The 60,948-nt window shown below is 46.9% G+C and overlaps 1 protein-coding gene across 1 annotated transcript; it reads left to right on the top strand.

Moving 5' to 3' along the window:
- The first annotated feature begins 17,385 nt into the window (after nt 1–17,385).
- LOC149365766 (vitellogenin-6-like) lies at nt 17,386–42,216 on the top strand. Its single transcript, XM_089543886.1, has 25 exons — nt 17,386–17,518; nt 18,584–18,726; nt 21,154–21,288; nt 22,112–22,249; nt 23,033–23,200; nt 23,763–23,902; nt 24,017–24,203; nt 25,211–25,407; nt 26,226–26,394; nt 27,353–27,517; nt 28,355–28,555; nt 29,284–29,501; nt 30,529–30,635; nt 31,823–32,097; nt 32,954–33,074; nt 33,517–33,736; nt 34,423–34,726; nt 35,121–35,330; nt 37,073–37,333; nt 38,127–38,264; nt 38,919–39,158; nt 39,580–39,880; nt 39,997–40,154; nt 40,624–40,860; nt 41,819–42,216. Exons 1-25 carry the CDS (start codon nt 17,476–17,478, stop codon nt 41,981–41,983), a joined length of 4,641 nt encoding a protein of 1,546 aa, XP_089400012.1. The 5' UTR covers nt 17,386–17,475; the 3' UTR covers nt 41,984–42,216.
- The last annotated feature ends 18,732 nt before the right edge of the window (nt 42,217–60,948 follow it).

The following is a 60,948-nucleotide window of genomic DNA, read 5'->3' as shown; positions in this document are numbered from 1 at the left end:
CCCCTCATTTCCCTTCCCTTGTTTGCTTAATTGCTTAGCGAGGGCCTCGGTTCTGGCGGCCTTGACGCCATAGGAAGCATAAGAGGGTTCTCACACAGCTTACACCGTCTCCGTTCGATGACGTTCTACGTCACACCTGCGGTAACTCAGGACGTTCTACGTCCGCCGCTTATGAACGTGGGTGGCGCTGATGAACACTCTCAAGGTTAGGTTACTTGTAAACATAAATACCCCCGAAAACAGAAGATTTGACAGCCGTCGCCGTAGCGCAGAGGTAGAGCACCGGACGCGTAATTCGGAGGTCGTGGGTTCGGATCCCACCGGCGGCATGTGGTTGTTTTTTCTTCTGCTTTTCTAATCAATTAGCTTTAAGCCATAACATATTCAGTAATATTCTAAATTGATCAACACCACAAAATAAATAAATAAATTTAAAAAAATCCCCTGTGCCCATTGCTTTCTGTGGCTGTTGGCTTCTGTCATCTCTCCAGTGCATGTAACTCGTCGAAATAGCCAAAATTCTTTGGGCCAGAGCGCCGAGGGTAACCACGTTTTCAGAATTCTAAAAACTGATATGGATATTACTTACGGTGGGCTACGCGCCCCTCAAAAATTAAGAACCCTACCAGTAATAGTTAAAAAGTACTATTCAATATTAGTTTACCAGCCTGCTAGTTTGCACGTGATAGCTGTATTCTGATATACTGCACAGCTGACAAAGTTATGCCGGAAAAATCGCTGTTTTATCTGAAGAAGCCTTTTTTTTTAATTGTGTATAGTCTTAGTCAAAACACCTTGTATATTAGCGCCACAGCCCCGGTAGTGTTTCTATCCTAGAAGGGAAAGAAATTAACCCGGAAATGCGAGCTGGTCACTGCTAATTGTGCAGGTATGTACTCAAGCAGGTCTTGGTATCACTGAAGCTATGCGCGTGACGGTTGCGTGTGTGTCCACAGTAACTGCACTTCCGACCAACGCTGAGAGGCTTCATGTTTTAAGGCGAAAGCCTTTAATGGCTCATACTGCCGTCCGTTAGCAGAGGGTGTCACACCTTTGGGAGAGTTTAACTGGTGTTAACTCGGGAACTAAAAAGATAGGAGATAAGGAGTGGTTGCTTCAGATAGAGGAGGAACAAATGAATCTAGAAGTCAAGTGTAATGACAATAGATTGATTAGATAAAATTATGGGCAGAAATGTCTAAATTACGTCGAAATAGTGCGGACGTCGATATAGCCACAGGAACGGTATGACGTCACATCCACCGGAGGTCGTCACGGCATAGTGTCCTCGGCTTTTACCTCTCAACGCTTTAGTTGCCAAAGTCTCCTTCCGTCTTCAACTCGTAAATTCCGTCTCCCACGCAGAGTAGCATGCCAGTGATTTTTACTTTTAGACGCCGGCTAAATTCTCTGCTTTTTCATTCAAGCAATTTTCTCTCGCGCTCTCTCCCTCATGCGACCCCAAGTATAACCGCCGAAACGTTCAGGACCTTGGTTTTTGACAGTCCGTGCTCGGACCCACGTGTTGTAAGCGTCAAACTCCATGGGCCACATTGAATGGACTACAGCAGGATACAACTTTAAAGATCAGCAGTTGCTAACGCTGGGCCGCGGTCCGTGGTGTCTTGTATTACTCCACTGGTCAATCGGAACTGTAAACGAAATCGGCTTTTTAATGTTTGACTCTATCAGACAATCCATGTATCAAAATTATAGAGGTCAGAATTTTTTTCTTGTGATAAAACTTCTTGTTTACGTAACAAGTAACGTTTAAGCAGCGGACTACGTTTTCGTCGTGCAGGAATTCTGTGCGCGGAGGCTGAATGTGGGCGGAGCTTGGTTTGGTTTGGTTCATGGGGTTTAACGTCCCAAAGCGACTCAGGCTATGAGAGACGCCGTAGTGGAGGGCTCCGGAAATTTCGACCACCTAGGGTTCTTTAACGTGCACTGACATCGCACAGTACACGGGCCTCTAGAATTTCTCCTCCAAAGAAATTCAACCGCCGCGGCCGGGATCGAACCCGCGTCTTTCGGGTCAGCAGCCGAGCACCATAACCACTGAGCCACCGCGGCGGCTTGTGGGCGGAGCTTCACTGCAGACTGAAATTGTATCCGACTATAGTCTAAAAAGCAAAAGTTGCACCTTCCATTCATGCAGTTATATTATATAATAGGAAATGCAACGTATTCCAGGTTTCTAGCAGGGATGCGAAACGTTTCGCACGAGCAGAGCCCTGCATTTACATTTAGAGCTTTCTGTCCACTTTGCTTTTATCTCTTGCTCAAGAAAGGCAGCAAGAAAGAGGAAGCGTAAGAATTGGCAAGCACCTATCTGCGTGTTAGCGCGAGGTAAACAAACCGCGGTTAGGTCAAAGAGTTCCGCCGCGATTGAGTCATAGGCACCGCATTCCGTGACCCCACTAGGAGCCCTTTCTTCTATCAAAGTACTTCTCGGATGATAGGAGTCGGTGCCAGATCTTAAAAAGTAACTCTTCTGGCAGACAAGACCAGAAATAGAGCGCTACAACTTCGTGAGCACAAATCCACTGCCTAGTGCCAAGCGCCGCGAAGTGGGTTCAGCGAGGACTATCTAAGACAAGCGAGTTTAAAAAGAACGGAGTTGTTATTGTTGCCTGTGAAGGAAATGGCAGGAAGTCGTGCGGCCCAGAACCCAGTCAAGCTCATCAAACATTTTCCTTCTTGCGTTCTATGCCGTTTTTCGGCGGGATAAAGACCGACCGACCGACCGACCGACCGACCGACCGACCGACCGACCGACCGACCGACCGACCGACCGACCGACCGACCGACCGACCGACCGACCGACCGACCGACCGACCGACCGACCGACCGACCGACCGACCGACCGACCGACCGACCGACCGACCGACCGACCGACCGACCGACCGACCGACCGACCGACCGACCGACCGACCGACCGACCGACCGACCGACCGACCGACCGACCGACCGACCGACCGACCGACCGACCGACCGACCGACCGACCGACCGACCGACCGACCGACCGACCGACCGACCGACCGACCGACCGACCGACCGACCGACCGACCGACCGACCGACCGACCGACCGACCGACCGACCGACCGACCGACCGACCGACCGACCGACCGACCGACCGACCGACCGACCGACCGACCGACCGACCGACCGACCGACCGACCGACCGACCGACCGACCGACCGACCGACCGACCGACCGACCGACCGACCGACCGACCGACTGACTGACTGACATCTGCAGTGAAGCTCCATGCAATGTCATGACCACCACATAGAATTTTTCTGTGGCAGAAAGTAGCCCGCACTTATAGCATTTCTTGTCAAGTAAACAAGGACCTGATAATCCCAAGACGAAAATGTAAGCTCGAGACTTTTGCGTCCTTGGCTAAAACCGTCCACCATTGAAAAGCTGATTGCGTTTGCTCTTGTGATTGGTTAGGGGAGCAATGCAGGACTCTGCGAGGCAGGGCGCATTGCTTCCAAAGTTGTGTCCTACTTACTTCAAAGTTGTGTCCTACTTACAGTAGCTACGAGATCGAAGCTGTACGTTGATCAAGCAAAATTTTTAACTTCATGCCGACACATTGGTCTAGTGAGAACATTATCACATTTTGGTGGCGTCGCCGTGGACAACAGACAAGAAGGCAGGGGTTGCACGTAAACAAACTTATTTTTGGGCGAATAAGTGCCCACAAGCGGCAACAGAAATCAGCGGGTGCTATAGCATGCACTGTGCGGTCGTCGAAACTCAAAAAAGCTGTCGCCCTCGGCCGCGCTCAGTGGCCAAGACAAGCCTACAGTTATCTGGCGCATCGTCGAAAGTCTCGCGGCCATAGAATTTCTATTGCGCTTGGATTGGAAGAGAAAGTGCCGGAGAAAATACAGCACTAGCCTAAAAAGAACAAACAAAACAGCCTTTCGAGGTAATATGTGCTGCTACAGACCCTCTGCGATGCATTTTCAGAGGACATTGTGTGGTATAGTTAGGAAACCTTTGCAAACAATAAAAAACGGAAATGAGAGAACAAAAGATCAAGAACGGCTGATCAAGAACGGTTTAAAGATTGTGGTAGGAACTCTTTCAATCTTGCGCACGCAAAGTCACATCGCCTTGAAGGTATAATAAGCATGAAAGAATGTTGATATAATAAAAATCCACCAGATGGACAATGCCAAAAACGAGAATTTAGAGACCGATTAGATTACTGTTTCCTGCTCGCCAAATATTTGCTTAAATAATTCCTAGTAGAATAAGAGAACCAGAGAAACCTGAGACTTAAATAAGCCATGGTAACATACTGGCTTTCGGTACTAGTACTCCACACTGGACCATAGTGGTGCCATCAACGCGGTTATAGAGAAATATGCAGAATATGACAAACCCTCAAGTATAGCCTTCTTAGATTATGAAAATCATTTGATTCAGCCGAAATATCAGCAGCTGGGAAGATACAGTGTAGCAGGGGCATGGAACAACTCTATATAAGCATGCCGAAAATGTCTGCTACAATTTAACAGCCACCATACTTTTCTGCAGGAGGAGTGAAAACATCCAATCAGTTTAATCAATCAAGAACCGAATTGATAATAAGGGGTTTGGGAAAAAACCCCTTAGGTAACCTCCGATTTGCTGATAACGTTGCCTTGTGAATAAGGGAGACGAATTGCAGTGCACGCTTTTGGACCTAAATAGGCGGAATACAACCACACGCCTAAACGTTGTGTAAATTAATGTTAACAAATTTGGAAGGAGGTCTAAAGCAGACCGCCATGTAGAATGGAGAATTCGAGTGAGAAACCGATTTAAATCTCTCACAGGACTGTATTTATAGTACAGCACCGAACAGAGAAAAAATACCGCAAGAACTATAATTGCATGGGCTGTATGTGACAGGCACTCTTAGGTTATGAAAAGTAGCTAAGCAATGTCTCTCAGATTGAAAGCTTTCAAAGGTTATACAAAACCAGAACTCACCTGTCGGCCGCAGCTTGAAATTTAAAGAAAAAGCTTGCAGTTAGAAAGAAAACATTGCATCTAGCTGTGCAAATAAAAATTATAGTGGAAAGTTAACGAGACAGACCACAGAGCGGATTAGGGAACGAACTAAAGTCAATAATGTCCAAGGCGAAAGTAAGAGCTGGAAACGGACCTGAAAAGAGGGTGTATTAAAGAGCACAGGGAACTGTTGGCTTGTTAACGTGGATTAATGATTTTCGAAAGAAGCAAGGCGTATGCGGGCAACACGACGGCTGAGAGCCACTGGAGAGCAGATCAGATTTGATGCGCGCCGAGGGAAACTGGAGAACATTGGAAGAGGCAGTAAAGGTAACCTGTTTGGTGACGATGCCAACGATGATAAGGCGAGAGTAAAAGTCAAGTTCGAATCTAAGGTGGCTTTGTAAACAAAAAGACCGCCCGCTGCAGATAAGCACGCTGCTGCCATGGCGGGTAAAATGTCGAGATAAGGGAAGAGCTACACAGAAGTCACAAAAAAGGGAGGCCTTGTTTACTTGAAAGAGGCCAAACTTGAAGCAACATCCTTGAAAGCGGTGCCAACGTCGTATCGTGTTGTGTCATCGTGTTTCTCCCTACTTGAGGCACATTGAGGGGACCAAGAAAGCTGTTTCCAGTGGGCAGATTATTTACTCTTTATACGCAGGTGATTCGTTTCTCTGTACATATTAAGAACTCCTTGCATAGGTCAAAGGTAGCCTGAATGCGCAACGCCATCCTCTGACTTCATTCCATTGTGCTCAATCAATGAAGCGAACCAGAAATCGGACCAATCAAGGACGCCACAGAGGGATGGCCTGTTTTGCAAGACGGAAATACTTGCGCCTGAATGTATTCCGGAATATTTTTATAGGCGCAGCGGGTTATGACAAACAGGCAATGTATCTGATCTTCTACACACATCCGCACGAGTTATTCACAAGAACGGTAAACTGGGCTAGTTGGTAGGAATTCGTACTGAAAACTGAGCAAAAAACGAAGACACAGAACGAGAAGGCCCGACACGGGCGCACCGTGTCGCACGTGTCGTGCCTGCTCGTTCTGTGCCTTCGTTTTTTGCGCAGTTTTCAGTTTGAGTTATTCACTTTTTAAAAGTTCACGAATACAGATGAAATAGTTTTCTCGATAGCCATTCATGACTGGAATAACTCACCAGAAGAGATTGTTTCCGCCTAGCTATCTTGTTTTGAAGTTTTCTGTTTAATTCAGAGCTATGTTACTGTCTGGCATGTGCTTTATCTACTTGTTAGACAATTGTAGCATTTACATATACATTTTTTGTTAACATGCTAATTTGAATGTGCCTTAATTTTGTTGAAGTGATTCAATTCACTTTATTCTTTTTATGAATGCGTTGGGAATGTTTTATTCTTTAGATCGCCCCCGTAGAGTTTGACCTTGCCGAGTATTAAACTTACCACATTTCTGTCTCCCTCCTTCCCTGTAATGATACCCGTTTAACAGTGGAGGGCCTTGAGATACAAGAAAAAAAATAAATTGTATTACGTCACGACTCTGCGGTCCGGGTGTCCTCAGACAACATTTGACCTAGACAACGAGGGAAGGTCACGAGAAGGCGTAAAAAAACAAGGTTTACAATTACTCGGACGGACCAGAATATAGCCCGACGCTTCATTTAATGCCGTTCTGCGTGTCCTAGCCGAGAGATTCTCATTTTTCGGAAAAGCAGAGAAGATAAAGAAAAGAAAGGCGGCAGGCGCAGAGATAACCGCGATAAGGAACACTCGCCACAAAGTGTACTCGAGCATCTCCAAGCGAAGCAGAGCCTCACGTTATGTCACTGCCTGCCCTTAGAGCTGGCCTCCTCGAGCTTCTCGGGCGTTTTAAATTTCACATAGCAACAAACTCAGCTGCACGGGCAGTTAACGACAGAAATGATCCACGTTGCTTGCTCGGCAAGACGTTTATAGACGACGAGAAGTGTTAAATGCGACACTTCCTGTGTTTTAAAAACTAATTGGGCACAAATTCCACTTTCTGCTCCCTCTGTAATGCCATGGACAATGAAACTGGAAAATAAATGCTCTGAAAATGCCACAACTTCGTCATACGTGGCCCTATTGCGGACAAGTAAAAAGGCTGAGGGTTACTGCGGTTCGGGTGTCCAGCGAAATACGTGAGACAGTTACTGCGCCATTTTGTTTCCTCAAAACCAATTGTTATGATGTTCATTCAGGACGGTGTCATTTGCAGTGAAAAAGCTATTCAAATCATCTGATTTCTGAAGGCATTAGGATGACAATGCTTCAAAAGCGTAGTACGTACTCAGGCATATATATATATATATATATATATATATATATATATATATATATGTGTGTGTGTGTGTGTGTGTGTGTGTAGAAGAAGACAACTTTACAATTATCTTCATTTAATACCGACAGTTTCGAACGGAGGACCGTCCTCCCTCAGGGTATACACACTCAGGGTATAACAGCTGTCGTGTGTATACCCTGAGGAAAGACGGTCCTCCGTTCGAAACTGTCGGTATTAAATAAAGATAATTGCAAAGTTGTGACCCCTTCTTCTACGAGTATTCCTGGCCCATTGAACGACAAGACCTGCTGCACTCCTTTTCGTAAAATTGAGTGCGCTTGAGGACAGCTACTCCCTCTTTGCTCTATTTTGCTGTCCACTTCCTTTTTACTCCGCTCCCTATCCGGTAACTGGCGGAAAGAAAGTGGAGTTGACTTTTTCGTTCACGTTGACCTTTAGCAAGTGACTTGAAGCGCGGCAAACATTCTATCCCATTGTAGTATATTGTGTCATTTCTTTCTTAACTTTACCTGCGCACTGCATTCTTTTGTTGTCAGGACAACATAGTGCATCATTCTCAAGCACCCTCTATGTTTTTGGGCAAGAAATAAAAACGTAATGAACCTTCAAACTCTTTGTGATTGTAGGACGTACCCCTGTTCTTTTTATCATGTGGACTCTCGGTTTGTGTGGCTTCCGCCTCTCTTTGTAGTTTCCTTATTAAATTGTCATTTTATATTGAAAATGTTGCCCTTTTAGAAATAGTAGGCCACTGACAATGTCTTGCAATTAATTTTGCAAAGTTTCTGCACTGCTTTGTAGACCCAAAATTTCGCGAGAATTCCTGATTTTACCATTTTTTTGTACTTATCTCGAGAAATCATATCGAAGCGCTTCATCAGCTAGAGTCTTCAACTGAAGCTCTATTGAAGACTACAGTCTATGATTCTCGCTGAAAGACTAAGGCAATACATGAGCGTAAACTACATGAGAAATTCTTCCTAGTTCGTTTCGCTGCAAAGTATTTCCACTGGTTTTGCTTTATAAAGTTAATCCAACTTTAAGTCTCCCCGCTTTTCAGCGCATCACTAAGAGCAATATAAAGGCGACCATCGAAGTTATGGACAACCTGAATTACTTCTCAGTGTAAGGATTGATCTGCGATTTCAAGGGTGTGCTCTGCAGTCCCTTGCATGACCTTCACTGTGTAAGGCCTCAATGTCAGGTCGCTCGTCTAGACAGAGAGAAATTTCAGGTTGTCATATCTTCCGTTTTCATAAAGACTATGTGGCCACCTATGCAGTACTTCCCTGAAAGGCGCGCAAGCAAGCTAGGGGTTGGAATGTGTCGCAATTTTCATTATAGGACCCAACACTGATCCGCGACGAAGGTCTAAACAAGCGTAAAAAACAAAAGCCTTTGAAGCAATGAGTGCTCCTTTTCTCGCAACATTTCCTCGTGACGTTGTGGGTGTCCTTGCCGCGGTGGCAACACAAATTTGTGTCCGACATTTTAACCGTCGCCCATATGCGAGGAAACTGGCCGTTTGTGCACGGCCTCTTCTCCTGTTCAAACTGTGCTATCTTCAGTCTCTTCGCGTGCCCCGTAACTTGCCCGACTGCAGTCGTTGCGCCATGTACCAGTGAAAGTGCACCAGGCCGTCCGTCCGTCTCTCGGGGTAGTTTCTCTGGTTTCTCAGCTTTTTTTTTATCTTCTGGCTTTGCTCTTCACGTCTATCAGCAGGAGCCGCGCAGCAGCACAACAGCTAACACCCTAATATGTCCGCACTTGCGGAAACCCCCGTCGGGCCATCGGTTATCTTGGCGACAGCCGCGGGGCAGTGTAAGCTTACAGAATGTGGCGTGTCCCTCTCGGTGGCCGCCTTCCCGCCCCCTACTGTGAGTGGCCTTGGTCTCCGCCGGGCCAGCTGGGCACGAGCGCCCTAATCTCGACGACAGAAACATCCCCGAAGCAGAGGCCCCTACGGAATGGGGAGTAGAACGAGACAAAACTGCGGCCACGGTCGAGAAAGTGGCGCATGTTCCAAAGGTGAAACGCTTCAAGGGCGGCCTTCCTAGGTGGCCAGATCACCCCCGGGTGGGCCCGCTGAAGTGTTCTTCCGGGAATTGTTGTTGTGTTTTGAGGCGGAAGCCTTTAATGCCCCATCGTTGTAAGCAGGAGTTGTCGACAGAAATGTCAGGCTTTTCAATTGGTCGAAATGGTCGTGACGTCACAGAGTGCGAATTTCAAACGGGGCCAATTGTACTTTGGCTAGTAACCATGTAGCCAATTAAAGGGACTGTATTCTCCAAGTAAGTGGAACTGAGTTTAGTTAGTTAATTCACCAATAAACATAATTAACCTTTATAGTCGGACCAGATAAATAAAACCGAGAAGGAAATTGGTCCAGTTGGGGAATCGAACCAGGGTCTCCGGAGTGCGAAACGACCACGCTAACCCCTCCGCCATGCCAGCTCGATGGTTTGGAATGAGCAAAGGCTGCGTCTAGTGAATACGGTGTCTTCGTTCACTCCCATTTTCCTCCCTTCCCGTTACGGCGAGGTTCAGGTGTCCACCGGGATATGCGAGACTGACACATTTCCTTTCCTCAAAAACCAATTTACCGACAAGCAAGGCGTAGAACCGAACGGGCGATGACGTTTTGTGGACTCCCTGGCAACGTTCGAAGACGCTGTCACGTTTCACTTTTAGAGGCGAAGCTTAACATCTTAACAACACATCAGTGACACAAGCAGCAACACTGAGCTTAAGGCTTTCGCCTCACCGCACTTTAAGTCAACAAAGTGCCGCCTTGAATTTTTTCTATTGAGCACTGGCCATCTGCGTCGAAACAGGATGACACGTTTGTTTCATCTCATTACCGTAAAGACCCCGACGAGAGGTACCCCACTTATGGTGGGTTAATGTAAAGAACAAAATTTCTTCTTATTAGAAGATTAAGATGTGTAGGAGGCGGCTGTGAAGCGATGTTTAAAGCGTTTCCCAGTGGATTTATGTTGCAGGAAAGAGAGAGACGGAAAAAATTTTATTGTGAGCCAGTGTTCGAGGCCCCTGGAGGGTTGAACCCTTAGTCCAGGGCCCCATTTGCCGAAGCTATCTGGGTAGTCCGGGCGAAGTCACTCCCGTCGCCCAGGGCTGTGCTGAACAGGACGCCTTTCCGCTGGGATGGGGAGGGGTTGGGTGAGATGGGTTCTGAGGGATGATTGCAGTATTCCTATGTAGAATGGCAGAGAACTGGACGTGCGCCACAAAAAAGGGCAATTTGCGGGACAGCGCGTGGATTAAAATGTGCTTGCCTAAGCGCAAGATATAGAATGAAATTGAAAATAACGTGTGAGTGTGAAGTTTGGAGTCGAAAAAACCTCATGAAGTATCAATTTAGAGAAATTTCTAGCAAAACATAAGTGTTGTATAGATCGTTGAAAGCATAGAGATTCTCTGGCAGGTTTCATTGCACGAGAACGCTCTCTGGCGTGCTTCCAAGATAGACTTTAAGTAGAAACTAAAGAACGACGCGAAGTGTTGTACAAGTAGGTAATACTTACATGTGTGACCCGCACTGCTCTGGGCTTGCGAATTGGATTTTCAGAATACCACATAACTGACGAGGAACTGGAGCGTAAGTCTAAGAGAGAGGAACTGAAACTACAGTTGCGGTTATTCCGGGGAATCCTTGAGAACAGCGCGTGCAAATGCGAACCCCTCGACTCGGCAGCCCTCAGCGACTCTAAGTGGCCAACATTACGAACATTAATTTAGAGTTTAACAATAGTAGAGTAGACATCCTTCCTTACGCAACCACTTTGCATTCGGTAGGTGCTGGGTTCGATCCCCAGGGCCACCGGCTACCCATCGTCGGTTTTATGATGTGCACTGATGATGAGGGCTGATGCTTGGCTTTTCTGGGGTGCAAAGAGAGCTATTTGAAGCCTTTTTTCATGAAGTTCGCGATTGAAGGCAAATGCGTAAGTGACCCGTTAGTTACGTTGACGAAGCGAAAGGTCGATCGATTTCTTTAGACAGTAACAAACCGGGATCCTCCGCGCGTGCCCAATAAACAGTGACGTGAAGAAGAAAGTTGAAGCACCCTGACGCTATCATTGTAATGCGAGATCATTAGGAGGGCCATGAGAGTGAACACTGTCCGGTGTCTGGCGCCCGTGCGATAAGCCTCCGCCTGTTAACCGTGGAAAGTGGCAAAGGGCGTATAGGAGGAGCGCCCGCTCTCCTCTGCACACTGGTCCACCTGCCGCCTCCTATAACACTGGCTGTAATACAACACTGGCTATAATGAAACATTGGATATAATGAAACACTGGCTATAATGCAAGACCACCATTAGCAGACTGGTAAGGACGCTTCAGAGACAGGTGATAGCGATTGCGTTCTGTAATGATATGTGGCTTAGTGAAGTTATAAGTACCAGTAGTAGTCTTGGTGATACAGGTCGTACTTCAGGCTCAAGAACATTATAGCTCAAAGAGACCGTAGAGAAGAATGCTCCCGCATTTCCTCCACATCAGTACAATGATGGCTCTTCAATTTTTTTGCCCTGTTGTTTCATTTTCTTCATTGTTTTTTAACGGCTCATAGAAAATGAATCTTCGCGGGCTGGCTTCCAGCTTTACTGACTGTATTTCTTCCGCGTCGGAATACGGCCGGCACGGCAGAGATCGACACCGCGAGCCGCGAGCAGTGGAAAAAAACCATCGCATCAAGTATACGAGAGTTTCAGTGTTGCGCAGATCGGATAAGGTCATGGACCATTTAACTTTCAATCCCCTGAGATCTTTTTGGAAAACAGTAACTCTTTCTCTGGTAGCCAATAGGCGCTATGGCGGGACGTTGGTAGCATGACCTTGTGGCGCTATCACAACCTGCCCACCCGATTGTGAGCAAACTGACCACCGTGGCAGGTGGCAATTGAATGATTGATTGGTCGCAGGCTGCTCGGGAAGAGCAGCCTGGGTTGCACAAATCTCCACCGATGGCAGCACCTGCCATTGCGAGACAGCAGCGCATCTCTTAACCGCCAGGAGTGGTATGAGGACTGCCAGGAATCTGTGAATGTAATGTGGAGAACTACCAATTCCGCATGTATAGGCATTAATCCATTAACGCTATAGCGTCATACCCTTAAGGCGAAGCTTAAGCGTCCCGTCCAGTTTTTTTTATGCGTAAGTTTTGTTACTTTAATTCGGAACAACTTTGTGAAGAGGATGCATATTAGTCCATTTTTTCTATAATGACATTCGCATTTGTTTTGAAGTGTCGCTGACATCTTGACTAGATGTTTCCGTTTAAAAACGTTGCTTGTGGATTACGATCCTGCGTTTACTCATTTAATGATTATCATTCAGAAGAATATTGATGGTAGTTGATCTGCTTGTACCTTACAACATTTTCGAAACAAAATATTTGATTTTTTAGTTTCATGGGGCTGAATGTCCCAAGCAAATCAGACTATGAAGGATGCCGTAGTGGAGGGCTCCGGTTTAAAATTCAACCACCTGGGGTTCTTCAACCTGCACCGACATCGCACAGTACACGGAAGTCCAGCATTTCGCCCACACCGAAATGCGACCGCCAGAGCCGGGATGGAACAATCGTCTTTCAGGTCAGCAGCCCAGCACCTAACCACTAAGCCATCGTGGCGGTGCAAAAATACTTGGAGGAAAAAAAAAATGGTTTTTGCGACACCTGCAAAAAATAACTTCCTTCTATGAGGCAGCAAACATTTTTTTCTAGCGCAAGGTATTAGTGCGAAAGCACGCACAGTCTCGCCAACACAGACCAAGAATCTTGTTACCATATGCACGGTCGCCGTACGTACGTACGTACGTACGATCTTGTGCCGTTGCATCGCAACCCGAGCTTGCCCGAGTTATTCGGGTAAGCTCGGGTAAGTTCGGAGGAGCGTCGCGCCAGTTGTGCTAGAGGTTGAGCGAGAAGAGCAACATGGGTAGCATAATCCCTATACCGATGGGTGTGAAACAAACAGCCACCTGTAATTTCAGTGGCGCGTCTCTTAACCGCTGCGGCACTGCGCTGGTTGCGGTATGAGGACTCCTAAGAGGAGATCCTTTATGCAGTAAAACGAGTCACGTTTTGCATCTTGCACAATTTCTAGATTATTTTTTCTCTGCACGCTTTTGAGTCGAACGACAAAATATTTTCCGTAATTTTCACCGAATTACGCGTTACACCAAACTTTGCATTAGCCGAATAAAATTTCACATCACTGCCCGATATGCATACCCGAAATGTATGCTATCAAATACGCATTTATTTAACTTCATTTTGATGTACTGCATGTTAATAAAAGTAACCATGTTTTCAATCGAAAGTAATAAATATAACGCAAAAAATGCCAGCTTTTCTCGTGGCGCATAAAGTAAATTTTTTCACGCGCTGAAACACCCATTTAAGTTAGGGTTAGGCTTTGTTGTGTAACCAAATAAATGATTTTCAGATTTGTCCATCTTCTGGTGGATTATGTTTTTAGATTTCTAGAAATATTTAACCCTTGTGTTTTCGCGACTTCAAAATTTTTTTTATTGTTTTTTGGTATTTTTCAGTGAAGAAGGGGGATTTTTCAGAGGTTTTATTTGCATTTTGACCACCCCAATTTCTATTCTAAAAAATGTTTACATTTTGCAGTGTTCTTTTAGAGGACCTCTATAGGCATCAGAAAGTACAGAACGCTTCGGTATTTGCTGCGTCAAAAATGTGTATAATCTTTTTCTTGGTCACGTTGAACGGAATGCTGAAAATTTTGAGATGCCTTATCTGTATTTTTTTAAAATGCTGATTGTTGGGGATTTGTGTATCTTTTTTTTACGAACTGTGAGACAGAAACAAAGCATTCTTCCACGAACTTCAATGAAATTTACGGGACTGGAGCTAAAATTAAGAGCCGAAGTGAGTTCTCTAATTTCATTACTAAAAAAAAATTGATGGGTGGCTGTTTTACCGTGCCGAGACAGAAAAGATATAGTAGATCTATTTTTCACTCAACGCCAATAACTTTAGCCCTGATTATGTAACATAGAAGGTTCTACCCTCGTAGAAAACTTTAGGACTACTCACGCAGTACTTTGCAAGAAAAAGTACATAAGTGGAAAAAAATAGAAACAGTGATAAATAATACTAGAAAAAACACCAATCTACTTTTGAGCTCTAATTCAACCTGCATCAATTTGAAAGATTGCTAGCAAACTTCACAGCAATAGCTTTTGTAGCGACTACTTTAGAGGCAGTCTTGAAAAACAATTTTTTAAGTTTCACCCTACCTTAGAACTACGCGTTCCCGTCCCAAGTGTGCCCGACCGCGGCAGTTTGTTTTCATCTCGCAAACCCCTCGCGTAGGCAGTTGAAGAGCAGAGCTCTCGTCGGTCCTTCTATCCCTGCGTCACAATCAGTCGGCGCTGAAGTGGACACTGCGGTGTCGGCAGATTGAAAGTAACAGATTGTTCAAATCTCAGGCCTACGTGTTAGGGCAGTCCGCAGACGGCCGGACAACGGCTCTTGAAGATCGGGATACGCCGACTGCACAATCCAAAGCGGTGGGCAATGAAGAAGCGCTACTACGGACGGGACGCCTCTTCTTTGCTGTAGCTTCCACTTCACTTTCAGCCAGACCTTCAGGCGCTGCATATACATTCGCACGTAGGATAGTACAGCTTGCTCCAGCATGAAAGGGAACGCATTGTCGGCATTAAGCTCATGCTTACTCCACAAGTATCATTGAAAAGCACACTTTTCGTCTGCTATAATACTTTTCCTATGGCCGTATGAATTCCATGCGACGTTTTCAGCTTCACTGCAGAAGTAACAACATATTGTGTGTGGATTGACTGTTCCCTTTAATATTGGGGCTGTCGGTATATAAATGCATGCATCTTGCTACACCACGTGGTCACCGAGAGGACGCGGGGTCTGCTGGGCACTTGTTGCTGTCCATTTAGTCACCCCTGAAAAAGGGAGCGAATTTCTCCGAAACATTGCGTATTTCGTTCTTTCCTTGTTTTTCAACCTAAGGTTGGTGGCTACAGACCTTCTATATTCTGCACGAAAATAAAACAAGTGTCGTAAGTGTGCACGTGTTCACATTACCCGTTGTACCTTTGTACTTTACTGCACTTTACTTTACTCTGCTTTACTGTACGTTTTAATTTAAGCCCTTGTTGTAGGAAATTAGGAGACAGTATGCGATGGTTTGAACCCTTTCAGGAACTCTAGAGAAAGGTTGCCGTTAGTTTCCCCTTTGTTCAAGCATTTTCAGTATAGACTAAGGCCTGACTTTGATCATTTAGAGGTAAATAAAAGAGTACCTTAAAGGGGTAGCTTTGACTCTGTAGCTCCCACTTAAAGGAACGAATGAATAAAACTAGCCTGGCTCTTAACTACGGAGCCAGCCTGTACAAGGCTTGTTGCGTTTAAGCAGGTGTATGAATTTTTTTAACATTGTCACGCTCTCTAGAAAACATATAAGTTCTCCACGGCAACCAATACTTGTGACTGGAGGTAATAATGAAAGTAAGTTTTATTTGTATTTTGTCAATTCTGTTGTTATTCCTCACCCACCTCCTAGATACAAAATCCAGTATGGGAGCTTCAAGGGTAAATAAAATGTATAGCATAGAATCACTGTAACGACACATGCATTTAGGTTTCAACTTTATAAAACTGTGAAGCGTTGCCGGACCTAAAGACATGTTGAATTTTCAACTGTACGAACTTTCAATTCGGTAAGAAAAAATATAGGAATTCTGGAACTCTTTTTGTCACAGTGCACTTTCAAATTCACTTTTATTCTATTTTTCAGAACTTATTACACTTCTCTCTAGAAAGCAAGAACATGAATTTAAAAAGTAGAAATAATGGGCAAGATATTCATATGAAGAATTTCCTGTATACTGTCATTAAAAAAAGACAATTCATTACTCGCAGCAACTTTAGTTATGCTACTGTTCTATTATTTTACGTATATTTTATTATAAAATGCAATTTAACATTTCTATGGCTTGTATTTTCTTTCAGTATGCAGCTGTAAGTCGGAAAATACGGATTGAAGGATAGTTAATGATATCAATTTTCACCATTTCCACTGCAAAAGTGCGATCTTACATCTGTAACTTACCACTGACACGAAATGAACTTTATTAGAATTTTTTTATCTTCATTGCGATTCCCCAATAAATCTCCTCCTGGCCAATATGTCATTACAACGCTTCTCAACTCAGAAAATTTCAATCAGAACAAAAGTCGTTACAACGAACGGCCGGATCAAATCAGGCGAGGCAAAAAAAAAATGAGACTCCTTGTGTGAAGTTTATGACTGCTTATAGCTGCGACAATGAATATCCTCCCTCGCAAAATTCGAAACCGTTATGCTGACAACAGCAGCATTTGAAGTCAGTATTTCAACGTTGCAAGTACTTGGTAAACGGTGGTAAAGTACTAACGCACTGCCGCAGGCAGTACAAACCGAATTGTAACGTCAGCCGGAGCTCTTTATGCAACTTCTTGCGACCTCGTTGTTTTGGAGGAGACCTGTTGCTACGTCCCAGTTGCGTCCAGAACAAGTATCATTCTAGCAGTGCGCCGCTATCACTGCGACTCGCTGGGCCGCCAAAACAGGCAGCACCGACGGCGGGATCAGTGGCTTGAACAGACAGCAGCTGTCATCCGGGCTTCAAGGGCGGCTCTTCCTAGTCGCCCTCGCCCCTGATATCGGAGCGCACGCCGGCTGTGGACACTCTAGAAGACCTGCGGCGGCGACAACGATGAAGACTTCACAATCGTGAAACCGGAACCGCAGTGTCATGTCCCGGAGGGAAGGCAGTGCTCGAAAAAGTTCCGCTCGACCGCCGCCATATTGGCTCTTTCTGGCAATCTGCCCCTCGAAAAGAGCACTCTCCCCCTCTTTCCACTTGTGTCACGTGACCGGTCTGGGACCATTATCGTCTGTATCACAGTGAAACGCAATGCTTCTCCTACAGGCAAGATCTCCCCCCTCTCTGTTGCACCGTAGCGCCACTGTACCGCAGGAGGGCCCAGGGTACTTAAGGGCCCGCAGATGCTCCTCCAGGCCAGAGCTCCGCTTGGAATGGAAGCGAGTTCTTGAAGGGCTGCCATCATGAGGGTCCTATGGCTAACGCTGCTCGTCGCGGCCGCCTCCGGTGAGTTCTTTATTTTCCATGTGCTTAAGTCTCAAGCTTGTATCGAGAATGGTGGCTTTCAGCCGCAACCTTTTTTGCTAACTTTGTTTAATTCTCGAAATCTGTGCCAATTAGCTTTAGTTAGGCCTCAGTTGCGTGTCGGTTTTGTTCCCATCCTGTGTTGACACCAAGGCCTCTTGGATAGTTCAACGAGTCAAAACGTTAGCAGCAGCAACGCAGCGCAAGATGTAACCTTTATGGAACTTGAAGTTGTTAGTGCCAGCGATAATCCAGTTGTGTATACACCCCAGCCGCCCTTTTTGAACGCAGTACATAGAACAATAACCCACCAAGGAGTGCCAGCCCTAAAGCGCCCCAAAGTGTGCCTTTACAAATGGTCCTTGAATCATTCCTTGAAAAAGGAAACACTGACAAACGAAGAAATTTATAAGTTCTTATTCTTGGCGTTATTACCCTTGGGGACCATCACAAACGATTACGAGCACTGAGGATGAAATTACCTCCCTATTGTACCCGCGTTCAGTACCGTTTTGCTAGTCTAAAAGTAAGGTCAAAAGGGGGTCCTGGTAAGCTGTCCGCAACCTGTCTACAAATGCCGTCGAAGTATCCCAATGGGCGCGTCAACTCTTTGAAAGAAGGCAGCAGGTGCACAGTCATCTGTAAAATGGAGAGGGTTGCCAGTGCAGAACAAAGTGCAGTCACATTTCGCTGTACGGTGAGGAACGCAGCCACTTTTAAAAGTGTTTCTGTTTGTGCGCTGTGCTAGGAGAAATATACGCGTATAGAGGACGCCCTTCAAAGAGAATAACTTGCAGGTCGACAGGAACAGCATGGTAATCTGTTTCGGTGAATATTCAGAGTGAAAGTGGGAAAGAAGGGAACCTCTAAAGGTGACTGTGTTGATGCCAGGTGGGCTATGAACGATGAAATAATTCACCGATGAATGCTGCTCGACGGAATCCTTGGCAGCGAATTTCCGCCAGTCGCGAGACTGCGTCCTAGTAACATTCCACCCTGATGGCCCATTGAAGAGGGTTATAAAAGAAGCTGCTCTTTTTTTTTCAGCATTCGAGGTGGGCAAGGAGTATGTATATAAGTACAAAGGAACGCTCCACGTTGCTAACCCCGAGCAGCCCCTGCAGTCTACGGGCTTCGGCTACCGTAGCAAAATCATCGTCCAACCCAAGCCCGATGGCACCCACTTCAAGGTAAGAACAAATGCGCGTGCAGTCGAGGCCTGAAATGGCACCCGGCTGTCGTATTCGCTTAACACTCAGACACACAACAATACATTATAAATTTCTATATTATCCGTCAGATCGTAAATACCACCGTACAACTGTGGTATATTGAATACGATGTTGTAGCCGTTATGAGTTAAAAAATTTCACTGCTTGATTCACGAGTACCTACATTTCTTGAGTGTTATCAGCGGTTGGGGCTATATTTGTATGGTATAAATAATAAAAAAAGAAATCGCCTATAATACGCTGCGAGTGAGGATTAGTTATACTAATTCTAGCCTGCCACACCTTGAGGACCTCAATAGGGCTTTCCAAGTACTTTACACACCTGTAAATCGTATTGCTAAAGCCGTGTCGCTACAAAAGAACACCATTCGCATAGAATGAGGTGCTGTTTGAACGAAGATTTGAGACAAACGAACTACTGCAAGATTCTCCGCTGGAATGTTATTGTGTCCGGTAAAAACGAAAGTCAGCTGAACAAATATCAGCGCACTCATACTTTCTGTGCAAGGAACATTTTGGAAATCACTGCTAAAGTACCTCCTACGCAGTACTTGTCCTTTTTAACCTGCAGGACAACGTATCTGCTTTAGGTTTGGTATGCCTACCATGGCTATAGCTTGGTATGGTTTCTAGTGAGGTGTGGATAGGTTGGTACGTCATGTACCTTGAGCGGTAGTTGTACGTACTGCGCTTACTCTAGTCGTACACATTAATCGCTCACAAAAATCCAGGAAAATGAGGCACTTATTCCCTAGAGGAAGCTGAAAATGTTTGCTGCCCAACGAGCATTTGTTCTAGGAAAGCATGAAAAAACCATCGACGAACTCCCCTAGTTTATCGATGTTGCAAACTAAACACCATAGTTCAGTAGAAAATTGCTGCACATTAACAAATCTTTGAAATACACAGTAAAAAGTCGCATAAACTGCGAGAGTAAATGTTTTTGCTCAACCACATGGAAATTCGAGTCATTATTGGAAGACCGGACTTCATGCTTTTTTGTAACGTTTCATAACGTTCCTTACTTACTACACGTCTTATGCCGTGTGGCAACTTTAGCGTCACAAATAATTATAAATACACAGTGCCTCCGTGGAGTTTGTAGTACGATGAAACAAATGTCTTTACAAACCCTATCAGCTATTGCTATTTATACTTCCGTTCATAAAAAAAAGCCATTATATGCTATTTCAGTTAAGCGGACTATCACTTTAGCGAACATTTCCTTCGGGTCTCCCGAAGTTTGCCAAAGCGCTATTTCATAGTAGGGACGTTTTAGGCAGTCGAAGACAGTGAACTGTCTGCTTTTGGTATTCGTCGAATCTTTAAGCCGGGTCGGTAAAGAAGCGGCAGCAGATCGAACATCTCCCATAGCAATACAAACGCTGACATATATGTTTAGATATTGCTGAAAGCTTGGTTTTGTGGATTGGGAGGTGCACAAGCCCATTTAAATACTCGCATACCAATACAAACGCTGACATATATGTTTAGATATTGCTGAAAGCTTGGTTTTGTGGATTGGGAGGTGCACAAGCCCATTTAAATAGCGCACCTTCAGGAGCGGGCGCAAGCAGATAAGAGCGATAGTTAAACGAAAAGGCACTCGGTGGCAGCACCATCCCGTCGCTTTCCTGTGGTTCGCCCGCCCTAAAGAGCGGGGCATGCGAAAGAACTGAAAGGCATCCCGCCCGAAGGCGCCAAACATCACAAAAGCAGCAGTGAGTGCTTAGTATAGAAAGCCGGAGAAGCCTTCTTCGCCTCGATTATCAATCAGGTCGATTATCAGGTCGAGTTGTGCATGGCCTCTAAGTACACAATAAAAATTTTTGTTATAAGCGATTCCGAAAGACGTCTTGATTCGGCCTCACGGAGTGTTACAATAATTTACCATTTCCATTACACCGCATTATGATCGCGGAGAAGAGCTGGGAACTTGATGGGCTTGTCACAACCTTTCTCGTTTCTGAGAGGTCTAGGGGGTTTGCCGCCGCGATCTCAGTCCGCGGAACTCTTGTATGGTGTATACATTAAAGCAATGTAGATGGGAATGAAAGCTTCTTTCCGAACAATACCATTCCCTAAAAATATTTGAAATATGTAAAGGGATCATATGGCTCGGCTGCAAAAGCGGTTCGCACAGGGGTGATGCGTCTTTTAACTTACATTGCAACTTACAGGGCAGTGAAAAATTTACACTGTGAGTGCTCAAAACATCGTACAAGAAATGAGAACCTGCAAGTGTTACGTTGGTTTAGAATGTTTTAGAAGCATGTCTGGACAATATCACCCAAGTGAATGCAGTTATGGTTTCTGCTGCACTGAAAAGGACGAATCACGTTTTCCGTAGCTTTTAATCATAGACGTTGCTTTTTATTTTTTCAGATCGTGAACTTCGAAGCGGACGCGTTCAATTCGGACCACATCGACGTCGCCCACCACGAGTTCAACTACGCGTCGAACGAGCACCTGGTGGGCGATCTTGAGCACCCCTTCGCCGGCAAGTTCGACGACGGGAAGGTAAGGCGATGTTCGTTCGAAAGTTCTGCATGCGATCGCGTTCAGTGGAGTTTTCACATATTCTGTCTTAGGTCAGAAACGTTCTAATAAAGCTCTGTGCTTCGGTCCGCAGTATTACTGCACTAACAGCGACTCCTACCAGTTTCAGCAAGGAACTACCCGAGAACAAAATGGACCCCTAACCTTTAGTTCCACGCCCTAGCTAGCTTTTACTAATGAGAAAAGGCGTTATATGCAGAAGGCTTGTTTAGGCCTAAACAATGCTAAGCACGTAAATCACTTCTCGAATCATATTCAACAAAATCTCTGTCTTTTTTAGGCATCATGACAATTTCGAGGAAGACGATTTATTCTCTGTTGCGGCCATACAGCCCTCTTTGAAAAGCGGAGCGGAAGCAACAATGATTGGCTGCACGATAAAAGAGGGAAGGGTATGTGTCTGTCAACTGGCACCCACTTGCGCCAGTTGGTGCCAGCCGACAGGCCCACACACTTTCCTCTTTAAATTTACAGCTCCTGGTGATGCCATTCCAACTTTCCTCTTATTTGTACAATATTTTTTAAATATATCACCTTTTTTTTCGCATAATGTAATGCTCTCGCAGAACTCATAGTTATACCAGGACCGTAAGCTCTAAATCTGTTTTCATGCGATGTTCGTGTTAAGGATTCACTCATGCTGCTGGTTACAGGCAATAGTGGTGATACCTGTAACAGCGGGTCCTTCAGGACGTTACCAGAGCTAAAGATTGGCATTTCATAAATTCGTGGGATAATGAGTCAGTCGATGTTTCTTACACGTATAACGGTCGTTCCGTTGCAGCTCGAGGAGTTCGCTATTGGCAAGAACGAGCCCCTGTGGGTGAGGAACTTGAAGAAGGGCGTGCTGTCCCTCTTCCAACTGGACCTGGTCAAGGGACGCCACGAACACCACGATGAGAAGAAGTACCACGTCAAGGAGGTAAGCTGGCAAAGATATTAGGGAAATAAAAATAGCACACCGTGATACAGTCTTGAGCTTGGGGCAGCAGTCCATTGGCACCACCAGCAACAGCATTCACAGCCCGCCAGTACATCACAGTCGTGTGCGCATAAAGGTCACAGCGAAAGGCTTGTTCTAGATAAGCTGCTGATGCATGACCATTGGGAGGGGTCAGTGTGGAATGTAAAGCATACCGTGTTTTTAAGTAAAATAAATTCAAATTTATAGATATTCGGCATTTGCCGCAGCTGATGTTTGGAAAAGCGAGCAGACCTCCAATATATTGTTGCACATTTATTATAAAGCAACCAGCTGATATTCTTTGACTAGAACCACAGGCAAAGAGCCGTTGCTACGCGAACTACGGATGCAGCGTTAAGAGCGTGTCAATACAGCGGCTGGCGCATATATCGGTACGAGCATGTTGTATTTCTTGAGCTCACCCAGAAATGCCAGCAATTCTTTGAGGCGTTTAGCCTCGCTGCCTCAGAACTTCTGTGCCACAGCTCTATACCCCGGCATGCCCACCACCATCACGGAGCAGATTGTTGCATTCTACTCAGCGCCACATATATCAACGACTTTACGTAACAGCAGTCATGCCGCGTCATGCGTAGGACACCACACGTTATAACGTCTCTTAGAGGAACGGCCAATAATCGGAATCGCATTTCGGCGCGAAGTAAGTCTTTTCTCGTGGCTGCATAGACTGAAAAACCTGGAGCGGCGATGACGAATCGTTTCTCCTGTTCTCTATTATAGGACGGTGTGCACGGACCCTGCGACACCCTGTACATCGTGCACGAGGAGGAGCACGGCCACATTGAGGTGACCAAGGTGAAGAACCTGGAGAAGTGCGACCACGACCACTACGCCTTCTTCGGCCGTGAGAAGGGCAAGGTCTGCGTCAAGTGTGACGCCCAGGAGACGGTAGGTGGCTCCTCGTGACAGAACAACAGAGCATGCCTCTAAAGGCTGGGCCTTTGTAACGGAGCTACTATTAACACGTGCTGACGCCCATCATTGTCTAAATAACAAATAAAAACTACTAAAAATTCCCTCTAGTGCGACGCGAGAAAATTTGTCATTCAGGAACATGACCTGTCGGTGGAGCTCAGTGCATTTCAGTTTAAGTAGCCCCAACAAATGAGAACAACCTTCGGATTAGTCAAGAAAGGGCACCCTGCATAAGAACAAACATTCCGGGAACTAACTGGGTGAAAGGCGGTGTTTGCGGCTTTTAAACGGGATATTGAAGGCAATGTAAGATCGAGCTGTTCGGTACACTGAGGGAAAGGCTTAGGAAGCGGTGCAACTGCATTTTCCCAGCTTACGATAGTGTCAGTGACTGATCCAGCTAAAACTTCAAGTTTTATCTTCCAGAAAAAAAAAGAATTCGTAGAAAAACAAACAAACCGGAGGTGCTTTTTTGTTGCATGAGCGATTTCTAGACTCGATGGCCAGCGGCAATTCTTTCTTTTCGGTTTCCCAGCACCCCCACTCTGCCACCTCCGAGGTGTACTACGAGCTCAAGGGAACCCCCGAGCACTACGTCATCGATCATGCCTGGGCAGAGCAGACGGACCTCTTCAAGGCTCACGGCGAGGGCAAGGAATTCCACATCCTGCTCAAGTAAGTACCATCGCAATGCTGCGAATACTATTCAGCGCTCGCTTATGAGCACACCGATGTTGCTCTCCGTTCGTCGCTGCTTGTGAAAGCTAAAGGCGCATGGCATTTCTGCAGCCGCACCCTGGACCTGGAAGAGGAACATGACGCCGCTTCCACTGACACCACCCTGCTGGGCGGCGCCGAGAAGGAGCACCACCTGGCTCAGGAGTTCCCGGTCACCAACGAGCTGCACAACGTTGAGGAGCTCAAGCACGTCAACCACCTTGTCGAAAAGTTCGGCTTGCACACTAACAAGGAGAACGTAAGTGCGCTTCCATCTTTCTGTGGACAGAGTTAATCATGGTCCCTCTTGAGCTAAAGCTGCGTCCCGCACACACCTTCTCCACTGTTTTTTCCTGACGCTTGTGGTAGCCATAAGAAATTACTAATAGTCGAATGAAGCTGTGGGAAACAAGTCGATAGCGTGCTAAATTGGCGACTATGATGTCGCTGGTAACGTGAAATTGAAACATGGCATTCCATAAAGGTTTCGAAGATTTCATGCTTGAAGTAGTTAGTCGTTAACTTTTTGCTGATTTTGTGTACGTAATCTTGTCAATATCGAGGCCGCAGGCAATTTGCACACCCTGATTTTGATGCTTTACTTAATTTTTAATTCAACTCGAGAGTGATACCTGTACAAACAAGGGGGGCACATCAGGCCCTTTGTACTACCAAGATTTTGCCACTTGAACTATATTATTCCCTTCATGAGAACCCCATGCTTTCATGAGCTCTGCTATTGCGTTTAGTACGGTTGTCATAACTTTCGAAGCAAGCTACTGACTTCAATCTGTGCAGGTTTGAGACAGCGGCGGACTAGAATGAACATCGTAAGGTAGTGCTACCTGAAGCGCTGAAATTGATTCATAAATGCGGAAGTCCCGATTCATCATTGAAGTGCAAATTTCATATGAGCCACTCATATGGAATTATGGGAATATGAAGCATACGGAGGATTGTATAGAAGCCTAAATGTTCTCCATTGAGTTGTCCATGAGCTTTCCATACTATCTCTGTATGGTCTCCATATAATATGTTGGGCCTCATATGTGGTTCGTATGTCTCTATATGCGCTGTCCGTGTAGCCTGTATTGACTCCATGTAATCGATATGGATTCCATATGATTGATATGGAAAAGATTTAGGATATGGAACTCGTCATATGTAAAATGCAAGTGGGTTTGATTGGCCGTTTTACGCGGAGCTGAGTTCACTCTTTTGTCAAATGCTGCAGCGAAGACCTCATGTCCTTCCCTCTCTGCGCAGTTCGTCCAAGGACTGCAGAAGCTTGCCCACCTCGAGTTCACCGACGAGGACATCAAGGAGATCGGAGAAGAAAAGAGTGGAGCTATCCTCTTCCTGGTCCTGTTCAATGCCTTGCTGCCCTTCAACTATGAGGATATCAACGACGTCTACCGCAACCACGTCATCACCGCACCAGACGACACCAAGGAGAGCATCCGGTGAGAGTTGTCGTCATCAGCAGCGACAACTCCTGCTAAGACTGTTCACTGCTAATCAAAGGCATATCTCAGTAACCCTCAATTATTCCTCTTTCTTTCTGCTTGTCACGCCCTCTTTATTGCATCGATTTCCTTCATTTCGTCCCTCAGTCTGGTTCTTAGCAGCCCTAGAATATGTTTTTCTTCACTCAGTACTTAATATGACACTCCAAACAGAACATTTATTGTCAGTTTTGTGTGTTACATCTCCCATGTTTCTCTATTACTTTTATAATGACCTTCAGATGGAGAATACTGCATGTGAAGATTATCATGATGGAATATGTAGCCTTGAATGCTCCAAGTGAAGCTGAACAGGAACAAATGGCGAAACGAACGCTGAAGCCTGCATTAGTGAGAGTAGCGAGGGACTATGGTTTACCGTTTGCAACCACCTTATTATGTTATATATGGCTGAATGTACCAAACCAACACAGGAGTTTATACTCCTCCACCTGACACCATCAGATTAATTTCGGCCACTTGGGGTTGTTTCATGTGCAGAAACAAGGCAGTGCGCACAAACAGTTTTTGCATTTTGCCTTCATCGAAATAAGACCGCCGCGGCAGAGATTAGATCCAACGTTGTTGGGTTCAATAGCCGAACGCAACAGCCAGTAAGGCTCCATGGCGGCTGGAATACGAAACTTCCTATAAAATTGGCTCTTATCTGACCTAAGCAAATAACTCAACAGCCAGCCGTCGTGTACTATGGAGCTGTTATCCGAATATGCCCGACTAGTGCTTGTCTGAGCATTGTTTCTCTTTATACATTGCAGCCACGTGTTCCTGGACCTTCTGGCGGCCACTGGGCTCAACCCGCAAGTTTCCTTCGGTATTCATCTGATCGAGAACAACGAACTGACCCCTCAGGAAGCCGAACGCTTCTACACCAAGCTGCACATGAACCTGAAGGAAGTCAGCCCAGCCCTGGTCCGCCTTGTCGGCGTAAGTATATAATTTGCTAAAGGGGGAAAAGTTTCTTAGCTTGTTTTAATGGGCTAGACTTAAGTTTGTCGCAGGGAGATTGATATTATTTAAAAACTGATAGTGCAGCAAGGTTTGTGTAGCTGTTGGTAAAATCGAGCGCAGTTTTCCAGTTTTTGTGTTTCATGAAGACTGACTATCAGAAAATTTTCTTGTCTACAAAGTATGATGCTAACCTTCGTAGTGACACATTTTCCACATTTTCTCTAATAAGAAGGCACAGCAAAGTCAAGCGAATATGATCCTCCGTAGCTTCTCATATGCTAAAGTTAATATCAATTATGACTAAAGCATTAGAAATGATTCGACTAAATCTGATTGACGGTAAATGGCTTTATAGAACGCAATGTCAGTCAAATAATTTTCGCATAGGTCGCTCAATCCAGGCTTTAAGGGCTAAGCTCAGTAAATTTATGCGATAGAGGACTGTAAAGGAGGAAAGAAAATCTGAAGGACAGAATTGCAAAGCAATTAAAATTGGTGCGCAGTACGAAAATTTGGTGAATACTCCGTGCCAAGAATCTCTGAGCACCACCACTTTTTTAATCTGTGATAAGTTCAGTTGTGGGCGGCGACAGAATATTGACATTTAAGTAATACAGAGATTAAGCGAATAAAAACTAACAAACAAATCACCACTAATACAACACATAGCTTAAAAAAGGATCATACACGGCATTTTGGAGCAGAGTAATATTGGTTACCGAAGGAAGACAGGCAAGGAAGGTGAATGAGTCAGTGCTGGTTTCTGCAGTGTGTAAGTGTGATGCAACATCAATCGTAGAAAACAGGTACAGCCAGCCAGCAAGGCTTGATTAGTGGTTACTCGGCAACGAAACATAGGATGCTTGCATGCTGACTGATAACACAACTCATTTCCCCTAGTGAAGACATGTCTCTCCCTGACTGCTTCTTGTAGGACTCGTGCAGGACGCAGGCGGTTAAGTCCCATCGGGAAGTCTGGACATCGTGCAAGCTGGCCGCCAGTGCCCTGGTCGGCAGCAAGTCCTGCGAACACGCCCACGACGACAGCCACGAGGACCATGGAACCTGCGCCCTGGAGAACGTCGCCCACGTCTTCAACGTGAGTTTCCTTGCGTGTGCAATGAGGCGTCTATTCTATGCGCCGCCTGATTAGACAGCAACGTTACCGTTATAAGCAGTTCCACCGGAACCCCCGTGATTGTTTTTCGCGCCCTCAGTATCGTTACCGTCAACAAGGGCTCATGAGAAATACTCCGAGTTGTCTCAACATTCAAGAAAGATTCGTAACCGTTATTCCCTTTTTAAAAACGGTCTATAGACAGTCTATAGACTTCGTATTGACTCTATTGACTTCCTATAATATTGCTTTTTGTCTATTCATAGTCTATATACTGTCTATAGACAAAAGTCTACTAAAAGTGTATGGTTATAAATCTACATACTGTCTATCGACTGTCTATGGCATTTGTATTGCCTATAGACTTCTGTAGGATTTGTCTATAGACACTCTATAGACTGTCTAAAACTTTTTTTGTAAGGGTTAATCTAAACCGGTGGACGAGTGCATCAGGTAAGTTCGGATTAAATTTTTCTGAGTGTAGTGGGAACGTTACAAACGAATGCTGCCGGACAACTCAGTGATTGACACCCTAAAGCTCCCGCACATGCACATGCCAGCGTGCAGGGGAGTCCGAGTGCGGTTGAAGGCGGTTGAAAGAGGTGGCATCACATTATCCCTCCACATCAAGTCATGAGCCAGCTGCCTTGATTCCGAAATGCGTGTACCTTGCAGCCCTCTTAATCCCCCAGCCAGAATAACGGCCGTTTTCAGAGCATTTTGGGGGTCTTTGAATCGATTGAAGCACTTTGGAGGGCTTCCAAATGCACCACTCTACTATGCCATCAACCATTTCGCCCCTTGCTTCTTCGCCCACAGTACTCCGTGACGCCCCATGACGTTGAGCACGAGCCCGAGCACGACACCGAGGTGTTCATCCGGGCTGCCGGCAACATCGGCACGCACAAGGCTCTGCGCTACCTGCAACGCTTCATCTCTCCTAAGTGGCACGCCAATGAGCACGAGAGGATGGCTGCCCTGTGGGCTCTCAAGCAAGCCGCCCAGAAGCACCCCGGACTGGTGAGTGGACGCTGCTGCATGCCTCTTCATCGCATCAAAGGGACACTTTTGGTTCACTGCTGTGCACATTTTAAATTAAACTGCAAGGGTAACTTTGCGATATATGCAGCGACACCTATTAGTATTACCTTCGCAACTGGCGCGGCGTCATGTCTGGTTCATACCATAGCGTGATCCAGGGCCATCCGCGCTCTCTTGTCTACGTAGGGATTGTGAGTACTCAGAAGCAAGGGCGCGGTAGCAGTCTCACAGAGGGTCGACACCTGGACCATGACTTCGTATAAGAAGTTAAATAAAGGGCGAAAACAGAAGAGCTCCGAAATGTCAACGTTAACGCTTTTCCCGCAAATCGCGACATTCCGCGACAACTGTTGGTGCTTTCTAGCGTACTTGGCTTGTTGTCTGTACGGCCTCACATATGCGTCGACAAGCTAACAGCTAGCGCTTACTTTTGTGATTGACGCGACATGCGTAAACGTTGTGAACTTTTTATCCGAGCTCGGGATTGTCTATTTATTGATAAAGCACAGATAAAACGTTGACATCTGGCGGCGATGGCGAGCCAAACAGTCCGAAGCACGATATCTCACGCGCCCTGGTTTAAAGACATGACCTCCTTATCTTCGTGCATCTGTAACGGACTCGTAACTAAGTTCATCCTCTTCATCCTTCAGTGCGAGTAGAAAAAAGAGGGACGGGTCGGAGTTGACCGTCGCGCTTTCTCGCAGGCCCGCTCCATCGCACTGCCCGTGTTCCACAACGACAGCGAGCCCAGCGAGGTCCGTATCGCCGCCTTCCTCGTGGTCGTGGTGACCAACCCAGATCTCTACATCCTGCGCCACATTGCCCAAGAGGTGATCACCGACCCCAGCGACCAGGTGGTGGCTTTCGTCACCAGCGCATTCCGCGGGCTGGCCGAGTCCAAGTACCCCTGCCACCGTGAACTGTGAGTATCATCGGCAGCCGCCCGCAAAGGCTTGCCCCTGTGCTTCCTCTCCGCTGTTTTTCTTTTGTTTGCTCAGTGGAGCTTTTAAGTGTGGGGAAATGAACTCACCTAAAGGGTCATCGATGCTTCTCTACGTAAAATTCGATAGATTAGCTTTTCGTGACTCATTTTAAGTTGTTTTCGGTGCCAGAAGACACGTTAATTACTCAGAAACTTGGAGTTCAAGGTGGTATACTGTTTCCCGCACTGATGTTGAGTGCAGGAGAAAAAAAAAACTCCCTTGACTTCACTGTGGTGTGCCTGCGGGAACGGTCTGGTGATACGAATATTTCCTTTTTTTTTTCCTTACGAAAAAAATTGCAGCTCCGATTTTAGAAAAAAAAGTATGCTTTTCGACTTTAGAAAGTGATAGCCCATCGATTCAGAGAAACTTCAGTTCGCCCTCAGCGTCTCTCTAACAGTATATGAACATGTCTGCAGAATCAGCGTCCATCCCAGGTAACCCCTAGAAATAAGTAATATGTGACGCAGCCAGGGGAAAGCTCTTAAATAGAGGCAGAGAATAGATAATGTATTTAAACCAGTTTATCATCCCAATATTTCTGCGGGCACCGCCACCTTCACAAGCCGTACAAGAATTTGCTAATATAGTGGGAAGCACTTGTCACAAACCAGGCTTCATCCACAAGAAAAGAAGGGGGTATGAATTGGAGCAGATATTGTACGTCGACTGATTTGACTATACAAGCAGCAACACGCTGCTTTTAAACGAGGCTTTTCCAGGCATTTCATTTCCTACCGGGCATTTACAAATGAGCAATCTAAGGCACCTCGCGGCTTTTCCACTTCCCTGAAGCTAATACGCTCGTGATTGTCCGTGTCCGTCATAAAGCCTGAGCTTGAGACGTTGAGATAAGTTGGTATGCTCATATCTTGATCCTTTTCGTAGTGTGACATGGCCTCCTGTATCTCACACTCTATAAGGGTAGGATTATATTGATATCCCGAATCTTTTTTTCTTCTGCAGTGCCCAGCACCTTCGCTACGTTCTGCCTCTGTGGGACAACATCCCCAGGTTCATGAAGCCCCTCGACAAGTCCAGGTCTCACCTGGTCCTTTCGTCCGGATACAACCGTAAGCTCACTTCTGTACCGATATTAGGCCTAAACAGCTTCCATCCCACCGCTTGAGAGAGCTATGCAGAACGTACCAGTGACTTTGAGTCAGAACTCAGAGTACACATCTCACAATGTTGTTTAAAAAAAATAAGCATAATGTAGTCTTAGTAGGAATGGAAGTGGTAAAGTAGTACTAAGGAGTTGCCAGAAAAGTGAAAAAAAAAATTCTTTGTACTGGGCTGCCTTTGCCGGACCTTGTAAGACGTGGTTATATATTTGCCTGCCTTGTAAAGGCCGGATGTCTATCAAGGGGGAGAAGGACTGATAAGGAAATACATTCTGGTGTATCGTGACGAAGTTCCTTCATATCATTTATTTGGGGTGTTATTACTCATTGTCCTCGATGCACATGTCTGTAGGCATGACGACACAAAGGAAAACCATACGCATTGCGTCATGCGTAGACTTCCGTCACTAAATATACGGAATTCTTAAGGTTGGCAACGCAGACGATTTCCCTCTTCAAAACATGCGAAATTATTGTGGTTCCGAAAATATTACCGAGGTTTCAACCATTTCTATTCACTTACTTCAAGATCTTCGGTGCCACGCTTAACAGCATCTTCCCATTGGTAACTGAATGAAGTTACTAGGTTTACACTGGGAAGATGTCTCCGTTGCCAAGAGAAAACATTCCGTACATTAATGATCGAAATGTACACTCGGCGTCAAAAGTAAATGGAAGGCGACTTTGTCAAAACAATTTAATTTCTTTAAATATAAAGCATAATTGTTCATGTTTGTTTGTGCACACTGCAATTGGCAAAATCACAATTAGGCTGCACATAAGTATTCAAGGATGCATGAATTGGGGGGGGGGGGGAATGATTAAAGAACCCCAGGTGTTCGAAATTTACGGAGCCCTCCACTACGGCGTCTCTCATAGCCTTAGTCGCTTTGGGACGTTAAACCCCATAAACCAAACCAATATTGCCTTCAATTTACTTTTGACGGCACCTGTACTTCATGACTTGATCAAAATACCTTGCACCCAATAGGGTGTGCACTAAACGCAAGTTTACCTCGGTTTTACTCCCACATAGGTTTATTCATGTTTAGAGTTCTCAAAGAGTTCTGAACAAACCCGCCCTTGTCAGTGCATGGAGAACAAATGGACATTACTGGTTCTATCGTTCCGTGCAGCCAAGTACGACTTCGGTGGCGTGACCATCATGGAGCTGATCCGCTCGCACGACAGCTACTTCCCCCGCAACCTGTACATCAACGTGAAGGACTACATCGCCGGACACTCGACCGACACTCTTTCGTTCTCCTTCGAGAGCTGGGGAATGGATAAGCTGCTCAACAAGCTCGTCGGCCCGCAGCCTGGATCCAGCAAGAGCATCTGGGACTTCATGGGTCGCCGCAGGTTCCCGCGTGACGCCTCGGCCAAGGAGCGCAAGGAGATCGAAGACTCTGTGAGTGTGCAGCCGCGCATCCTCCGTGATCGCCGTATATTTCCACTTAACCATCTATGCTTTACACGCATCAGCCCTGGGGCAAAAAGAGAGGCGGTGAAAATTCCATCCAATTGTAACACAGTGCTTAGATCTATTTATTTATTTATTTATTTATTTATTTATTTATTTACATGATACTGCAGACCTTTTTGGTCCAAGCAGGAAGGGCAAAAGCAAATTGTACAAGAAATGGTGACAGAACATCTTACGTACATACATATGTTTAAAATTCATGCATGCAGGTATAAAAGCACTCCGATATACATCTTCGTCACATCTAATATAGTCACGAATGCACGTTTCAGAAGGGCATTTTCAGGGGTTAAAAGACATTGGGAATGGCCTCTTTGAAGTTAGGGCACGTAAAAACCTCTTCCGGTAGTGAGTTGCAATCATTGATTGTTTTCGGAAAAAATGAAAACTTATGGGAGTTCGTTTTTGCGAAGTAAGGAGTTAAGCTGTAGTTGTGTGTGTGTCGCGTTTTTCGAGCTGATGATGGAGTAACATAAGGACTTGCCGAGATGCCAAACTTTCCCTGAATTAAGCAGTACAAAAATTCTATTCTTGCTATCTTTCTTCGGATGCTGAGAGGTTTTATCTGGTTTGTTTGCATAAGGAGAGATGGAGATTCAATGGAGATGGAGATCTCATATGGAGATCTTAGTTTTATGTGCTCTTCTGTGATAACTCTTTTCAGAATAATTCATTTCCCGCACCAAATTCTATAGAACACCATGGACATGACAGTTTACTACCACAGTGTGTCACGGGACCTTGTTGACGACTGCTTTTTTTTTTCTTTTCCGCCAAATAGCTGCACATCCACGACCGCGAGTACGACCACGCCTATGCCCGCCTGAGTCTGTCCGTGTTCGGAAAGGCTGTCGACTCCTGGAGCTTCGACGAGTCCATCTTGGCCAACATTAAGCCGAAAGGTGGGCAAAAAATTAAATGCATCGAGACCTCGACGAGTGATAACTGAGAAAATTAAAAGCGTATCGCACAGGGGCTGTTCTGCAAGCAGTTGCCCACAGAGCCCTATGTTTTAGAGCATTCACATGGGCACTTAAATCTGTGATATGCTTGCAATGCGCCAGCATTAACAGCTGTTGATGCCTTTGCCGGAAGTGACGTCACATCTGGGCTTGTGACGCCACTTCCTTCCAGTCAGTGGGGTTGCTCGGGTCTCGTGGTATCACTTTTCTCCAGCCAATGGACGAATTTTGTTGTCAAAGATGGATTTTGGCCCTCATAGGATTTCTAATGCTATTGCTTCGAACACCCTTTCCTGGAAAAAGTTTAAAAATCAGTCGCTCGTAACTCCTGACGTACTACTGTATCCGCTGAAATTTAATAGCAGCACTCGGTGCTTCGCAGAGGCCCCAGAGAAGACCGCCGAGAAGATCTTCGGCCAGGAAGTTCGCAAGAAGAACTTCTACCTGACCAACGACATGACCTACCTCCTGCCCACCGAGCTGGGTGTGCCAATCTTCTTCGACTTCAAGCAGGCCGAGTTCCTCTACGCACACCGCCAGAAGATCGACATCACCCACGGCGACACCGCGGAGATCCACCTGAACATCAAGCGACACTACCTGTGAGTGCGACCAAAGGCACATTGAATCGGCGCGCGCGTATCCAGGGAGAAGTTCTAAAGGATTCCTGCCCTGTAGTATCAACTTCCACAAGTGCATTATCTGCGCCGACCACGATGTACGCTTCAACTAAATACCCAACCAGAGCATCCGGAAAACGAGCCCTTAACTCAGATGTTTTGTTAAGACCGAATGGAAATCTGGGCTAGTTGTAGGTTGTTCATGATGAAAATTTGTGGGCGCGAACAAACGAAAGACAGAGAAGAAACAGATAAGGAAAGGCGCTTGTCCTGTGCTTTTCTTCTCTGTCTTTCGTTTGTTCGCGCCCACAAATTTTCATCATGATTTTGTTAAGATTTGGCGTCGCTAAGAAGCAGAGATAAGCTGTGGCTTCTTGAAATGCGCTTGTTCTTCACTGTCAATTTTATGGCCTGAAGAAAAAGTTGAAAGAACTAGAGTGAGAGCGCTACGCGATTCATTTTTATACTCCCAGTGGTCGCGTCAACAAGCGACTGGGACGTCGTATAGCACGAAACTTCAATTCACGCCCACTCTTAGTTCAAATAATCTGATATAGTTGACCTCACGACGAAATTTGCGATATTTGAAAGGGTAGTTTTGTGACGAAGTGTGTCTCGCACTAAGTGCCTTTCGTTTTTCTTTTTTCTTCCTCCACCATTGCGAACAGGTACGAAATTCGTACCTACCAGATGGTCGGCTTCGCTCTCACCTTCGCCCAGTCGTCTCTGGGTAGCGGCTACGACGCCCAGACCGTGGTTTCATGGCCTCTTGACCTGAAGGCCACGATCGCTCCTCTGGAGGGCAAGCTGAAGCTCCACCGTCCCCTGCACCTGCCATGGAACGCGGTCAACCACCACTTCCGCCCGTTCACATTCCAGATGCCCTACAACCTCGGTGCCGAGGGCTCCGACGCCGTTACTGCGCTGACCAAGGGCCACAAGCCGCTGTACCGCGCCGACGAACTTCTTCAGGTAAGGCGTTCTCCCGTTCGCTCCTTAGGGGAACAGTGAAACTAAGGAATGGTTAGGCGAACAAACTAGGCATTAAGCTGTAATCTGACTTGCCGTGTTGCCGTGTTTGTCAGCACCTTCTATTCGGTCTAAAAGCTCTATGAACGAGTAAAAAATAAGCAGCTCAGTTTCATTCAAAACATTAAAAATCTTTAGGCAGTTTTCTCAATTTTGTTTTGCCCATTGCGTTGCATTGGCCCGTACTAGTTCTTAGTTTTTTCTTGTTAAATCCTCGCACCAACCCTCTGCGCACTCCCTCGCAGATGCGTTGTTGTAGGCAGTGGATTCATAAATTTCCAGCTTTAAGTTACGAACGCGGAAAAAACATTTGATTATTGCTTTTCGTTGTTCGCAGTTTGACCGCCACTACTTCGGTGACGTCTTCGGCGTGGCCATGAACATCAAGGGCTACCTCGTCAAGAAGGGTCTCCACAGCGGTCTTCACGAGTTCATCCATGAGATGACGGCGCGCGAGCGTTTCTACTACCTCCTCATCAACCCCCACTGGCACCCACGTGACATCAAGATCTATTTCGAGCCGGCCGCTGAAGACCCCACTACCGAAGTGAGTCCCGGCTGCTAGCCTTGGTAATCGAGAAAACAGATGTCTAAGACAATCTCTCGAATCACTGGCATTACATAGACAGCAGTATTAAGGCGGAAGGCTTTAATGCATCATCGTTGTAAGCACGATTTGTCGACAGAAATGTCACGCTTTTCAATTGCTCGAAATGGTCGTTACGTCACAGTGCGCGAAATTCAAATGAGGCCAATTGTACTTTGACTAGTAACCATGAAACTAATTAAAGGGAGCGTTTAGTGATGCTCCAAGTGGGACTGAGTTTAGTTAATTGCTTAATTAAACAATTAGCCTAATTAACCTTTATAGTCAGGCCACATTAATAAATGTGGCCGAGTAGGAAATTGGTTGAGTTCGGGAATCGAACCCCGGTCTCCGGAGTACGAGACGAGCATGCTAACCACTCCGCCATGCCAGCTCGTTGGTTTGGAATGAACAAAGGCGCGTCTAGTAAATACGGCGTCTTCGTTCACTCCCATCTTCCTCCCTTCCCGTTACGGCGAGGTTTAGGTGTCCACCGAGATATGAGAGACAGATACATTTCCTTTCCTCAAAAACCAATTTACCGACGAGCAAGGCGTAGAACCGTACGGGCGATGGCGTTCTATGGACTCCCTGGCAGCGTTGCAAGACGCTGTCACGTTTCACTCTTAGAGGCGAAGCCTAACATCTTAATACTGCATCAGTGACACAAGCAGCAACACCGCGCTTAAGGATTTCGCCTCGCCGCACTTTAGGTCAACAAAGTGGCCCCCTGAATTTTTATAAACGAAGAGAAATGGAGAGCATAGAGCGTGAAATACCAGGAGAAAGTACAGAATTCATTAACAGATGTATCACCTCCAAGCGATTCCGGTAGCGTCAATATCTTGGTACAGTGAAGCGTGCTTTCGTTAAGACATTAACTGCCGGCTCAGTAACCACTTGGAGTCACTACTGCTAAGCTACAGGATGTCAGTGTCCCACTCTGCGATGCGCTAAGTACAGGGAAGCGGTCAGGAAGCACCGGCTCGGCACGACTCACACCTATGGTTCCATTATACGGCAGGACGTCGGAGTAGTCACATGTTACAGTAAACAGCGGAGTAGCAAACTCCTTACCGCAATGAAATTTTCGAACTCCTTGCTTGCCTGAAGTATGTTTATCTGTTAGCAAGTAGTGTGTGCCACTATCCACAAGGAATGCTTTCTGTGATTTCTTTCGTTGTTTTGAAATATTAGCTCGTTTCTAAATAACAGAAACTGACGAACACGTACGCCCAAAAATCTGAACAAACTTGTAAAATACAGCTAACGGCAAAAGAAAGAAGTTGCCGTTTTCTTCAGTATCGTTAGGAGCAGATCAGAAACAAAAAGTATAAAAATTGCGAGGACATAAAGTGTTGAGAGTTTTTCCGATCATTCTGTGACAATTTTCACTATGCCGGGACGACTTCCAGGTGGATGTGACGTCACACCGCTCCCGTGGCTATATCGACGTCCGCGCTATTGCGACGCAATTTCGACATTTTTGCCTATAATTAATTCACTAATCACTCTTGGCTTCTAGGTTCATTTTTTCCTCCTCTATCTGAAGCAACCATTGGTTTTATTTTGTCGTTTTTAGTTCCCGAGTTACACGCGTGTGACACGCTTTGTTAACGGACGGATGACAGTATGAGCCTTTAAAGGCTTTCGCCTTAATACTGGACAGTACTGAACGCTGCGGTTCCTGCACTTCTCCGCAGCTGGACGTTGAGATTGGCTACAAGTTCCTGGAGCACGACGACGAAAGGCATAGTCACTTCCAAGTCCACGACCAAATCGGCGCAGATCCCGAGGTTCCATCCACCCACGTGATCAACTTGGACGTCAACTTCAAGGGCGCCAAGGAACGCAAGGTGTCCGCCGAGCTGAGGTACTCCTTCAACCATGACCTGTTCAACCACAAGGTGCAGTTCTTCTACGACCGCTCGCCGTTCAAGAAGGAAGAGCACGAACATCTCAAGGTGAGATCCGCTCCGCTTGGCACCTGTACTGTAATAAGACTGGAATAAGACTTTTACGCATCAAAACAGCACAGATAATCAGCCCAATATTGGACACGTATTGACAAAGGCCGGCCATACAAGGGACCAGGGTGAAACCACCCATTTGCAAATTGGGCCGATATACCTGGTCTGCTAAGCGTGATTCCACTGTAGCAAGGAACTGTGCATTCCCTCGAAGTAAAGAACACGCGATTAAATTCGAAGCCTAGTTAATAATACTATTTATTCTTAAGAAACAGGGAGATTTGGTATAGAGCTCTGAGATTTTTCCCTACGACGCATCTTTATTACTAAAATATTTACGGCACCTTTTTCGTTCATTCCCTAACACCTTTGTAGGAAGAGCTAAAATAGAGCATAACGAAGAAGTGAAAGTAACAAACCTTGGGTAATGTGCACTTGGTTACAGATGTAGGAAAACGAATACGCACTTGCTAAAAAAATTTCCTCTCTCGCCTCTGCATGCTTAAATACCAACCGGAACCGTAAAAATTGATCAGTTTGAATATTATAACTATACTGTCATTTTGTTACTCGGATTCCGTAAGACAGCAACGTTTTTTTTTTAAACACGCCATTCGCAGCCTGTGTCTAGCATGTCGGATATTCCAAAGCAGTAAAGGGTAAGAGCAGCGAAGATCTCTCACCTTTCAAAATCTTTTTTTTTCTGTTCCAACAACGTGTTCTCACAGCGAAGATCTCTCACCTTTCAAATCTTTTTTTTTTCTGTTCCAACAACGTGTTCTCACAGATCTGCGCTGCTGCCGAGGCCCACTTCCCCAAGCCCGACTGGTCGAGGGTCAATAACCTGGCCACATTCTACCAGGGACGCCAGATCGACGCCAAGCTTGATATCCACTACGGAAGCAGCTGCGAAGGACAGTCGAGCGTAAGTTACCGTTTCAACATTGCTTAAGCGCACCGATAAGCTTCACTCGGTAGGAAAAGCAGTCCTGGCGCATCCTTGAGAACATTCACTCCGCCTGGACTGCATTCTTATTAGTCCAGGGCTGAATGTAGCAGCTTTCGAATAACAAGGATATCCCGATGCTGATCTCCTTAAAGTCCGCAGAAAGATTCACACGAAGGTTTCCTTGTGAAATAATGGCTGCTATTTTCCACATGGCAAGAACCCATTGAGATGTTCAAAGCGTGGACACTTGAAACGCACGCATGTCGTGAGTCCGGGCACTTCATACTCACGCTTATCCATATATCTATGGTGGAACTGGCCGAAAGATAGCACTGCGCCACGTCAATAACTTTCCCACAACTCACCCTCGTGAAATGCCTGGGTTGCCCATTTGGGCGGAGGGACTTCTTCAAGGGACACTCTCCTTCTCCACCTGCTCACTAGCAAGGGGGAGCACACTAACCCGCAGCATCGTGATGAACGCTGACCGGGTTAGGGGACCAGGATTGGGGATAGGGGTAGGGGAAATGCCTTTTCCTCTCTTTCTGTGGCCTGTTGAGAAAGCCAGGTTGGGGTGAAATCAATAGCACAAGCCTTCGTCACTCATTTGCCGCTTCCGGACCATTGCAGATCACACTGAATGGCCACTTCTCGCACACGGACCACGATGAAGAGCAGTTGGTGGCTGCCGCCGCCGGCAAGCCCATCACGCAGAACCTCCGCAAGAGCGGACTCCAACGTCTCGGACTTAAGTGCCAGGCTGGCCGCGAGCGTGGCATCCTCTTCAACTACTACTGTCTCAAGTTCCTGCGACACTCAAGCCGCTTCGGAAAGCTGACCGCTGACGTCGAATGGAAGAACTACCATCCTGTAAGAGCTCCTGAATCTCGCTTAAGGACCTTTCCTGATGTTCTCGTGCCGTGAATCGATGAAAACGCGCGTAGCTAAGGATGTTGAGCTCAGTACGAAATTTCTTGTACATCTTGATTGCACATTAACTTAGTCCCGCTTGCTCTGTAGGACAGGATTACAGTAGCCGGTAGGCTGCCATGCACTGGTCATGCGTATTGCGGAAATACTGCAGCTGAAGCTACAAAGCATTCCAGGTGTGGTAAAAGATGGCCTCCGGGGCCCGTATTTAACCCCCCAAGGACAGGCTCAGCACCATAGCGCCTTAGCCGTTAAGCTAACGGCCCGCCAATGGCCGGCACAAAAGAGGTAGTGTCTGCTGAGATGCCACTTGAGAGATGAAGCGCTCTCTAAACCATACTCTGTCTCTTTGCTTCCGTAGCTTCTCACCAAGCTGCTCCGCTACTACGCCAAGTACCACCACTTCAGACCCGAGCAGGGCGGTTTCCTCAGCACCGTTCGCTCGCACATCACCGGCGAGAACGGCAAGCTGCACGTGGTGTCCCAAGTGCCCTGGTGGGACCTCAAGGACAAGCCACACACTGACCTGGTCATCACCACCGAGGACGGCCACCGCTACAACCACTGGAACGTGCCAATCTTCAGCCACCTGCTCGAGCCCAGGGCGTACTCGTCGCTCGGATACTCGAACATCGGAGAGTACAGCCCTCTCTACAAGCACTGTGAGTACTCCGCCTGCTGTTGCTTTCAAGCTCCCAACGGCGGCAGTTCGGGATGCGCAGACCGCATTCGGCAAGTGCTAGAAAAGCCATAATACTCCTTTTTTTTCTTGGTGCAGACGTCTGTGACCTGCAGGGACACAGCCTCCGCACCTTCGACGGCTCGCTGGTAGAGCTGCCCGAGACAGACTGCTGGAAGGTGGTCGCCCGTGACTGCTCGCCCGACAAACGCTTCCTCATCCTGGCCCGCGCCACCGGCAACCCTGCACTCGCCAAGGTAAGGTCGAGACCTACTTGAACAACACAACAGAAAATTTTCTGTCGCACACCAAATTTTTTGTAGTATTTTTAGAGGTGAACTTATAGTAACGACACAACTAAAGAAAAATGCGTCGTTACGGCAAAATTCCAACTTGGAATACGCGCCGTGTGCGAAGGTGCAATCTGAACATTACGCGTGCAGGTCATTCCCTTTACTGATTCGTGCCAGCTTGCGTAAATAAGAATGTTCGGAAACAAAACTGGAGCAGCGCAATGCTTTTGCATACGTAGAATGTTTAGACCACAGAGCACGACAATTTGTTGAGCATATCTCATGCTGTCTAACTATCCTGCTAAGCTAACGAGAGCCTAAACTCTGGTTTTATGTGCATCCCATCTTCGCCTTTCATCACTTAAACCTCGACCTCAAAACAGAGCCTAAACGGCTGGGAATATGTCTGAAATTTCTTTTCAATTCTTTGCAGGCACTGAAGGTGTACATCCACCACACCAAGCTCGAGATCCTGTCCGTGTCCCCCGACTCTGGCCTGATCGTTCGCGTCGATGGCAACAAGGTCGAGGCAACTCCCGAGCGTCCCTACAGCCACACTGACCACGATGTCGAGCTCTTCGAAGTTAGGACCCACGACAAGTGGTTCGAGGTGGTGTCCAAGCCCTATGGCGTCTACTTCACCTTCAACGGAAACCTTCTCTTCGTCCAGGTCAGCGCACTTTGCCATCCTTACAGTGCAGAACAACATAGAAACGAAAACCACTGTCTGTGTTTGTTTCTGATGGGTACCCCTTGTAGGATGCCATCGAAAAATCTCGTTTGCTTATTGGTTCTACATCTGCCTATGTTCGCTCATTCTGTCCATCACGAGCTGTGCAGTGCAACACCTACAGCTCCTTTCTGACTCAATGTGCGCGCCGTTTTGATATATGTTGCATAAAGTAAGGTTGGGGCACTACACTGCATTCAGCGACTTCCGCATGTGTGAACGCTTCACGGCTGAGCTGACTTTCACGAAGCCAGCGTTTCCTGCCACTTAAGCTGGTTTTTCGGAATGACACCCCGCTCATCAATCGTCGCTCATCAATCAAACGGTGCGCAAAGATTATAGCTACTAGAAAATCTGACACGGTGGGCTGTAGGCATGAGCGTTCTCAAAGATGAGAGCTGCACTTCTAAGTCAGCTACTTTCCGGGTCAAGTAATCGTGAAGGGTCTGACAGTCCAGCGATACTTTGTAGCAGGCATCCTGCAACCACGATCGAAACCTTGCTAGATGGCTAATGGCATTAAGATGATCATTCATCAGTCTGCCATACCTGATCATACGCTTGCGCCATGTTTAATTATTCTTTTCGTAATTCATTCTTTTCGGTTCTCATCATTGGTCAACCCAGCCTTAAACAGCGGAGCCGGTGAATCACATTGCTTGTTGAGCTGTCAGTCGTGACGTCACAAGTCACCACCATCAATGGTAGAGCTCCAAAAGAATGAAACGGGAAAATGATCGTTGCAAAATGCGGCCCGCTGGTGTTGCGTTTCCCTCAAAGACTGTGGGTCCGGGAACAGTGCTTTCCTATGAGCCGCTTTGTATAATGGTCAGACATTTTAGATTTACTTAGTGTAACGATGACGACTTACCTGTTGCTTTCATCCCCCGAAACGCAGGCCGCTCATTTCTATCGCGGCAAGCTGTGCGGCCTGTGCGGCGACTACAACCTGGACAGGAACCACGAGCTGAGCGGCCCCGACGGACACCACTACAACAACTCGCTCGAGTTCGCCAAGAGCTACGTGGTGCCCAGCCCCGACTGCCACGCGCCGGAACACTGAGAACCATCCACAACGCGCTCATCCTCATTCTAGAGCTCCTCCCCTCCCTGCATACACCCGCTGTTGTAGAAAAAAAAGAACAAGAAAGCTACCATCCCGAGACCAGAAACCGAAAGCACAGCGGCGGGGAGCTTCGGGGAGCTCGGAGCGCATCACTTTCCTCAAAGTGCACTGCCAAGAACCCGATGTGTATTTCCAAGTGTATAGAAAAAAAGGAACAAATAAAACGAAGTGAAGTCTACCAAGGTAGTCGTTCTTTTACTGGTTCTTTTCTGTGCTGCTGTGAAGCAGTACTAATTTAAATCGTCTAACACAACGGCGATTCCTCAATGGCGATCTTCTTTCTCAATCACCGCCGTGACTAGCGTAAACAATTTCTTGGTTTGAAATGAATGCTTGGCGTCGGCAAAGCAAGACGCTGTCTTCTCTGCGCAGTTTAAATGCAACACTGTTAGAAACCCGATGGGGCCAAAATGCATCGTCAGTCATGCAACTGACCCATTGTTGGTACGGAAGTGACGTCACCAGACCGGAGCATTCTCATTGGCTGGAGGAAAACGATGTCACCAGATCAAATCATTGACATTGGCTGTAGGGAAGTGACGTCACTTCGGTAAATGCATCGGGAGCTACTAATGCTATCGCAGTGCCAGCACATAATGGATTTCGATGTCTCTCCTTTTGCTTATACGCTTAACATTCAGCGTGTTGGCATCCCGGTTTTTGCAGATAACAAGATACCAGCTAAGTTACCGCCCTATCTCACTAACGAACATACGATGCAAGATCATGAAAAATACAATCTACTCTCAATTCATGACCTCTTTAGGCTCGAACAACTTTTTACCCCCCCCCCCCCCCACACACACACACACACACAACATGGTTTCCGAAGGGCTTCTTTTGCGAAACGCAGCTGGTACTTTTTATTCATCATCGTCAGCCTGACTACGTCCGCTGCAGGACTGAGGCCTCTCCGATATCTCTCGTATTAACCCTGTCTAGTACCAGCTGCGGCCAGCTTATCGCCACAAACTTTTTAATCTCATCAGCCAATCTAACTTTCTGCCGCCCCCTGCTACGCTTACCTTCTCATGGAATCCTGTCCGTTACACGTAAGGAACAGCGGTTATCATTCACTTCGCCTTACATGCCCTACCCAAGCCATTTTCTTCTTGATTTCGACAAGGATGTCGTTAACCCGCATTTGTTCTCTGGCACCCTCTGCTCTCTTCCTACCACTTAACGGTCTTAACATGCGCCTATACCTTCTGGCAGTTTACACCCGTACCGCGGACGCTTGCTCTTACAAATAGCAACCATAGCAGGAATTGCAGTCAAAGTCTACCAGCCTCGCCACAACAACTGTGGAGTGGGAGTCATTAAAGGTGCACTGAAGAGGAATCTGAACTCGTCTTTTTGCCGCGGGAACTCAATATACACGTTCCGAGCATTCTTAGAAACTTCGATTTATTGCCCTGCGTGGCCGATTTCCCTAATTAAAACGAATTAACGTCCGGCTCCTGCCTTTTTTTTTAAATTCTCCCTCGTACGGTGGGCGGAGTCGACCAACGCGGGGAGTGCCTTTCATCCAGTCCCGTGGCGGCTTGCCGCTCTGCCATCGGCAGAGTAATACGTAGTAGTCCGTAGAAGCAAATAGTCCGCGCGTAGTTTTATTCCTGCGGGCTTATTTTGCGGTTACATTATCTGCAAATGAAACTATTTATTCACGGAAACCTAAAAAATAAAATGAAGCGAAAGCGAAGCCTCCATGGAGCTGGCTGAAGGGCACTCCACGCGTTGGTCGACTCCGCCCACCGTACGAGGGAGAATTAAAAAAAAAGGCGGGAGCCGGACGTTAATTCGATTTAATTAGGGAAATCGGCCACACAGGGCAATAAGTCGCAGTTTCTAAGAATGCTAGGGACGTGTAGATAGAGTTCCCGCGGCAAAAAGAGGAGTTCAGATTCCTCTTCAGTGCACCTTTAAGGGTGTTCCCCTGGACCTAGCTCAATCAGAGCTCCGATAAAATCTGTTGGCCGTCTCAGAAGCTCAGAAACATCCCGACTGTATCTGTGACAGAATATGGGCCGGAATAAGCTATTCAGGGCCATACACGGTACCGTGTGTGAGTACATTTAAACAACTACGGCAATAGCGTTTTGACCATGTGGCTAGCGCCTGCCGACTTGCCTTGCGCTGCTCTCGTTGACGGTGATGATGACAATGTCCTCAAGCTTAATGGCACATACCCACGGCGGGGTATTGGCCAGGGTGCATAGCTCTCGTTGTAGTGGCAGCCATGGCCGAACTGCATGTCCAAGTGATAGCTCCCTTCGTCCTAATTGCGGTAAGCAGCATGAAGCAACGTCTTCCCGTTGCACTGCCTACCAAAAGGAGAGAGCCATCTGGAAGTACAAGAACTCCAGCAACACAGACTAAGTCAGCAAAAGCTGCTTTAAATTGAGTAAAACTAAATTCGTGGTATTCGCCGAAGAACAAAAATCACTGCTGGGGAAGAAAGCGCCTAAGCCACCGGGCAAAGATAAATACAGCCACCTGCGCATTAAGAACGGAGTTGAGTTTCCTCTTCTTCTACCGCGCGAATGAAGTTAAGCCACCTCCCATAGCAAGCGCACATAGGATACTGCATGCGACAGACCTGTTAGCCAAAATTGAGAACGTTCCTGCTCCCTACTGTGCTCGCTTATAGAGGCTGTTCACGCTTTTCTTACACCGCTCTCCTCGTCGGTCGCGAAGGTCATCCTTACAGGCCTTGATTTCATTAAACCTCTGCTTGCCCAATGGGGGTCGCAGTCAATCGGACAGCTCCTCTCCCTAGCGTGCAAAGCATCCGTAACAAGGCCCCCATCTTTCAATGCAGCACCTGTAGCCTCCGTCGACGTGCGCTGATTTTCGACATTTTGTTTCAAAGCACCCTTTCCCGATCACTGATATCTCAGCATGTCGACCACGTAATAGGGTAAACATGAGGGTCAGTTGGTGCGAAAATTGGTGTGAAGTCTTGGTGATAGGAAAATGAAAGAACGTGGATGAGAGGGAGCTACTGGAAGCCTATCATATCATGATGCAAGGAAGTAACACGTGCATCAGTTCACCTCCACTGTTGCTCACGAATTAGGTCACTAAACAACAGTATGCACGTGTAAGTTTGAAAGAACAAAAAGTACCTGTCATTTCTTGTGTGTGCTGAATAAGTCTACACATGTTTGCGGTTGCGGTGTTGAATCGCCACGTCTGTTTTTCTCGTTTGATGAGCATGGGCTGATTGGTATCCTGGGTTGCCGTCTGTCAATTAAACTTCAGTTGTTAGTCCACCGCTACCCGTGTACTCCTTCGGGTGATCCCGTCTGTTCGCTGGTCCCTGTACGTTCGACTACGTACCGCAATCCGTCTCTCAGTCTACACCGTTCTGTCACCGATGACAGGCGCCGACATCAGCAAAGCGCTTTTGGTCGCCTTGAAAGACGTCACCTCCATTCGACATCCCCCACCAACCGACTCACGGAATGAGTATATGAGTATGTTGCAGACACTGTTAAGGTCATTAATCTGTACTTTAGAGTGATCGTCGGTTTCATATTACCTCGTGTCAGTTTTTATGTGGACCGCCATCAGGATATTGGACGTAGTACACCTGCGCCTTATGTCATAACAGGAGGCCTAAACGCACAACGTTATGCTTGGGGAGGCATCAGGTCAACAGTCAGAGGACGTCAGCTATTTGACTTCGCGGTGTTCAACAATTTAACCTTTATACACAATGGGCAGGCAACTTATTATCGAGGTGCAAGATCCAGTGCCCGTGACATCTCTCTGATTTCTGCGCATCATTCATCCTCAACTACCTGTTCTGTGGATACAATCTTACGGCAGCGACAATCTATCTACGAACATTGAGGTTCGTGGTGTTTTTGTGAGTTCCCAGTGGTGCAATGTATACGCTGTACGAATTAGGGTGATTTCGCTAACACCGTAGAAAAACTGGAGCTCTCACACCTAGATTGCGTTTGCGTCCTTTTTGTCCTCAGAAGTAGCGCAGGATAAAATATTGCCGCGAATATTTGTAGTGTTCGTTTGTTGATTCTTCGAAGCTAACGGCACTCCGCCTTATCGCTTTTTTTGTGATGCAGGACGCGCCTAGATTTATCTCTATTGATCGCATCCAGGCGGAGCCGATTCTACGCTATTCCAGAATGTTCCAGTAACTTTGCAAGCTTTATCTCGAAAGTTCGCTATCAGCTTTAAAATGAGCATGACCGAGAGCGGCGGGCATTCTGATCGACGACCGCCGAGCACGCTTGTTGCTACGCCGCCACCTAGTGATTCAGTTCTTTGCGGGCGCAAGTAAGCCCAAATAAAGTGTCTCGTTTAGAAGACATTCTCGCTGTTTTCCTGTTCGTGATCACTACGTGACAACACCCAGCACTAAGGTTATGACTGTCCGAAAAGGGTACATAGCGTTGACGCTGGATATGAGCGACTTGGCGCAATAGGCCGCACAGCAGAGATACGAGCGCTCAAGACGGATTTTAAAGAGGTAAGCGTAGTTAGTTGTGCACAAAACACGTTCAGTGTAATTTGGACAAGCTGAAAAGACTGAAATGGCGATTCTTTTTGCGCGAAGCTGGGTCCTAGAAAGTATTTTTCAAAGGTGTGGAGCATATTACGCAGCCTGGTCAGCTTGCGCAATTACATCCTTTCGAGTGTGTAGCTGTTAATGCGAATACAGCGGAGGCTTTCTGTTCGAAGATAAATGATTCATTAAGAGTCTTATCGGTGCTATTGCATCTAAAAAGAAAAGGGCTTAATCGGGCTGGTTGGCACACGTCGATGGAAACACCGGATGTTGTTAGCTGCCCTGTCCTTTCTCACCTAAGAAATAAGGCCATGGCTTAGCTGCTCGCACACCTCCTGGAAGGCCGACCGCCTTGAAAAGCGCTGGAAGTGTGTGCGTGCTATATCTGTCCTCGAACATGAAAAGCTATCTACTGACTTAAATGAATACCTTCAATTGCACTTCTAAGATGAGTGGGAAACTGATGGAGAAAATGGTAGAGAGAGAGAGAGAGAGAGAGAGAAAGGAATTTTAATGAGAGAAAGGTGGAGAGGTCGGCCGGTGGTAACATGGCCCTGGCCTGCTATACTCTACACAGGGGAAAGGCAAGAGGAGGCAAAGGAAAGTGCGAATGAAGGCTGATGATGGCATAATACAATGAGTTTCACGGGGGATGTCTACACACACGCACACGCACGCACGCACGCACGCACGCACGCACACACACACACACACACACACACACAAACACACACACGCACACGCACACGCACGCACGCACGCACACGCACGCACGCACGCACGCGCGCACACACACACACACACACACACACACACACACACACACACACACACACACACACACACACACACACACACACACACGCACACGCACACGCACACGCACACGCACACGCACACGCACACGCACACACACACACACACACACACACACACACACACACAGAGAGAGAGAGAGAGAGAGAGAGAGAGAGAGGCTGGTTGGCTGGCTGGCTGGCTGGCACTTGCATCGCGGTTAGTAGATGCACATAAAACTCATAAAACTGGTGTCTGCAACACAAACACCGACACATGTCATTAACCACGTAGGTTGTGCACAGGCGATCACAGACGAGTATCCAGGCCTGTTTCACACAAAAAGTTGAGCAGGGCCTTTATCACACGCCACCAATCAGAACGTCTCGTCCTGGCGCCCAGAAGAGTTTCCTCAGAGGGAGGGCGAGAGTCCAGTTGTTTCACGGTCGCCTCCAATGTTCTTCTTTCAGCAGTATAGTTCGGGCACTCACAAAGAAGGTGTCCAATAGTCTCTGGAGTATGGCACTGTGCGCAATTTGGGTTACTTTCGATGCCGATCTTGTGAAGATAGTGTTTGGTGTAGGCAACGCCAAACCGTAGCCGGTGGAGTAAAGTCCCATGACGTCGCACCACCATAGATGGCAAATGTAATCGTGAGCCAGCGTCAAGCTTACAGACGCGGTCCTGTTGATGACTCGAATCATGCCAATGCGACTGCATTGCCGCTTGCATTAAATGCGCCAACAAGGCTCCAATGTCTGATCTAGAAAAGGCTATCTCAATGAAAGCGCCATCACTATGTGCCATCCGAGCCTCGGCGTCAGCACGCTCGTTTCCCGCTATGCCGCAATGGCTCGGTATCCATTGAAACTTTATGATATGGCCGCGGTGGAAAGCTTCGGCTAACAAAACCACAATCTGCTGAACCAGCTGCTTGCATGCCCTTGGTTTTAGATAAGTTTGTACGACCTGCAATGCCGATCTCGAGTCGCAGAATATAGTGCATTGCTGCGCTGGCTGGTGACCAATATAAAGGACGGCTTCTCGTATGGCTGCCAATTCGGTTGCCGTAGGGGACGTTTTGTGCATGAGCCTGAAACGGTGACATGAGGCATTTCCTGGCACTATCACCGCTGCAGCTGAAGAAGTGGTCGTTACGGATTCGTCCACGAAAACATGCTGGTTGTTAGTATATATAGATGTAATGTATGACAGCGCCAGCTGTTTCAGTCCGACTGTTGGAATGTGCGTCTTATTTGTTATCCCTGGGATTGTTGTCCGTATAGATGGTTTTGGTACTGCCCAGAGTGGCACCTCCGCAATCTGGTGTGGCGCGTAGTTCGAAGGCACCGCATTGCGCTGCATCCAAAGGGCTCTGGAAAAGGCTGCATCTGGAGGCACCGCACTAATGTTGGTCAGGGGGTGATGACGATGCCTGGTCAGATGCCGCAAATGCACACGAAGTGGCTCCTGTTGAAAATAAATTCGTGCTGGGCAGGCGCGGGCCTCATAAAATGTGCCCCATGTAGAAGTTTTACATGGCAAACCCAAGCATACTCTTAAAGCACAAGCCTGCGCGCTTTCAAGCACATGCAGGCCTGATAGTCTGACTCCCGAGAGAACGGGTGCACTGTATCTGAAAAGACCGACTACCAACGCCTGGTACACGTGTAGTAAAGATCGCTCAGAGGGACCCCAACATTTTCCTGCCATACACCGCACAATGCTTGCAAAGCTGTCGAGCTTTTTCTTGAGCACAGAAATGTGCTTCGTCCAGGACAGGTCACGGTCTATCGTAACACCTAAGAATTTGTGATGTGTTAACGTATGGAACAATTTGCCCGTCGAGTGTGACCGGATACCACGCCATTAACTTGCGTGTGAAAGCCAATGTTACGCTTTTAGTTGGCGAAAGTTCAAGCCCCTGACGGCGCAAGTACGCAGACGTAATGGAAACCGAACGCTGCAATCTTGCTTGCACTTGGGGACGCGTGACACTTGATGTCCATATGCAAATATCGTCTGCATAGGCGGATATCGAAACAGTCTTCGGTAGTTGTTTGAAAAGGCCAATGAGCACGAGATTGAACAACGTTGGACTAAGCACTCCTCCCTGAGGAACACCACAAGCAACATGATGATCTGCTGTGTCTCCTTCAAGAGTCTCCATGTAGACTGTCCGGTTTGTCAAATAGCTTGCAATCCAATTGTGTAGACGTCCGCCTATACCACATTCATCGAGTGCATTTAGTACTGCATCATGCTGAACATTATCGAATGCGCCCTTGATGTCGAGGAAAAGAGCAGCAGTCAACCTGTGACGGCGTTTTTCATGTTCTATCGTTGACACGCGATCAATTACACTGTCGATGGCAGACCGGCCTTTGCGGAAACCCGTCATTGTGGAAGGGTATAGTCCACGTTTTTCAAGGAACCATTCTAGACGGGTTAGCCCCATACGCTCCATCGTCTTGCCAATACAACTTGCCAGAGCTACTGGTCTGTAGGATGCTAAGTCGAGTGGCGATTTCCCTGGTTTGAGCAAGGCCACAATGCGGCTTCTTTTCCACTGCTGTGGAACAGTGGCAGAGGCCCAAGAGTGGTTGAACAATGTTAAGAGGGCTTCCATTACCTGTGGGCCTAGATGACGAAGCGCATTGTATGTTATTCCATCAGGTCCTGGGCATGAAGGATGCGTACAAGCAGAAAGAGCTGCTTTCAGTTCTTGAATTGTGAAGGGGATGTCCAGTCGATCGTCCATCATGGGGGGAGCACATCGATGCTGCCGAGGTGAAGAAGCGCTTCCGGCAATTCTCGAGCTGAAATCCTCCGCCAGAAAATGGTACATTCTCGCCTTAACTGGGAGCTGACGAACAAGGGAATTTACCCTCCGACCATGCCTGGCTTCCGAAAAGGACGTAGGAGCATTGCCTACGTTATTGCCCGTACTATCTGTGTCAAACGCAGCAAAGCAATGCGGTCTATGACCATTGCTGTGTTCCTTGACGCGAAGGCTGCTTTTGGTAGCATCACACACGAGGCGATTCATTCATCCTTACAATCAACTGGCATTGGTGGTCGAATGTATGACTGCGTTTGTGACTGCATTCATGCAAGATAGATTTTCATGTCAGCGAGTGAAGGCGACACAGTCCTGCATCAAATACCTACTGAGGTTCCTCAGGGAGGGATTTTAAGCCCTACCCTGTTGAGTATCTCTCTTGGTTCAGACAAATGCTTGCCATCTACTGTTTAAATCTCCCTCTGCGCAGATGACAGGTGTGTATGGTGCTCCGGACGTAACATGCATATTATTCATGCACCTGTACAGAGGTCAAAGGCTGTGCTAAATAACTTTTAACGAAGCGGGTTCTCGTCATATCCCCAGGTAAGTGCTCAGCAATTGCATTTTTGAGGCGCAATCTTTCGCGCTACGTGCTGAAAGTTGCTGGCACCCCAATACGATATGTCAGAAGCGAGACATTTATAGGTGTGACCTTTGACTAGTCACTCTCGTGGTATTCACATATACAGAAACTAAAAATCAAACTCTGTTCATACGCCCCTATTTTTGGTATGCTCTCGCTACCAGCAGACGTTGCTCTGCACATTCACTACTGCGGCTGTATGAAGCGCTCTGTGAAGGCCTTCTGAGCTAAAGTCCACAAGCTCTTCACCGTATCTCGCAATCAAACAACAAACTCATAGAAGTCGTGCAAGTTATAAAGCCTTGAGAATTAGCCTCGGCTTTCGACATAACACCTCCGCAGTGGGTACTCTAGCAGAGAGCAGACGTATGCTAACCCAGGAGCTGCTGCGTGTCCATGTGCGGTTTGTGGCGCGTGAACCTTGCCATCCTTACTAGCACCATAGAGCACCATACTCCATGAAAGAAGTCTCCGATCTTCTACGGTTGCAGCACACCGGCGGGCGTGCTGTCACGTCATCCTCACCACCCTGGAAGTTAGCTGCATGGCAAATCAGGACAAAAAATTGGCTGTGGCTTAGCTTGGTTAAGCCTGGTAATTGCGAAGCAATACGTGGTTCTGCTGCCGTTCTTCTCGTTCTTCTTCTGTCTCCGTAGCTCGCTGGTGCTTTCTCTTTGCAACCTGCCGAAGCGTATAGGCTGGAGGCGGCATCTCATGGGCTTGACGAGAAGAGCGCAGTCAGGCCACGGCCGTGGCTATGCGCCGCGCAAGGCGACGGTGTTAGATGGGGCCCCGTTTTTAAGCAGGTGGTATTACGTCACATAGCGCGCAGCGCCCTTGGTGAGAGGAGCGGGAGTCAGGCCACGGCCGTGGCTATGCGCCGCGCAAGGCGACGGCGTATGACGTCACGCAGCGAGGTCACGCGAAAGGTCAAGCGTGGCTATGCGGCCGCGGCACGGCACGGGCTGAGGTGGTAGCGAAAGTAGTATTTCTTCGCAATAATATACTTCGCAGTAAGATCAAAACTAATACCCCCGGGCCCACACTTAAATGCACTGCACTTGAGAACATTTATAAACGCTGCAGTGCGCACTGCTACATCTACACTGATGACTCTGTCATGCCCGTCTCATCAGCAGTTGGTGTCTAGATACCATCAACGTGCACCACAGTCTCGGCGACGCGAAGTCATCGCGCTTCGACTGCTACTACAGAACTGGCTGCTCTGCGAGCAGCTTTTACTTATAGATTTTATTACAACCACCAACCAACAGCGTGCGTTATCTTCACTGATTGTCGCGCTGCGCTGCGATCGTTAAAGTCATCGCGCATTCAAGAGCAGCTCGTCGCCGACTTGAACAGGCTATACATTGAGGCCTGCGAGCTACGTCACCGTGTCGTGCTGCAGCGTTTACCCGCTCACTGCCGCCTCGCAGGCAGTGATCACGCTGACGGCGCAGTGAAAGTGGCGCTTGGCGATAGATCTGCGTTTCGACCCATTCCTTTTTCCAGTAGTGATGGCGCCAGACTTGTGGCTGCTGAATCCTGGCGGGCTCAACGCTCTCTGTGGTGTGATGCGAAGCGTGAGTACGGACCCCTACTTCGTCTCGACTTCACTTGTGACTTTCGCTTGCCGCGCAGTTAAGATAGGCGTGACCGTAATTGTCTGCACCGAGTTCCCTCAGTCGTTTGTTAGACAATATACATTCTTATTTGTTCGGTGGGGTTTAACGCCCCAGAGCGACTCATGCTACGAGGGACGCGGTAGTAGAGAGCTCCGCATAATTTCTGGCACCAGGGGTGCACTGTCATCGCACAGTACTCGGGCCTCTAGCATTTTGGTTTGGCTTGGTTTTATAGGGGTTTAACGTCCCAAAGCAACTCAGGCTATGAGGGACGCCGTAGGGAAGGGCTACGGAAATATCGATCACCTGGGGTTCTTTACCGTGCACTGACATCGCACAGCACACGGGCCTCTAGCATTTTGGTTTGGCTTGGTTTATAGGGGTTTAACGTCCCAAAGCAACTCTTGCTATGAGAGACGTCGTAGTGAAGGGGCTCCGGAAATTTCGACCACCTGGGGTTCTTTAACGTGCGCTGACATCGCACAGTACATGGGCCTCTAGAATTTTGCCTCCATAAAAATTCACCCGGCACGGCCGGGATCGAACCCGCGTCTCTCGGGTCAGCAGCCGAGTACCATAACCACTGAGCCATCGGTGTGGCTGAAAATATTCGTCATAAAATTGGTGCATCAAGCAACCCTCTGTGCTGGACATGTGGTGTGCGTATAGATCTGGAACACGTGGTGTGCTGCTGCCAGATTTTTATTACGCACCGCGAGGCGTTGCTAAGTGCTTTGGACTCCGCCAGGACTGTGCCCTGTGCCTGGAACATGTCCTTATATCCTAGAATGATGCGGGTTCGGGAGCGCGTGGAACAAAGTACTACTAATTCAACCGTATCCTTGAGATGAATTAATTCATCTCGAGGATACGGTTGAACTTAGCAAAGCGCAATTAAAATACAGGGACATAAAGAAGAAGCCCACAGGACAAACGCTTGACATCAACTAGTTCTTTACTCGGGAAAAGAATTCCTGGTGGTCGAAATTTCCGGAGCCCTTCACTACGGCGTCTCTCATAGCCTCAGTCGCTTTGGGACGTTAAACCCCAGTAAACCAAACCAAACCAAGAACACATAGCGGGAACAAATTATAAACCAAGCAATTAGTCGCCTTTATCACAAGTGTGTTAAGCGTGAACAGGCATCCAGGTAAGCAATTTCCTTGCGTGATAAGGTCAGGGAAGGAGTGCTGATGCAATTTTCAGCTTTCTTTCTAATGCACTCCAATGTATCAGCACTCCTTCCCTGACATTATCACGCAAGGAAATTGCTCACCTTGATGCCTGTTCACGCTTAACACACTTGTGATAAAGCCGATTCATTTCTTGGTTTATAATTTGTTTCCGCCCTCTATGTATCTGTATATATGTGTTTTTTCCCGAGTAAAGAACTAGTTGATGTCAAGCGTTTGTCCTGCGTGCTTCTTCTTCTATGTCCCTGTCTTTTAATTGCGCTTAGCTAAGTTCAACATGTATTACCAACTCGCCCAACTTTCTGCATTGCTTAAGGACACGGGTTTTATACTCGCCCTTTGATGATCCTGTGTGTTTGTGAGTGCGCGAGTACTGAGCATGCTTGATTTCACCTTTCACTTTTTCTTCTTTCCTTTTCCCCGTTCCTTCATCCTCTTTCATCAACCTCATCTGAAATAGCATGTCAGGTTAACTACCAGGCACACCTCCCGTGATCACTTAAATCTCTCTCTCTTAACTAAAGCTGAACCCTCTTCGTTAGCCTCCACGTTTCTGCCCCATAGGTGAGTACCGGTAAGATACAGCTGTTGTATACTTTTCTCTTGAGGGATATTGGTAAACTGCCATTCATGATCTGAGAGAACCGGCCAAGAGAGATGTAAGAGAGACCACCCCATTCTTATTCTAGTTGTTCAGTTATTCATGACGGACTTGCATATAAACCATCTTGACAGTGAAAGCGCTCAAAAAGACAAGGACGACAGAAAAGGAAAGACATACAAAGCGCTTACTTTCTCTTTTTGAGCGCTTTCACTGTAAAGATGGAAAACCAACTCGCCCACTCAATTCCATTCTTGCATATAAACCTTGACTTGAACATGAAAGTAAGGCTTTTTGACGGGCTAGTTGGTACATATTCATATTTAAAAGGCTGTGCGCTAAAAAGACGTTCACAGGAAAAAGGAGACGACAGGAAAGAAGCGCATCTTTCCTGTCGTCTCCTTTTTCCTGTGAACGTCTTTTTAGCGCACAGCCTTTTAAATATGAACATGAAAGCAGACGCGACCTTTCCAGGTTTCGCTAAAGCTTTCGATAGTGCACCTCACCAATGCGTTCTTTTAAAACTTTCAAGTGCTGAACCTGAAACCTCAGATTTTAATTGAAATTTGGAATTTTTTTTTACTGATTGTTCAGGAATGGTCCTAGTAAATAACTTCTCCAGCCTTCTTCCGGTAACTTGTGGCGCCCCACCGAAGCCTGTTCGTGACCCGCTTCTGTTTTTAATATAGCCGCCACTAAATTAGAAAAAGGGTTTTTTTCTTATATAGGGACGTTTATTGCGGAACAGCAATACCGCTACTGGCAGATACAAGAAAGCAGGAGAATCACGTTACCCAGCAAAATGATTAACTTGATTTTAGTAGTTAACTTTTTAACTATCACCGATAGGCGCCTGATTGCGATTAGAGATTTGTAGCAGGCCGTTAGTAATAGGCATATCAGTTTTTAGAATTTGTTAAAACCCGGTGCCCTTGCCACTGTGGCTCAAGAAATTTGGGGCATTTCCCGCGACGCCGCCAAGCTTGCAGAGCGCACAAAGCGACGTCCATCAAATCGCGTATCACGTGACCACCTCTGCCCCGCCTGAGCCGCGGCGCTCCCCGCTCCATGCTACTTGGCTGCTCCTGCGCTATAGGGGAAGGGGGTGGGTATGTGGTATGACACGTGCGTCACAGAATGACGCGACTTGATGGACGCCGCTGTGCGCTCTTCGTCGGCACGCGGTTTTAGGATCGCTTGAGAAATGGCCCAAATTAGTTCAGCCACAGAGGCGAGCGTAATCACGTTTTTGAAGAACTAAGAACTGATACGGCTTGTACTAACGACTCGGTACAATTCACTATTTGGAATCAGGCACCAATCGGTAATAGTAAAACATTAACTATTAGAATTCAGTTAATCACTCTGCTAGTTCACATTACACCCTTTTCTAGCGTCCGCCTTCACTTGTATTACCAGGCCGCAAAAAAGACGTCTCTTTGCCTGAAAAACCCTAGTTTTAAAAATTAGCGGCGGGCTTCCCTAAAACACCTGGTATATTACCGACTTATCTCGGAGTGTGTGCTCTAATATACGCACATTTGCAGATGACTGCGTCATCTACCGTGCTATCAATAACGTATCTGACTAAATTGCTTCTAAGAATGTTCCTAATGGTGCTCTACAATGGTGCAGCAATTCGGTTATGAGTTTAAACGCCCCTAAAAGTAAATGCCTGTCTTTCTGCACCGTCATAGCCAATTTCTCTTTCGTTACACCATCGCAAACACGCCACCAGAGCTAGTCCATTGTTATAAGTACCTAGGTGCAACCCTTTCTCACGACGGGTCATGTGGCGCACAGGTTACTTAATCTCGGTATCTAACAAACCATTAGGCTTTCTGAAAGGTAATCTGCCTAGCGCCTCACCACGGGTAAAATTACTAGGGTACAAGACCATTGTTAGGTCGAAACTTGAATACGTGCAGCCCATTTGGAACCCGCATCAATCATGTCTCATTCACTCATTATAACCGGTACAAAATCATGCTGCTGCTTTCATTCACTCGCTAGACTAGTACGACGTAAGCATTTTGTCTTTAAAATCGTAGCCCGGCTTGTCAACGCTACCTAGTCGACGCCGCATAGTCTTGCTGTCTCTGAATCACAGGGAAATTTATTTTCTCAATCAAGCATCATACATCACAGCAGCGCTTGCGTATCTCACCATGCTGAAACCAATTCATTTACAGCCTCCTTTTACCTCCGGACCGCCGCAGATTGGGACGGCCTTCCCCGTGACATCACAGTTACCACCTGACCACCTTCTTTTAACATGTTTTAACTGCCTATTTTGTTCAATGATTACCTATCTGGAGATGTTTTGTTCTTTGTATAAAACCCACCCCTCGCGTAATGCCCCCTTACGGGAAAATTCTAAGGTAATAAACTGAAAAGAGTTGAACTGAAGAATAGAGACAATTGCTCTCCACAAGCGCTGACTATCGAAACAGTGTGCGGGAGAAAAAAACGCAAAATCAATTTCAAGCATACGTACAAAACAAGTTAAATGACTTCCTAAAAAAGATGCGAAAGTTTCAAACAACAAAAGCTAGGTTGCTAGGTTGCCATCGTCGTTCCAAAAAAATGTAGCAAGCTGAAAAAAAATTGCTTACCATCCCAGCTGCTCAGAGCTGATAGAGAGCCAAAAAGATGCCTTTGCTTCATGCAAACCATGATTTTAGCTTGCTGATTACTTACACCGTTTGCGTTCTGCGCCATTAATGTTTTCTAAACAAGAACTAAGATTTAACTAGTCCTGTTTGGTCCTCTGTAATTTGTGGATTCTTGTTATGTTCAAGCTTTAACGGTTAAACTTACTATGACGTTTTTTCGGCAATTGATGAATAAATGAAAACTCTTACTTCTCGGTATAGGTCTTGGCGAGCTGAGTGCGCAGAGCCCCTAGTCCACGGCCCCTGCGGTTGCTGCGGCGATAGAGGCCCGGTCGATGTGTCTCGGTGGCTCAGTGGTTATGGGGCTCGTCTGCTGACCCGGAAGACGCGGGTTTGATCTCGGCCGCGGAGGTCTAATTTCGATGGAGGCGAAATTCTAGAGGCCCGTGTGCTGTACGATGTCAGTACATATTAAAGAACCCCAGGCGGTAGAAATTTCCGGAACCCTTCACCACGACGTCCCTCATAGCCTGACTCGCTTTTGAACGTTAAACCCCCATAAACCAAACCGATCTGTCTCCGTCGTTCTTCCAAGGTGACCGCCAGACAGTGCTGCCTCCCACTCTGCTCCGTTGTGGCGGTTTGCATGTGAGAGACAGCCCGCACTTCAACGCTTGTAGGCGTTATATGTTGGCAGCCCCATGCAACGTGATAAAGGGCTGCAAGTTGGAAGCTCACAAGAGAGAGAGAAAGAAGAACGGAAAGGCAGGGACGCCAAATAGGCGACTTCCAGTATGCTACCCTACACGTGGTAAAGGACACAAAGAGAGATAAACAAAGCGGAGAGAAGAATGGTAGACCAGTTTTTTACGTGTCCGTGGGCCCTTACAAAAATGACTTTTGAGCTTCAGTTGACGCCTTGTTGAGCTCCTGTTGAATTAACTGGAAATCATGAACTCAATGTATGTTGAGCCTACTCAACACCTGCTTCACGGAATTTTTGTTGAGCGTAGTCAAGAGATTTACTGTTGAGGAATTTCTGTTGAGTTTAAGTTGAATCATCTCAAGGCAGCCATTTCTAAGCCTAACTAAATGAAATCATTTCGACATGCATCGTATAAACAGAACCTGATCACATTACACCTATTAAGAACGCATGCAGCACCCGTTAAAACTCTCATAAACCGCTCAAAGTCATTTTCTTGCGTAAAAAAAAGTGCTAGTAGTGCAATATGCTCATTCAGGCATACTTACTTTGGAGGATTCGTATGTGCTCTCATAAAAAGGGCGCTTAATTAATGCTTTATTTATGTTGTTTATGAATGAATCAAGGTCGTCAAATATTAGACCGTTGCATATGAACTTGATTACGTCTACTACACATAAAATAAATAAATATTAATAGTAATAACTGACATAACTTTGCTGATCGGCAGGCCACAACCTGCGCAGGTCCCGACATCCCTGAGTAGGACTATATCAGGGCGAACCCGAGGTTGCACTTCAGATCGTAAGATGGATGGATGGATGGAAACAACTTCCTAGTTACACCAAAAAAAAAAATCTTCCAGGGTGGTTTCCTACTGGTCCAGGAGTCCATGGGCTTGCGCTTCACGTAAAGCCCAACCCACCAGCCATTTCTGGCCGGCGGGCTGAGCGGTCCGTAAAGCAGCCTCCCAGGAAGAATGAGTGGGATTGGGGATGGGGGGTACTGCCTTTGGGGAAGGACATTCCCAAAGGTAGTGGAAAAGTGTGGATCTGAGCACGCCACAGGTGGTACAATCAGGAGGAAAGGTGGGGTGAAAGCATGAGAGACGGTGGGGGGAAATAAAACAACCTGTCTGTAATTGTCGCCATGTGGCGCTGGATGAGGGCGACAAGGTACTGTGGGGTGGTGGCAGTTTCATGCGGCTGAGTTTGTAGAATGTTGTAATTTGATTATATGTATACAGGACCGATGTAGCCTCTTTCGCAGGGTTGGGTGCCTGATCATCCGGGGTCCGGGAGGAGAGTTCTCGGGCCAGCGCATGAACGCGCTCATTACCGGGGATCGAGGCATGCCCAGGGACCCACGACAGAGTAACCGTTCGGTCGAGAGAGGTGACTGTGGCAAGAATACGATGTGTTGCCGGCGTCGCCACGCCCTTTAGGTAGTGGCGGTACGCGGCCTGGGAATCTGTGCAAATTTCGGTTACGTTTTTGTCAATGGTGGAGTGGGCCAGAGCAAGTGCGATGGCGGCTCCTTCCGCTTCTGCAGGCGAATTAGTCCGGATAGTGGCGGCGACCCCCACTGTGCCGTCTTCATAGGCTGCGACTGCCGTGAAATATCCTGGTTTCGAATTTTCTGCCGCATCGACATCAAGGATATCGGCGCGGTTGCTGTATGTTTTCGTGTAATAGCTCGCTCGTGCCTGCCGCCTACCCTGCTGGAGACTAGCGCTCATATTGTGCGGTAGGGGCTTCTGATATATGGGATCCTGAGTGCGCAGAGAGATCATGTAAGGTGTAGGACTTGTTGGGGTGGGAATGGGTGGATTGAGACGTAGCTGTCGCAGTAGGCGTTGTCCTGTTTCTGTGCGACTCAGGCGGACTAATTGGTTGGTGCGTTGAGCCTCTATTAATTCGGTCACTGTATTGTGGGTACCAGTGGCCAGGAGACGTTTCGTGCTAACCGTCCGTGGAAGACGTAGGGCGAACTCTTAGTCAGGTTATTCTATAGCCTCGTGTGCAGTACTGTCCCATGCTCTTTATCTGATGGATGTGTAGGGCTAGAGTATATGTATGTATATATATTTATGTACATACGTGTTTGTGCATATGTGTGGAGCACTACGTCACTAGGGGATGACGGCTTCACGTTAACGAGAAATTGCAGCAATAAATATGAATATACCGCTGAAAATTGCATTGGTAGTTGGTCCATCCGGCGCAATACGAATGTATTCCCAGGGTTTTTTTGCTTTTTTACCCCAGACAAGATTCAGAATGGCGTGTTGATTCACTCCCGTAATTCCAACATGAATTCAACATGAACGCAAAGCAGAAATTTCCTTGAGAATGCTCAACTCTAGCACAGTGGCCACTTTTTCAATGAGTTTCAACTGGGCCTCAATAATTCACCAACACTAGCCCATCCTGGTCACAACAAAAATTCAACATGGCGTGTCGAGTCTGCTCATGAGAACTTCAACACTGTCTCAAGAAGCATTTTTGTAAGGGGGTATTTACTAATAGGTTTCACAGGACACAAACTGAAAGTTTACAACCTTGAACTTAAGCCTGAGTTTTTTAAGAACTCCAAAAATGCCTCACAGCTGTCTTTCGAGATGAAGGTTGAGTCCAAGGACTCAGAATCTTGGAATCTGTAAGGGGGTCGAGGATCAAAGCGGCGGAGCGTTGCAGCCATGAGGAAACTTTCATGCGGGCTTCTATATTTTGCTGATGTAGGCGTAACCCTCGCTTCGTAACTAATACCCTTTTAGTCCTTGTTACTCAAGACAAGGCTACACTTGTGGACGAGGCCTCGCTAAACGATAGACCATAATAGAGAAGTTGGCTTCGTTGTACCACCGGCTTGGCGGCACCGAAATGTAGTTGTGTGTGTGCTGGTTGGCAGCTGCGGCGGCCAAGCACGAGGGCTTCTATATTTTGCTGATGTGGGCGTAACCCTCGCTTCGTAACTGATACCCTTTTAGTCCTTGTTACTCAAGACAAGGCTACACTTGTGGACGAGGCCTCACTAAAAGATATACCATAGGAAAGAAGTTTACTTAATTGTACCACAAACTTGGCGGCACCAATATGTAGTTGTGCGTGTGCTGGTTGTCAGATGCGGCGGCCAAGCACGAGGGCTTCTATATTTTGCTGATGTAGGCGTAACCCTCGCTTCGTAACTAATATACCCTTTTAGTCCTTGTTACTCAAGACAACGCTACACTTGTGGACGAGGCCTCGCTAAAAAACCATAGGAGAGAAGTTTGCTTCATTGTACCACAAACTTGGCGGCACCAATATGTAGTTGTGCGTGTGCTGGTTGGCAGCTGCGGCAGCCAAGCACTGTTTGTGCAGATAGGGCGTGTCCAAAGGCCCGGAAGGGCTGGAATGGATA

Source organism: Amblyomma mixtum, chromosome 1 (assembly GCF_055824585.1).
Source record: "Amblyomma mixtum isolate Tamu chromosome 1, ASM5582458v1, whole genome shotgun sequence".
NCBI lineage: Eukaryota > Metazoa > Arthropoda > Arachnida > Ixodida > Ixodidae > Amblyomma > Amblyomma mixtum.
Note: the sequence above shows the minus strand (reverse complement) of the source record. Positions and strands in the feature narration are given on the sequence as shown.

Bases quoted from the DNA above. Each gene is read 5' to 3' on its own strand.
- LOC149365766 (XM_089543886.1), top strand. From the start codon at position 17,476: ATGAGGGTCCTATGGCTAACGCTGCTCGTCGCGGCCGCCTCCG. The intron at 27,518-28,354 runs GTGAGTTTCCTT...CTTCGCCCACAG, and splicing joins ACGTCGCCCACGTCTTCAAC to TACTCCGTGACGCCCCATGA. The intron at 32,098-32,953 runs GTGAGTGTGCAG...TCCGCCAAATAG, and splicing joins GCAAGGAGATCGAAGACTCT to CTGCACATCCACGACCGCGA.